Source organism: Gossypium hirsutum, chromosome A08 (genome assembly GCF_007990345.1).
Source record: "Gossypium hirsutum isolate 1008001.06 chromosome A08, Gossypium_hirsutum_v2.1, whole genome shotgun sequence".
Taxonomy (NCBI): Eukaryota; Viridiplantae; Streptophyta; class Magnoliopsida; order Malvales; family Malvaceae; genus Gossypium; species Gossypium hirsutum.
In genome coordinates this window covers 94,582,468-94,654,556 of record NC_053431.1, presented here as the reverse complement: position 1 = coordinate 94,654,556, position 72,089 = coordinate 94,582,468, and the positions used below count along the sequence as shown (strand labels likewise).

Sequence of the window (72,089 nt, the reverse complement as noted above, 5' to 3'; positions counted from 1 at the left end):
TTTCCTTTAAAGGACCCGCATTTAGTAGTTTATAAATAGACAAAGGGATAACATTAATAGATGCACCTAAGTTGAATATATCTTTTTTGATACTGACACTACCTATTTTGCAAGATATGGAAAACATACATTGGTCCTTACATTTAGGTGGTATTTTTCTTTGTAAAACAGCGGAGACATTTTCTCCGACACTCACCTTTTCATTGCCTAGGAGCTTCTTATTAGTCGTGCATAATTCTTTTAAGAACTTTGCATACCGTGGAATTTTTCTTAATCGCATCAAGAAGAGGAATATTTATTTCTATCTTCCGAAAGGTGCAATGATCTCCTTCTCTTCTCGCTCCTTTTTGCATTAAACAAGTCTTCCAAGAAACGAAGGTGGTACTGCAAATGGTTTTTGTGGTGCTAACTCCATTAAAGCCTCTGAGTTAATTTTATTCTCATATCGACCTACATCGTGGGCACGACTCGTGCCAGGTACAGTTTCCAAAATCTTTCCATTTCTCAATGTTATAGCACTTGCATTATGTTGAGAATTAGGTTCAGTTTGAGACATCAGCTTACCTTGGGACACCAAATGGCTAAATGTGTGTGCAAGCTTACTCACTTGTTTATCCAACTCCTGCAAATGCACGTCAGTTTTTTGTTGAAATTTTTCAATAATATTGGCTAGCCTTTCTAATATGGCTTCCAAAGATGATTTTGGGGGTGGTAATTGTTGATTTGGAGGCGACCTTTGTTGGTATAGTTGATTGAATCAAGAATTCGACCCATAACTAATATTTGGATAATCTTTCCACCAGGGATTATATCACCTTTGGGGTGGCCCTGGAAAGTTTCTGACAACATTTGCTTGTTCTGTCGAATCTTTATGTAAAATTGGACATGAGCTCGTCGAATGATATAGCATAGTGTAAATTCCACACAACCGTGTTGAGCTTGTTTTATTTGTAAGAAAATTTTGGATAACATTAGTAAGCTTATAAATTTTATCTTCTAGAGATAGAGAACTTAACATATGAACTCGTATTGTGGGTTCTATAGCTAGTCAGAATTGTTAAGAGTTCGTAGCCATAGTCGAAATTAACTCTCTTGCTCTCTGAAGCGTCATGTTAACAAGTGCCCCTCCACTGGCAGCATCTATCATTTTCATTTCCATTGGGAGTAACCCCTCATAGAAATACTACAAGAGTGACTGTTTAGTCAAGTCATGTTGTGTGCAACTTGTACACAACTTTTTGTATTGCTCCCAATAATCGTAAAGCGACTTAGTCTCATTTTTCTAAATTCCTACAATATCCCTTTTTAATTCGGTTGCTCGAGCTGTTGGAAAGAACCTATCAAGAAATAAATAATACATGTCGGACCATGTATTGACAGATCCTGGAGGTAAATTAAATAGTCATTCTCTAGCAGAGCCGACTAACGAGAAAGGAAAGGTAAGAAGTTTAACTTGATCCCCAGTTACTCCCTGAGGTTTCATGCTTGTGCAAACCATATGAACTTCCTTGAGATAAGTATGCAGATTTTCATTTTGTAACCCACAGAAGGTGGGCAATAAATGAATCAAGATCATTTTCAACTCGAACAACATTTCTCCCGCCAGATAAATTATAAATATAGGTTGTTGTTCATCTGTGGCTGTTGCGAGTTGGCGTATATTTTGCTCTGTCATCTCGTCTAGTTCACCAAATGAGAAAATATCCTCGGTGTAAAATACAGTTTCGAACTCGGGATGTGGTCGTTTACTGCATCAAATGGCTTCTCTTCAAAGTTTTCGAGCCAAATTCTCTATTTCTAGTTCAAATTCTAATGTTCCTAGTTCTGATTTGGTCATAAGGAAAACAAAAAAAAATTAGAAAAATATCTCCAATCCCTAGCAACGGTGCCAAAATTTGATGGGCGTCAAAACCACTAAATAAAAAAATTCCTACAATAAAATAACTCTAAACAGTAGTAAAGAGTAGTAGGGTTGAGACCACAGGGATTGATAATTATGATCAACTTTCGTGTTTTTCTTGTGAACATAATTTCTGTCATGTCAATAATCGTGGCAATAGTCGTTCCCATGACTCCAAATGGACCAGCTGAGGGGAGTTGAGAATGTCTAGAAATTAAATAAGTGAGATAGTAGAAATTAACAATTATGTAAATCGAAAATAAAATAAAATTATAAATTAAATTTGAATTTTGCGAACAAAAATAATAAGCCTTAACCCTAAACTCGATGAAGTCTAGTTTCTGAATCAATCATCAAAAATGAGTTTTCTCCTCCAAACAATAAGCTGGTTATAGCAGCTAAGAACGTCTTAACCACGAGTTCTTTCTTTTGTAGCTGATTTTTGGTACGTCCTGCAAACCAACCCTTACCGATTATCTAAACGCAAGACAGGCGTTCACGATTCAAGACTTCAGTAGCCTTGCGTTCTGAAGAACCCAACTCGGATTAAAGGCCTTAACCATGCGGGACATTAAAATCCGATAATTATCTCCCTTGATTTGTTTGTGGAAATCCAAATATAGCATGACCGACTCGTTTCTCCAACTGTCCGACAAAACAAATTCAACCCAACGCGCTTTTTGAATTAAAATTGAGTTAACTTTAAGGAATGAATTTGTCAATCCTGATATTTCGGAGAGATGGTGAATACTAATTTGAAGGATTTTTAGTGCGGATACGTTTCTCACAATTCATGATTGGAAAGAATACTGACCTAAAGCTAATTTGAACTTAGTGAATTATGAAATTAATCATGCTTTGGTTGGTTATAGAAGTGGACGTGAATGAAAATTATGGTAGGTGAAAGGGGAAGGGCTTGGGAAACAATTAAGCCAAAATATTGAAATGGAAACAAAAGTTGGCAGAATGCCTGCATTCTTTCACGCAAAGTAAGAAACAAAATGTAACAACCCCTAACCCTTATCCGTCGTCGGAACAGGGTTATGAACCATTACTAAACTTTTCAGATCAAATACGAACATTTACATAATCATTTAACATACACATCATAATTTAATCATATTGTCCCGCTAATAAACGTTCAAGGCCCAAAATATATGTTAAAAACAAATCGGGACTCAATCGGATACTTTAGAACTTTTTCATGAAATTTCAAAAATTTTCCTAGGTGTAGGGGTCACACGCCCATGTGGTCAAAGGACACGACCGTGTGGCTATTAAACATGCCCGTGCCTCAAGCCGTGTTCGACCCCGTGTAACTCTCTGACACACACGGCCAGCCACATGCCAATGTGCTAGGCCGTGTGCCTCACACGGCTACGACACATGCCCATGTCTCTGCCCGTGTGAAATTACCTGAGCATTTTGTTTTGAAATTTTAAAGTTGCAGGGGACACACGGCCAGTGTCTCACACGGTCTAGTCATACACCTATGTGTCTGCCTGTGTGGACTCAAAATGAACCTTATACATCAAGTTTTCTATACCTTCCAATCTTGAACACCAAGCAACTTAAAAACCATTTATTCGACCAATCCAAAACTCATTCAAATACATCTAAAACATGTCAAAACTATCAATCTAATGACTTATCCAATGTATACTCATAAGTATTTCACATTTATTATCCACACAATCTATTAAAAACACCATTCAAGCTAATTCAAATTTTCATACCATTTCACCCAATTTTTTGCCTATTTCATACTTATTTATACATAAACTTGAACATTCCATATTAAACCTCAACATAACACATATATTCATTTATATAAGTAACCAATATCATTTTATATCATCATTTACATTCATTTTTCCAAAATGACAACTTAAGACATCCTAGGTACGTACCATTACAAAAAAGAAACATACTTTATCACATTTGAGTTTAGGATCTCTGATGGATGCTGAATCGTTAGTCTAACTTTAACCTAACCTGCGCACGAAAAACAAACCTTACGCTGAGTATAAACTCTGTGGTATTTCTATAATTCGAATACTTTAAAGTAAAATAAATAAACATATACATTAAATCATACAAAACCTTAATCATACGACTGATCAATTTATAGACATAACATTTAAAATTCATTCAATTCTTATCAAATGCTATCACAGATAGCTATTCACAATATCAACACATATTACTTGAATCATAATATCGATTATTCATATTCAATTCACAAATACTCGATTCATGTGTCTCTATTCATATCTCATTTCACCATTCAATATCAATCATAACACTGTTTATTTCAATAACCCCTATTAACATGACTCGGACTTGGACAGAAACACGGATCCAACCAAAAGACACCAATTTGGCACCCAGTGCCTCATCGTTTAAATCGAAGTAATATATTGACACCTAGTGTCTCATCGGCCATGCCGAAGTAAGTTGGTACCTAGTACCTCATCGAATTTATCCGAAGAAATAAATTGGCACCTAGTGTCTCATCGACTCGAAGTCGAAGTATTCCTAAACTCTTTCAATCCTATGGCATGCCAACTATATCCAACTCAGTCTGATATAGTTAATAGGGTTTCAATTCACTTTTCAAGTATAACAATATCCAATGTTCAATTTCCACAATAATCACATATTCATATCAATTTCATCACACACCAAATCAATCCATCTTAATTGTAAACACAATAATTATCACCTTCCATACTTACCATATACAAGAAATCAAAGTACAACAATTTTAACAATTAAATTTGGATTATAGAAATACAAACTGTAATTTTCGAGCTACTCATCGTTGACTTTTTCCTTTCCCTTCTTAGCCAAAGTTTCCGGCACAACGCTAGCTACAAAATTGAAATAATTGAAATTCATCAATACAATACAATTTCACATTGAATATTTCAATTTATATTCAACTTTTGCCTAAATTCCAATTTAGTCCCTAAACTGAGACTAACTTTATTTCTCCAAACTAATTCCATATTTTCATTCAATTTCCACTTTAGACTAATTTCAACTCTGTAATTTCACTTAAATCCCTAAATTTCAAAATTTTCACATTTTAGTCCCTATTACTCAAAACTTATAATTTATTTTACAATTCAATCCCTTTTTCATTTCTAACTTAAAATTCTATCAATTTGACCTCAAATACTTAAATTATTCAACATGAACAACATCTAAAAATTCAATATTTTCTAAAATTTCAACATAGGTTAAGTAGTATTTAATAGTAGGATTCTAAAACATAAAAATTATAAGAAAATGGACTAATTGACTAACCAATTTGAGCTTGAACCCTTGAAACCTTATTTTTCTCCTTATTTTTCTTTCTTCCTTTTCTACTTTGTTCGTTTCAATTTTTTTTGTTTCTTTCTATTTCATTTCTTTTATTTATTTCTTTTATTTATTTACTTTATGTTTTAATTATAATAATATAATAATATAATAATTACTTAAATAATAAGAAAATATATAATTATTACAAATAATGTATATAAATATTACACATGCCATGTGCATTACCAAACACTTGTCAAAATTGGGTTTAATTACTTATTTAGTCCTCCACTTTCTCTCTAGTCTATAATTAAACTTTCACCCTTTATGCAATTTAGTTCTTATTCCTAATTACTCATAATTCAAGCTAATTCACCTAACCAAAACCTAATTAACCACATAACTAACTTTCTAAAAATATTTACGAATCCATTTTACAAAAACGAAAACCCGAAAGTACACTTTCCGATTACTTGTAACTATCGAGTCGTTACAGAAAACAAATTGACTTTTTTCTATTCAATTGTTAGGCAAATGAAGGTGTGTTTTTTCAAGTCCACCATGCCACCTATTTATACATAAACCATATGCTAAAGTTAGGCTAGTCCCACCTACCCACTAATTACATAAAATAAATATTAGATTTCTTTTCTAATTTTAGCTTTTACAAAGTCAAAAATATAGTCTGCCCCTAAATGTCTCCAAATTTCTGATTCGACCCCTCTTCAATTGCTCATCCTTCAATTTAATCCTTTTCTGCTTGTTTTTGAATCAAAGCATTCGAATTTCATTCCTGACAAGATTTAAACATAAAATTCACCAATTAAAAGAAATTAATTCAAGAACAAGTTGATTTGAGTACGTAAAATATGAAAAATAAATATGCTATCGGACTTAAATTAGAACGACAAATAATGTTAGAAATTTCATCATTGTAAAATTGTAAGAGTTCGAAAGTTTGTTCGAAGTAGTTTATGAGTGAAGTTTAATTTTGTAAAATAAGAAACTAAATACTTAAATAGGACAATTGAAGATTTGGTCAAGTTATGCATGGTTCGTGACATTCGATACCCGAACTTGTGGATTCGATCAGGTATAGAGTGTTACATGAATAGAAGGAACATACTTGAAAAAGACTTCAAAGATGTTACCTAAGATGTTGTAACGAACATATCTGCGAGTAGGTTAGGGTTCCTTTAAGATCAATCATCGTTCCTTTATTCTCCATCTTCTTTTATCAGTTCCCTTGGAACAAAAATAGTGGTGCAAAAAGAAAGGAAAAGAAATGTGTGATTTTATGGAAGGAAAAAAAAAAAAGAAAGTAAGCAATGGAAGCTGGGTGAGAGGGGCTATCGGGTTGAGTGAGGAAGGTTTCAAAATGGTGAAGGTAAAATTGAAACATTTAGGGCTAATTACTTGTTCCATATGCCTTGAATCAAAAATTTAATGAGGAGAGCAAGGAATGGCTATACTCCATCTCCTTTGAATAAGCTCATATACTACACGGGTCGTAATAGGTAAATATGGTCAACCAAACAATCGTTTGGTGGTGGGCTTGCTGAATTGGGCTATAATGCGTTCATACTCCCCTCAACCAAACATGTTGTAAGTATCTAAGTTTGAGTCCCATTGTATGCAATGGTGATATGTTGGTCTCTAATCTCACCATGTGGGTATGTCATGGGTAGATTTTATTAGGTCCTTTTTTTATTTTTTGTTTGTTGTGCTTTGTATTTGTTTTTTTTTTACAATATAATTAGAATTTAGGCTATTCATAGAGACAATAAACACTCACTAATAAGCCACAACTTAAGGGTTTTGCTTTGTATTGGTTTGGTTCTATATTATAGTATATTTGTGCTTGTAATGTTCTTTTGAATGTTATTTACAATAGTAAAATTTAAAATATCAAATTAAAAGCTAAGTTAATTGGACTTTGATTTAATCTCTTAAAATGAATTTTCTAAAAATTATTTAAAAAATTAATAAAAATATATATTTAAATAAGTATAAATGAACCAAAATATAAAAAAAATATTTTTTGTCATAAATAAAAAAAAATAAGAAAATTCAAAATCTTTTCTATTCATGATATTTGATTTTTTTTATTGAATCAAAATGGTTAAAGATATTTCTAATTATATAGCTAGTTGAATTAATTGAACCTTTAATTTCCGGTTCAACCGATGAATCTAATTCAACTTTTTAAAAACCTAAAAAATACTTATTATATATCAAAGAAATAAAAAGTCTATCATTAACGATTACAAATAATGAGCACTACATTAAAATTTACAGCTCCAATCTCTAGCCCTGGTTTACTTTTCTAGCATTACGAGGGCTTCATGTAAAATTTAAATCTCTTTTAAAAGTCGATCATTAGTTAAGTTTTAATTAGATAATTTTAATTTCTTTTTCTAAAGTGTTTCCATGTTAAATTATGTTTTAAAGAATAAATGTATGGATATCTTATTTATAAGTGTCAGAATACGTACTAAATTACTATTCTATAATAGCCCATTTCTTTGATTTGTCGAAATAGTAATTTTGGAACTACAAAATTGAAATGTGAGTCCGTAAATATTATTATTTAATATTTATGAATATTATATGGTGTAATAATAAAATTTGATTTAATAATTTTTGGTTAAATGGAAAAACAATTAAGTTCAAGTGGTTTTAGGAAATGAGGTACTGGGACCTCATTTCTATAAACCGAGCCATAAATATTTTTGGATTGTTATAAAGGCTGTGTTAAAGTTTCATTGAAAATTTTTAATGTTTCGATAATTAATTAATTAAAAAGGACTAAATTGTAAAAGCTAAAAAAGCCAATCACCGTTAGTTTAAAGGTGTTAATTTATTAAATAATCATAATTGTATGGCCTTTATGGACAATTTACCCATACCTAAGATGGTGGGACGGTTTTAAGCTTTAAAATATTTTAATTTTATATGTTTTATAAGTTAATTTATTATTATAATAAAGAAAAGGTTAAAATATATGAAACAAAAGCCATTGTTGGTGATTTTGAAGCTTCCTGCACGTGAGTCCGTTTATCACTCGTTTATAATAGTTTTTATGATTTTGAGATTGTTGTAAATAGGTTTAACTAGTTCGTACCTTCGTTTTTGAATTTGTTAAAGATTTTAAATGTTGCCATTGATGAATCTTTGTGAATTTTTTAAATTTTTCTTTAATGTTTTAAATGTTTTCGATTTAGTCTCAAATCATTTCTAAAGTATTTCTAAGGCCTCGAGGGCTCTAAAAAGAGGACAATATTCATGTGTATCAATGAATTATACTATGGTTAATGAAATGTTTGGACATATGTTCTTATGTTACGGTTTGACGGTAATACTTCGTAATCCTATTCTAGTGATAGATACGGGTTAGGGGTGTTACCTATTCTTTTTTAGCTTCAAAGTCTTCATAAATTAGAACTTTGAAACACATGTATTGAAACATTATGACTTATGCATCATAATTTATTCTATTTTATATTTAATTTAATTTTTTTCAATTTAGTCCTCTCTCAAGATGAACTAATATTAACTATACTTTATTTTTCCTTTACTTATCTACTCTTAATCATATTCTTTTCCATATATAATTCACTTCACCTTAATATTATTACTTAACTATTTTTATTTAAATAATTTCTTAAAATTTTCATTTAACCACTTATGTAATTATTTTGCTCATTTAATATTACAAAATTTACAGAATAGTCCATAAAATTCCAGTTTTGGAATTTGTATAATTTGGTCCCTGAAGTTCAATTTCTACTGTTTTATGGTTTTAGTCCCTGAAAACAAAATCTTTTTCTTCCAAAAACAGTCCAGAATTCCCAGGTTTTTATAAGTCAATCCCTTTTTCTCAAATTTTCAGATTTTAAAATCTTTACAATTTAATCCCTATAACATCAATTCTTATCACATAATGTTCTCTTTTCTTTTTTCTTTTCTTTTTTTAAAAAAACCATACATAACAATTAAGATATTAAAATTTCAGATTTTCACATTTCAACTCTTAAATTTTGAACTTTTATAAATTTCTTGATTTAGTCATTTTAATCTAAAACATGCCAGTTTAAGTACAATTTTTCCAGTGCTTTAAATATCATATCCTTATAGTCTTATCATAAAAGCCCAAGATTTAATATCTCTATTTAAATCCTTCATTTTTTAAAATTTAAAATTTAGTCCTTCAATTTTCATCAAACTAATCACATTAACAAATAATTTTTCAACTTACTCATCCAAATAATATTTAAAATAAATATTTAATACTTTCAACATCACAAATACACAGTTAGTTATTCACACTAATAAATTTTGAATTACAAATTTTCATAATTAAACCGCTCACACTTTCTTTTAGTTATTCACTTAAAATCATCCATCATTCTCTTCATACATAAACATAATATTTTCTTTACTTAGAACATAGAAAATAATTACACAAAATTAATTGTTACAATATCTCATCAAATTAAACACTCAAATAAATATAAAATAATAATTTGAACCACTTACCTTAATTTCTTAACTAATTTCTTCACATTCCCATGCTTTCTCATACTTCCATCTTCATCTTCAAGCCTAGATACATTGATTTCCTAACTTCTCTTAACTTCATTTTCAACTCCAATTTCTTGCTTCCAAAATGACAATCAAACTCTCTAAGATCTCTACTTCACTTTCCTTTTTTGGTGGCTATGAAAATTTTCATGAATTTTAAATGAAAATGGTGGATTTAATAAAAAAATAATTAAATTACATAAAGTGCAAACTTTCTTTCTTCTCCCTCTTATGGATGTTGGGAGCTTTGTGAAAGTATGAATAATTTATGCTAAAATAATAAAATATATTAATAAAATAATAAAATTATAAAATCTCACCAACATGACCATTTTGCCATTGAAACTTTTTAATATTTAAAATTTTTCCATTCACATATTTGGAAAAATTAAAACTTTAGTCCCTCGATTTTTTCCATCTTTTTACTTCGAAACCTTAACTTTTGATTATTTATGATTTGGCCTCATTCCTTTTCACTTCTTTATGGTTCATTCCTTGCTTCAAATCATTATCTCACAACATATTACTTGCTTTAATTTCCTTCAATACCTAATACTTTTTTCTAGTAACACTGATAATTCACATTTTATTTACTCTAAGAAATCTTAACACATATATTCTCAAGTTTATACTTCTTACAATTTAGGGATGTTTAAATTGGATAATCGTTACTGAAAGAATTGAAAGATCCGATTATCATATTACTACATTTGATTCAACATTTTTTTATTGGGGGTATAAAATTTCATCGTCACATTATTATATGGGTTCAAAATTTTTTTATTAGCATTTTTTAAATCGGTGATATGTTTAGATGATTAAGCTCACATTACCATCATCAAATTACTATGTTTCCTTCAACAATATTCTTGTACACTGATAATATGATATTGTTAACAATGTCCAAACTCAATAATATAAGAGTAATTCCAATACTATTATTTTTTTACATGAAAATGAAAGGTTTGAGTAAATTTATTCTCAATTTGTCCAATTTATTCTTAAATCATAATAGAATAATAATTATTAAAATTTGATTGTTGTCTCATTATAAATAAACTATATTTATCATTATTAAAAAAAAATTATATGATATTTTGTTCTACAAATTGAATTTAAATGATAACACATACTCGTTTTAATGTGCAAGTAAAATATTATTCTATTGGACTCCTAAGGTCTTGTAAAATTATGTTATTTTTATTAATGAGTGAAATGAAAAGTGAAAATTCCAATCAATGCCACGATATCAGAACATATATAAAATAACAACACTAACTCCACATGTTTATTATATTTTTGTGTTAACTATATCCATTATTTTTTAAATTTAATTATAAAAATATATAAAATATAATTTTAATTATTTATTAATTTGTAATATTTAAATGGTAAAAAAGATTAGTTCAAAAACAGGTTTGAGCTTTTTTTTTTTTTTAAGAATCTTGTTTCTCTCTCTAATCATGGACAACTGTAACTGAACTCGTAACATATTTTATCCCATGCGATGTATGAATTGTTTATTTGTACCATAAAAATGTTATTATTTAAACATTAGTTATTAATTAAAATTGTTCCTAAAATAATATTTGGAAGATATAAATAATATTTTTTTGGATTGTATTTTAATTATTTTCATGTATTTGTATCATTTGAGAGTTTGTTTGTATTTATTTAAATTATTTATTTTTGTGGATTCATTAGAAATATTTAAAGGGATTTCACAAATTATATATTATTTTAGTTTTTGATTTGTCAGATTATTGTATTTCATTTGACTATATTTTTTAATTTATTTGCATAAATGTTAAAATATAATTATAAGATAAATTTATTTATAATTAATGGTTGACCTTCCAAGTAAAACAGGGGTGTAACATCTAATTATTATAATTTTAAGATTATCTTCAATTAATTTTAAAATATATTATAATTTTAAAATATTATTTTCTATTAATTATAAAAAATGGATATATAGATAAATTATCTATATTGTCATGTGTCGATAGGATAAGTATGCCACATATCAAAATATTAGGCAGTCATGTCAATTGCGACCTGTTAGAATTGTGTGACCCAAATTCTAAGAGATTGCTTGCAAGTCAAGTTAAACAAAAATATATTTTCTTTCTAGAAGATTTAGTATTTATTAGTATAATATATTTAGCATTTATTAGTATAGTTTATTTGACTTACTAATTTAGCCTATAAATAGGCTCCTTTACAATCTTGGAATTAAGAGACACCCATTAGATTAGAACTCATAACACATTCAGAGAATTTTGTGTTTACGTTTGAGGGTTCTTTGTTTTTCGGGTTTTCGAGGTTTAGTTTTTATCTCCATCTTTTGTACTCTTCATTCTTTTGCCATTATAGTAAAATTATCTTTGCCCGTGGTTTTTTATCCTCTTTTGAGGGGTTTTTCCACGTTAAATTTCTGTGTTCATCTTCTCAATTTCTTCTACTATTTTTACTTGTTCGTTGCTTAATCGGGACGATCCTAACAAGTGGTATCAGAGCTAGTTTAACTTTCATAGATCAGCCCGGTCAGAGATGGCAGCAACAAGGTTTGAAATTGAGAAGTTCGATGGTGAGACAAATTTCAATCTGTGGCAAGTTCGGATGATGGCAATTCTAGTTCAAAATGGCTTGAAAAAGGTTGTTACAGGGAAAAAGCCTGAGAATCTAAATCAAACAGAATGGGAAGAGCTTGATGAAAAGGCCTTGTCTGCAATCCAGTTGTGCCTCGCGAATACAGTATTGCAGGAGGTATTGATGGAGAAGACCTCATTCGCCTTGTGGAAAAGGTTAGAAACTCTTTATGCGACTAAGTCTCTGGCTAACCGTTTAGTGTTGAAACAACGTCTATTTACGTTTCGCATGAACGAAGGTGAGCTTCTTAAAGATCACATCAGTCAATTCATTACTCTTTTAAATGATTTAAAGAACATTGAGGTTCATATTGACGATGAAGATCAAGCTATGCTATTATTGTGCTCTTTACCCTCTTCATACAAGTCTTTCAGGGAGACCCTGATTTATGGCAGAGACAAACTCTCGTTCGAAGATGTGAAGGGTCATTTGTTGAGTAGAGACAAACTCGACAATGAGTTTGATTTGAATAGCAAAGCAGATAAACAAGCTTCCGTTTTGGTAGCATCAAAGAAACGAGACAAAAGGTGTCGCTATTGCAAAAAGTTAGGTCACATCAAAGCAAATTGTTATAAACTGCGAAATAAAAGAGCTGCTGAGAGTAACGAGGAAGATGTAGCTGGTGCTAATTTGGTCGATGAAGGCGGTGATGATTTCTTGTTAGTGTCAACGAGCGATAACTCCAAGCTTACGTCTGAGTGGATCCTAGATTCAGGATGTTCTTTCCACATGTGTCCCAATAGAGAATGGTTCTCCACATACAGTTCAGTTGAAGGTGGAGTTGTGCACATGGGAAACGATTCATCTAGTAAAATAATCGGTATTGGTACTGTTAAAATTAGGATACACGATGGGACGATTAGGACACTCTCAGATGTCAGGTATGTACCTGATTTACGAAAGAATCTCATCTCCTTGAGTATTTTAGACTCGAAAGGATGCAGAATCAACATCGAGTCGAGCGACATTAAAGTATCTCGTGGAGCTCTCGTTTTGTTAAAAGGTAAAAGAACCGGCAGTCTTTATATTCTGGAAGGTTCTATAGTGACCGGTGAAATCGGACGTCCCTCGTCCGTTATGGAGTCAAAGTCAACTCATTTGAAGCGGAGGCAACTTGGTCATAGGAGGGAAAAAGGTATGACCGTTTCGTTGAAGAGAGGTTCTCTTTTGGATGCAGGTTTTGAAAAGTTAGGGCACTGTATTCGTGAAAATCAGACCCGGGTTAGTTTTGATTTGGCAGTGCACAAGTCGAAGGCTAAAAGTCTTCCAGCTTCTAAGCATAGATTCGACTCAGTTAATTCCCTGCATAGTTCAAGATAGGCCCGTGGCGGGTTTTGGCAAAGATGGCATTGAAAGAATTTGTGTCAAGGTGGAGATTGTTAGAATTGTGTGACCCAAATTCTAAGAGATTGCTTGCAAGTCAAGTTAAACAAAAATATATTTTCTTTCTAGAAGATTTAGTATTTATTAGTATAATATATTTAGCATTTATTAGTATAGTTTATTTGACTTACTAATTTAGCCTATAAATAGGCTCCTTTACAATCTTAGAATTAAGAGACACCCATTAGATTAGAACTCATAACACATTCAGAGAATTTTGTGTTTACGTTTGAGGGTTCTTTGTTTTTCGGGTTTTCGGGGTTTAGTTTTTATCTCCATCTTTTGTACTCTTCATTCTTTTGCCATTATAGTAAAATTATCTTTGCCCGTGGTTTTTTATCCTCTTTTGAGGGGTTTTTCCACGTTAAATTTCTGTGTTCATCTTCTCAATTTCTTCTACTATTTTTACTTGTTCGTTGCTTAATCGGGACGATCCTAACACGACCTTAAGACCTTGTAGTATATATATATATATATGATTTGTTCATCTTAATCACAAATTACAATTAAAAAATATTATTATCTTTTATTTTCTCAACAAAGTAAAATAAATTACATTTCAACCAACTAAACCAATCATGAAAAATTTAACAATCCAACTAAGGTATATAATTTTATTTTGATAAAAATATCATGGATGTCCCTGTACTAGGTGTCAAACTGTACGTTGCTCCCTCTACTAAAAAAATGAGCATGTTAATCCTTGTACATTAGATCATAGAGTGAATTGGTCCTTTCTGTTGAAAATTTCATTCATTTCTATCGTTTAAAATTGGCATGGTTGAAAGAATAACCAAATAGTGACACGTGACGTGCCATTCATACTTTATGCTAACATACATGGACTAATTTTTAATAATGGATAAAATTTTTAACAGAAGAACCAATTCACTCTTTGATGTAACATATATGGACTAATTTGTTAAATTTTTAATAGATGTAGTAAAATATAATTCAAATCCTAGTACAAGGATCTCTATAGTACTTTTACTATATTATTCGATTGAAATGCCCTTCAAAAAAAAGATAGTTTACACTTAGAATAGAAAACCCGTGAAGAGTAAAATATTCGTTTGGGCTTAGCACCCTTCCAAAGCCCCAAACTGGTAGTATTCAAGCTGGGCTACTGAGATGTTGGGCTGACGCAAGTCAGAGTAAATTATAGAAGCAAGTTGAAAGGGAATATGGGGCACCCTTTTATACTGGAGGTGTCATTGGTTGCCTGAAGCTGCGTGATGGCCAAGGTCTAAGTATTCCCTCATTGTGATTGGCAGGAGCTATTGTCAGTTCTGGAGCTTAGCTATTTTGCTTGGACTTGTGCCTATTCTTTTGGGTTTCATGGGCTTGATATCTATGTGTAGGTAATACATTGTTTAATGCTCTAAAACTCACAAGCCCATGAAATCCCTCAATTCAAGACTCATCATCTTTCTTTCTCCATGTCTCTTTTTCATTGTAGCAACAAGCAGTTGCTCAAAGTTTTTTAGGCCTTCAAAGCACCTAAAACTACCACCTCCTGGACTAGTTTGCTCTGTTAACAAAACTGCCTTTCTCTTCAAATCAAAGTCTTCTTTTCTATTTTTACCGTCAAAGGACTATATTTTTTAGTTTGCTGTTTAAGGGACATCTAACTCCATAGTACTCCACCTTGCATTCGTTTGTAAAGTATAAGTGTTATTGTAGATCAGTAAGAGGGGGTGATTTCACATCTTTTTGAGCAAGGAATCCATGTGAGGGTGGCCAAAACCAAGATTACAAGTATGATCTAATTTGTCCAGTAATGGAGTTAGGTTCTTTGTACTAATCCCAAGCATAAACAGTTTCACAACATCAGAATGGAAATTCTGTTTCTTTTGAGTCATAAACCCCAAATATACATAGCTCATTTCTACAATTTCCCTATTTTAAATTACCATATCTTCCATAATCCCAAATAGCTTTTTTTTCTTATTAATCTATCCCAACTTAACTTAGTATCTGGCGGTAATTGAGCACAAATTCAATCAACGTAATTAAGAACATCCAAAGCTTACAATAAAAAATAACTATAAGAAGATTTATGTGTTTTACCATTTTTAAAATTAAAAAATACCCATCTTCAGTTTCTTTTCTTTTTCATCTATATAGATGTGTGTATGCACACCATTTCTAGTTTAATTTAAGCAATTTGAAGTCTTGTATTATGTCTGCACAATAATCTCATCTTCTGTAATGATCAGGGAGTTGAAATATGGAAATTTTACTCGCTACACTTTCACATTATTCCTGACTGTATAACCTGCATTATTTGTCTCTTCGTTTGGGAATAACCATTTTCCTTTATTATTGTACCAAATCTATCTATACATTTAGTCTTTAACTATGAATTTTTTTTAATTTAAATTTTAAATTTTTTTTCCATATTAGTTCCTAAGCTTGAAAACTTTTTATAATTTTGATCAATTCTTAAAACTAATAATTTTTATATAAAAATTGGGTGATCATATGATACAATCTCAGAGTGTCATTTTATCATATGGACCAAAATTGGGAGAGGGAAAAGATCCATTTACGTCGAAGTAAAACTAAACTTGTTTTACACACTTCTATAACTTTTTCTAAATTTAATATTTTAACAACTTAATCCTTATATTTCATATTTCATTCATGTAGATAACCATCTTAAATTTTAAATAAATTAAAAATGTTTATGTTAGAGTTGTGTGACCCAAATTCTTGTTAAATAAAATAAGAGATTGCTTGCAATTCAAGTTAAACAAAATATATTTTCTTTCTAGAAGATTTAGTATTTATTAGTATATTTAGCATTTATTAGTATAATATATTTAGCATAATATATTTAGCATTTATTAGCATAATTTATTTGATCTACGAATTTAGCCTATAAATAGGTTCTTTTACAACTTTAGAAGAAACACCCATTAAAATTAGAAATCATAGCATTCTTTTAGAATTTTATGTTTGAGTTTGAGGGTTCTTTGTTTTCAGGTTTCGAGGTTTAGTTTTTATCTCCATCTTTTGTATTCTTTGTTCTTTTGCTATTATAGTAAAATTATCTTTGCTTGTGGTTTTTTATCCTCTTTGCAAGGATTTTTCAACGTTAAATTTGTGTGTTCAAATTTTCAATTTCTTCCACTATTTTTTACTTGTTCATTGCTTAATCGAGTCGATCCTTAACAAGTGGTGTCAAAGCTAGTTCAATTTTCGTAAATTATCCCGTCCAGAGATGACAGCAACAAGGTTTGACATTGAGAAGTTTGATCTGTGGCAAGTTCGGATGATGACAATTCTAGTTCAGACTGGCCTGAAAAAGGCCGTTACTGAGAAAAAACCTAAGAATCTAGATCAGACAAAATGAGAAGAGCTTGATGAAAAAGCCTTATCTGTAATCCAGTTGTGCCTCACGAATAAGTTATTACAGGAAGTATTGATGGAGAAAACCTTATCCACCTTATCCCCCTTATGGAAAAGGTTAGAAACTCTTTATGTGACTAAGTCTCTGGCTAACCGTTTAGTGTTGAAACAACGTTTATTTATGTTTCGCATGAATGAAGGTGAGTTTCTTAGAGATCACATTATTCAAATTATTACTTTTTTGAATTATTTAAAGAATGTTGAGGTTAAGATTGACGATGAAGATTAGACTATGATATTATTGTGCTCTTTACCTCTTCATATAAATATTTCAGAGAGGCTCTGATTTATGGCAAATACAAACTCTCATTCGAGGATGTGAAGAGTCATTTGTTGAGTAAATACAAACTCGACAATGAGTTTGTTTCAGATAGCAAGGCAGATAGACAAGCTTCTGTTTTGGTAGCATTAAATAAACGTGATAAAATGTGTCGCTATTGTAAAAAGTTAGGTTACGTCAAAGCAGTTTGTTATAAATTGTGAAACAAAAGACTGTTGAAAGTAACAAGAAAGATGTAGCTAGTGCTAATTTGGCAGACGAAAACGGAGTTGATTTATTGTTAGTGTCAACAAGCGATAGATTCGAGCTTACGTCAAAATGGATCCTAGATTTAGGGTGTTCTTTCCATATGTCCCAACAGAGAATGGTTCTCCACATATAGTTAGGTTGAAGGTGGAGTTGTGCTCATGGGAAATGATTCATCCATTAAGGTAATTGGTATTGCTATTGTTAAAATTAGGATGCATGATGGGACAATTAGGACACTCTCAGATGTTAGGTATGTATCTGATTTAGGAAAGAATCTCACCTCATTAAATATTTTAGACTTGAAAGGTTGCAGAGCCAACATTGAGTCGAGCGTCATTAATGTGTCTCATGGGCTCTCGTTTTGTTAAAAGGTAAAATGACCGACAATCTTTATATTTTGGAAGGTTCTACAGTGACCAGTGAAACCGAACGTCCTTTGTCTGTTATGGAGTCAAAGTCAACTCGTTTGGAGCGAATGCAATTTGGTCATACGAGGGAAAAATGTATGACCATTTTGTTGAAGAGAGGTTCTCTTTTGTATGTAGGTTTTGAAAAGTTGGGTACTATGTTCGTGAAAATCAGACCCGAGTTAGTTTTGATTTGGCAATGCAAAGGCTAGAAGTCTTCCAGCTTCTACGCACATGTTCGACTCAGTTAATTCCCTGCATAGTTCAAGATAGGCCTGTAGCAGCCTTTGAGAAATATGGCGTTGTGAGAATTCATGTCAAGGTGGAGATTATTAGAGTTGTGTGACTCAAATTTTTGTTAAATAAAATAAGAGATTTCTTGTAAGTAAAGTTAAACAAAATATATTTTCTTTCTAGAAGATTTAGTATTTATTAGTATAATATATTTATCATTTATTAGTATAACTTATTTGACCTATGAATTTAGCCTATAAATAGGCTCTTTTACAATTTTAGAAGAAATACTTATTACAATTAGAACTCATAACATTTTTTGAGAATTTTGTATTTACGTTTTAAAGTTTTTTGTTTTCGGATTTCGGGGTTTAATTTTTATCTCCATATTTTGTATTCTTCGTTCTTTTGCCATTATAGTAAAATTATATTTGCTCGTGGTTTTTTATTCTCTTTGAAGGAGTTTTTCTACGTAAAAATTGTGTGTTCAATTTCTCAATTTCTTCTACTAATTTTTACTTGTTCGTTGCTTAATCGAATCAATCCCCAATAGTTTATCTATTTGTTAACTCCTACTTTGGTTGGCTCGTGCCATCACTAAATAAAACAACCAATTTTGAGAGGGTTTTTTTATTAGAAAAAAAACATTAGAAGTAAATTTCATTTAATAAATACTGGAAAACACAGTATAGCGACAACTTGGACAATACAATCAAAGAATACTTTTGGATAACAAACAAGTCTTATTAACCCTTCTAAACAGTCGAATATTTAAGGGATGATTAACATGCAATCAACGTTTCAGCCATTTACTTGACTATGAGTAAATGCATATGACCCCTTCTACCATGATGTCTTTCATTTCAGTTCGCTAATAAAAACTTGAAATTTAAGCTCAAGGATTAAAAATGAAATGTGTTACTTTTCAAATACTACTTCAATTTCATATAAATTATCGCATTAAAAAAACTATATGTTGGGTAAAACTCCTCAAAATCGATAGTTATGTATTATAGTTCATATTATATTTTGATCCTATTAAAAGAATGAATAAATTAATTCACATTCATTGAATAAAAAATAAATTAATTCTTTTGTTATATAAAAGGTAATATTCCATTTCCCTTTGATTTTTTTTTTTAAATTATACTTTCAAAACCCTAACCCTTCCCATTTCGTTTCCAATTTGAAAAATACATAATCCTTTGCAGCTGGAAATTCCAACCCTAACAAAAAAAAAAAAAAAACTCCTATTTGGCCAAAATCCGGAACAGGCGATCCGGGAAACACAAAAGCTTAGTTGAACATTTTCAGCACTTCCCTTTCGGAAAAGGGTAAACGTATAAAATACAAAAGCCAGTTGAATAGTTGAACAATGAACTCTTTGCAACACTACTCCTTATTGAATATAGGTATGGATAAGGAAGGATTAAAAATGGGCAATTCATGGGCGACTACAAGTAAGAAAAAAAAATCATTTTAATCTCTTCTTAAATAATAAAATTATTGTTGAAAAATATTAACGTCACATATATAATAATTAAATGTTATTATTTACTATCATAAAATGTTAGCCCAACTTAAAAGTGATATACTTTGGTTAAGGTTTATTAAGCTTTAGTTATTAAATAAAGTATGGGTCAAATATGTGTAGATACTCTAGTAATTAATTTCTAATTAATGATATGTTGATTAGAAATTAGGGTTAATATGCAAAAGTTATTATTAGGGTAAATTACACATACACAACTTTTCTAATATCTCATCTTTAGAAAAGAGAGAGTCGCATTCTCTAAATTATTTGTGTGCTAATTTGAAAGATAAAAATCGTAAGATCCATAGATTTCAAGAAATCGATGAATTCAGGTATGCTTTCCCATCTAGTTTTATCCATGATTTATTCTTGATGATTTTATATGATAGACTGATTTATTAACCTTTATTTCAAATTTATTTTTACAATTCTAATAAGTGGCATCCGAGCCTCGTCATGTTGAATAATTGAAAATTAATATTTTTAGATTAATTTGTTCTTAAGAGTACATGAATTTAGTGTTCCCATTATAAAGATATTATATCTTTTAGATTTATATTAAATTTTTTGGTTTTGACTAATTATGGATTAAGTTCTTAGGATTTTCTTAATAATTTAGATTGAATGTATAACATCATATTATTGATTGTGCAATTGCATGATCGGAATGTGGTTCTCGATTTATAATTCACATTAGTTTTTTTTTTTCCTTCATTGATTCCTGATAAAGTTGCTAAAAGTCAGGTGTGTTTACGATATATTTAGAATATCATATAGTTTGATTTTATAGATTATTATGATCTTATTTTGAAAAATATATTATGATATTCATTTTTATTATTATAGTTTTTTAACCTTTAGAAACATGAACTCATAATTTCATGGCAGACGAGTATGTTGATTTAATGTGAAATAAATATGAATCTTTGGAAGGCATGTATAAAGTGCCAAAAGTTATAAATGCTTTGTAAGTAGACCGTATGGCTATGGGCGTTAAATTAACCCTATTTCTATGGTAATAACAGCTTTGGTATTGTTGTCTTTATACTACCCCTGCAAGTATATACGACAACATATGATTTTGCTATGACATATATTTTATTTATAAATCATACAAGTGTGTAAATTTATCGGTAGATTTAATTCGGTTTGCTTTAATATTTTTAAGTTTTTGTGTGTATTTATATTAAAATTATTGATAAATTGTTAATGAATCCAATTATAATTTTCTATTAAATTGGAATTGATGGACTTGAAATTGTTATTTTTTTTTTGGGTATGGATATATATATATATTTAATTTTACGGACATTTTGATGTAAATTCATATTAAATTGATGCATGTTTAAGGAATTTAATTTTAAGTTTAGTTCTATAATATTTAGTTTTGACATTTTATGATTCTGAATATCCGATTAAATTGTGATTATATGATTTATAGTTTGAATTGTGGGACATATCAATTATTATGATGTTGATTTTTAATATTTAACTTTGATGTATGTTGTCTTGAGAAAAATATAAATATATATACTACTATCTTTTAATTTGATTGAAAGATGAAATTAAGATAAATTTATTATGAAACAAGTAAATTCAGATTTGGCTTTAGGTTTTAATTAAGGATGTCTAATATTTTAAATAGATTAGTTGCAACAAAACACCACCAAAGTGACCACTTTGTGTAGATTAGTTTATTTAAAATATCAAGATGATTATATGCTTTTGTGATTCATTCGTTTAGTAATTTCCTTGATGAAATTGAGAAACATTTTGCTAAAAATGATAAGGTTGAGATGACATCATTTATAACTTCTTTGATGTCTATGAAATATAAGGGTCAAGGAAATGTGAGGGAGTACATTATGGAAATGTTCCATATTGCTTCAAGACTTAAGGCACTTGAGATCAAACTTTCTGAGGAATTGCTTATTCTTATGGTTTTGGTATCACTTTCTACACAGTTTAACCAATATAAAATTAGTTACAACTGCCAAAAGGAGAAATGAAATCTAAATGAGCTCATGTGGCTAATGTCTCTAAAGATAAGGGTAAGAAAAAAATATCAGAATGAAGCTGCTAAGGGTCCAACTCAAAAGAAACAACAATAGCTTACAAAGAGTTGTTTTTTTTTTGTAACGAGTCTGGACACGTGAAGAAAGAATATGTCAAATATCACGCCTGGCGTGAAAGAAAGGTATAATGCTTACTTTGGTCTGTTTTGAAGTTAATTTAGCTTCAGTATTTAGAAACACTTGGTAGATATATTCTGGTGCTACTACTCACATAAATATTTCTATGCAGGGTTGCCTGAGCTACCGAAAGCCAAGTGATGTTGAAAGACACATCTTTGTGGGTTGTGGAATATGATAAACCATAATATATACATATTTTTACCCCATGCTTGGCATATTTATGGATGATTTTTCCTTGGTTTCATTGAATTTGATGCTTCTAATCCTTTAATTTCATGTTCGATACTCAGGAAAGCTTAGGAAAGAAAAAAAAGCTAGAAATGGGCCAAAAACAGACAAATTGGGCTTAAATCAGTGTTTCACACGGCCTAGGCACTTCCACACGCCCGTGTGTGACACACGGATAGACCACATGCCCGTGTGTCATGGCAGTGTCGACATTAATCCAAGTCAGAATTGCACAAGGCTTGAGCACCTTCACACGGGCGTGTGCCACGCTCGTGTCCCTGTCGAGCCCAAGTCTAGTTCTACTCGGAAAAGGCTAATTTTGGGCTATTTTGGGCATTTGAAAGTCTATATAAACACCCTAGAAGAGGATTAGAGAGGACACGCAGAGCTAAAGGCAGAAAATACTCAAGGACAGCCATCAGAATCACCTCAAAAGCAGGATCTACATCAAGACTGAAGAATTCCATCCAATTTCCTAGAAGTTCTTTGGGTTTCTTTATGTTTTGTTGTTTTCCAAACTTTGAGATGTTTTCCATTATTATTATGAACTAAACTCCCTAAATACCTAAGGGAGATAAAACCTAAGACGGATGTTATTATTATTTGAGTTATATGATAAATACTTGTTCTTATTCTTAATTGTGAATTTAACTATTGCTTTAATATTCCAGGATATTAATTCAGGTTTTTGATGTGTTTATTCAATGGTGCAAAAGTCCCTGCTTAAGAGTAGATCATTCATAATTAAGCAGAGTTGCATGTAATCCTAGAGATAGGACGACATAAATCTGCCAAATTAGAGTCAAATCTAATAAGGGAATCCATAGATCGAGTTAATGCGACAATAGGGGTTTTAATTAGAAAGAGATTTCAATTAATCAACCTAGAGTCAGTTGTTTTTAGTCTCGAGAGAGATATTAACATAAATCAGTGATTTCTACGGATTAAGTTAAGTGAATAAATCGTCTAACTCAAAGGTAATAAGTGAAGTCTAGGTGGATTCTTCCATGGGTATTGTCTTCTCTATCGGTTTTCTAAAAAGTATTTTTCAACCTTAATCTCTGTCGTAATCTTAGTTACTTAGATAATTAGTTTTAGATAAAATATTCTCTTAATTTTTAGGCTAGATAATAAAAAGATAGTAATTACTAGTCTCACAATAACTATACTACTGTTCGATAGGTGCGCTTGCCTTAAGTCAAATTTTTAGTTAGTTTCACGACCATCAAGTTTTTGGCGCCGTTGCCAGGGACTAAAATATTAGGAACATTTAATTTTTATTACTTTAGCCATTTTTATTTTTAGTGCAATTTAATTCTATTTTTAATTTTGCTTAAATTACTAAATTTTCTTTTATTTACTTTTGGCAGGTTTTTATAGTTTATGACTAGAAGAAACCCGTCAAGACCTCTACTTTTCGACAGTGAGATCGAAAGCACAGCTCGCAGAAAATGAAGAGAAATAAGGCGAAGCCTACAATACATAGAGGAAGGGTAAGAGGCCGATATTCACACCACAATCGAGGAGATGGCTGAAAATCAGAATAATCTGCTACCTCCTGTGGTTGCTACAAATCCAGTAAATCAGAATCCTGCTCCTCGTACTATGTATGATTATGCTAAACCTACTTTAACAGGAACTGAATCGAGTATAGTTAGGCCTGCTATTGCTGCAAATAATTTTGAATTGAAACCTAACACGATTCAAATGATACAATAGTTTGTTCAGTTTGATGGTTTACAGGACGAAGATCCAAACACTCATTTAGCAAATTTTCTGGAATTCGGCGACACTTTTAAGATCAATGGTGTTTCTGACGATGACATTCGCCTTCGGTTGTTTCCATTCTCATTAAAGAACAAAGCTAAATAGTGGTTAAACTCGTTACCTCGAGGGTCAATCGCCAATTGGGAACAAATGACCGAAAAATTCTTGCTTAAATATTTTCTACCGGCTAAAACAGCTAAATTACGGAATGATATCTCTTCTTTTGTGCAGATGGATTTAGAAACACTTTATGATGCATGGGAGAGATACAAAGATCTATTGAGAATGTACCCTTACCATGGATTACCCCTTTGGCTACAAGTTCAAACTTTCCACAATGGGTTAAATCCATCGACTAGACAAATGATCGACGCAGCTACTTGTGGAACTATCAATAACAAAACAGCTGAAGAGGCTTATGAGTTCATAAAAGAGATGTCACTGAATAATTATCAGTGGCAAGTCATAAGGACAAAGCCGATAAAAGCAGCCGGCGTTTTTAACGTCGATTTGGTTGCTATGCTTTCCAATCAGGTAGAACTTTTGAATAGAAAAATTAATGGTTTACTTGGTTCTATGCAGGTATATCTAGTAATGCGGTGCAATGCAAGTGGATGTGGATTAAACAATTCAGACTAAACCCTATGGCCCTAACATGGAGAACGAGCAATTAAACTATATGGGTAATAATCCTCAACCTCAAAATAATCCTTATAGGAACACTTACAATGTAGGTTGGAGGAACCACCCAAATTTCTCATGGGGAGGCTAAGGAAATCAAAGGCCACCACCCCTTCCAGGCTTCCAACAACAACCTTACCAGCTAGAGAAAAAGCCGAACCTTGAGGGGATGATGACAAAATTTATCTCAGTAGCGGAGACTCGTTTTCAAAATACTGAAACTGCACTTAAAAATCAGCAAGCATCAATTTAAGGGCTCGAGAATCAAATAGGATAGTTGGTTAAGATGATTTCAGAGAGACCACCAGGAAGCTTACCTAGCAATACCGAACCCAATCCAAAAGAGCATGTGAAAGCAGTTACATTAAGGAGTGGGAATGTGTTAGCTGAATCTGAAAAGAAGCTGCAACCAGAACCTGATAGAAAAGAAGATGAGGAGGAAGAACCCGAAAACAATGAAAAACTAGTGTTGAGGGAATATAAACCACCAATCTGATACCCAGCAAAGTTGAAGAAAGACCGTATGGATGCACAATTCGGTAAATTTCTTGAACTTTTTAAACAATTACATATTAATTTACCTTTTGTTGAAGCTATCTCGCAGATGCCTACATATGCAAAATTTTTAAAGGAGCTTCTAACAAATAAAAGGAAGTTTGAAGACTTGTCTACAGTGGAACTCAACGAGAAATGCTTGGCCATACTCTAAAATAAACTGCCAACCAAACTGAAAGATCCAGGAAGTTTTACTATTCCCTACTTAATTGGTAGTTTGAATGTTGAGAAGGCACTAGCTGATTTAGGCACTAGCATTAATTTGATGCCATATAAAATGTTCAAGCAACTTGGTCTTGGGGAACTGAAACCTACTAGGATGAGTATTGAACTAGCTGATAGATCTGTTAAGTATCCTAGGGGTATTATAGAGGACGTACTTGTAAAAGTAGATAAATTTATATTCCCTGTTGATTTTGTTGTGCTTGACATGGATGAGGATGTTGAGGTGCATTTAATTTTAGGTCGTTCATTTTTAGCCACTGCTAGGGCTGTTATTGATGTGGGTGATGGCAAACTTGTGCTTAAAGTAGGTGACGAAGAGATTATTTTTAAAATTTATGATGCCATGAGATTTTCTAAGGAACAATGACTCATGTTATTTTATTGACTCTATTGATCATGCAACTCAAGACTCTTTACAGGAAATTGTACATAAGGATACGTTGGAATTGTGTCTTACCCAAGGAGAGGAGGTAAATGATGATGACTCTGAGATAGGTAAGATAAAAGATAAACTAAATTCCAATGAGCCTTCACTGAGACAGAAGAGCTACGAGGGTATTGAGGTCAACAATGAATTAAAATTAAAACCCTATGTTGAAGAACCACCTAAATTGGAATTAAAGTAATTACTAGATCACTTAGAATACACGTTTCTTGGAGATAATTCCACATTACCAGTAATTATTGCTTCAGATTTATAGCCAACCAAAAAAAGACGAGTTACTCAAAGTATTAAAGGAGCATAAAAGAGCCATAGCTTGGAAGATTTCTGACATAAGAGGGATTAACCCTTCTTTTTGCACACATAAAATTTTAATGGAAGATGAATTCAAACCCTATGTGCAAGCTCAAAGACGGTTGAATCCTAACATGAAAGAAGTCGTAAAAGGTGAGGTAATTAAACTTCTAGATACTGGAATTATTTATCCTATTTTTGACAGTTCTTTGGTGAGTCTTGTGCAGGTTGTTCCTAAGAAAGGAGGCATGATTATCATGGCCAATAAGAAGAACAAATTAATTCCAACACGAACAGTCACGGGATGGAGAGTCTGTATTGACTATAGGAAATTGAACGATACCACAAGAAAAGATCATTTTTCTTTACCATTCATTGATCAGATGTTAAAAAGATTATCTAGACATATGTATTATTGCTTCCTAGATGGATTCTCCGGTTATTTCCAAATCCCAATAGCTCCTGAAGACCAAGAGAAAACGACATTTACATGTCCATATGGTACGTTTTCTTATCGATGAAGGCCTTTTGGATTATGTAATGCTCCTGCTACTTTTCAGCGATGCATGTTGGCCATTTTTGATGAACTCATGGAAGACATTGTGGAGGTATTTTTGGATGACTTCTCGGTATTCAGTAACTCTTTCCATCTTTTCCTTAAAAATTTAAAATGAGTTTTAATTAGATGTGAGGAAACAAATCTTGTACTGAATTGAGAAAAATGTCACTTCTTGATTCGTGAAGGAATTGCGTTAGGCCATAAAATTTCTAGTAAGGGAATCGAGGTTGATAAAGCAAAAGTTGAAACAATTGAGAAACTACCTCCCCCTAATTCAGTTAAGGCTATTCGTAGTTTTTTAGGGCATGCTGGATTTTATAAAGATTTATTAAAGACTTTTCTAAAATAGCTAAGCCTTTAACGAATTTGCTAGAGAAAGACGTACCTTTTAATTTCAGTCAGAATTGTTTAGAAGCGTTCAATACTCTTAAGGATAAATTAATTAACGCTCCGATTATAGTTGCACCTAATTGGAATTTACCTTTTGAACTAATGTGTGATACGAGTGATTTTGTAGTAGGAGCGGTTCTTAGATAGCAGAAAGACAAGCACTTTCAACCGATTTATTATGCTAGCAAAACATTGACAGCTGCATAAGAAAACTACATGACAACTAAGAAAGAATTGTTTGATGTGGTTTTTGCATTCGATAAATTTAGACCATATTTAATATTATCTAAAGTTTTCGTTTACACTGATTATTTAGCTCTTCGATACCTCCTTACTAAAACAGATGCAAAACCTCGACTAATAAGATGGATTTTATTGTTGTAGGAATTCGATTTAGAAATTCAAGATAAGAAAGGAGCAGAAAATCTTGCAGCAGATCATCTATCCAGATTAGAAAACCCACATCTCAATGAACTGAATGAACAAGAGATAAATGACTCATTCCCTGAAGAACAAATTTTTGCTATCTCTGACTATGAGGATCCTTGGTTTGCATACATTGCGAATTATTTAGGCGCTAACATTATACCAAAAGTGTTGGCACATCAGCTAAAGAAGCAATTCTTCACTGATGTGAAAAACTATTTTTGGAAGAACCTTTTCTTTTTCATATATGTGCAGATCAAGTAATTCGAAGATACGTTATAAAGACAGAAACGATTAAAATTTTAGAGCATTGTCACTCAAGACCGACTGAGGGACATTACAGTGGAACCAGGGCCGCACATAAAACAATCGAATCAGGTTTTTACTGGCCCACACTATTAAAAGACGCCAACAAGTATGTTGCTACTTGCGATAAATGCCAACGAATAGGTAATATTTATAAACGTGATGAAATGCCCCAAACGTACATGCTCTCATGTGAAATATTTTGATGTATGGTGTATTGATTTCATGGGTCCATTCCCTAGCTCGTTTGGGAATAAATACAGATTAGTAGCCGTTGATTATATGTCTAAATGGGTGGAAGCCCAAGCCTTACCTACTAATGATGCTAGAATAGTGGTGAAGTTCCTTAAGAAACTTTTCTTTCAATTTGGAACACTAGAGTAATCATCAGTGATAGGGGCACTCATTTCTGTAATACTCAATTTGATAAAACTTTTAAGAAATATGGAGTTTACCACAGAACAACTACCCCTTACTATCCTCAAACCAGGGGACAAGTCGAAGTCGTTAACTGAGAACTTAAACGTATTCTAGAGTCAAATAGGAAGGATTGGGCAAATAAAATAGATGATGCTTTATGGGCCTATAGAACCACTTTTAAGACCCCCATAAGAACATCCCCTTACAGACTTGTTTATGGGAAGAGTTGTCATTTACCGTTTGAATTGGAGCATAAAGCATTCTGGGCTATAAAATTTCTAAACTTTGATCCCAAACTCGTAGGTGAAAGGAGATTGATACAGCTGAACGAGTTAGATGAATGGCGAGCTAATGCCTATGAGAATTCACAAATATGCAAGGAAGCAACAAAGCACCTCCATGATGCTCGTTTAAAGAAAAACAAGCAATTTGAAGTTGGAGATCTTGTTCTGTTATACAACTCAAGGCTCAAATTATGAAATGTGAAGTGCAAGACCATAGCAGAGCTATGGCATAGTGTGAAAGACCATAACTAGGTTATGGCATTGTGAAACTGAACATAAGACCATGATTAAATCATGGCAGTTATATGTGTGTGCAAGTATAAGACTATAGCTAAGCTATGGCAATGTGATAAAGTGTACAATCATGACTAGGCCATGGTAAAATGTGCGCAAGACAAAAGTGAATGTAGCATTAAGCTAATGACGTACTCTATTCCGTAAGGCGTTCCTTAATTTGACAAATATTGGTAAGTGTTATGTGAATTTAAGTGTTGGGATTTAATTAGATGTTGTTATTGAGCTCAATCAAGTGAATTCATTGTTTGAAATTGTGTGTTGCAGGAAACATTAGTGAAAAACTTATTATTTGAATTGTTATTATAATTCAATAAGATTTATGTTTTTAGCTTATGAGCTTACTAAGCTTTCTTAAGCTTACTCTTGAGCGTTTAATGTTCTATGTAGATTGACGAGAGTTTAGAAAATCGGATCAACACATCAATTCACACTATCCAGAACTATTCCGGTAGCTCTTGTTTTACACCTTAAGGTTTATATGGCATGTATAGTATGGACTAAAATGAAAGTAAACTTGTAATAAGGTTATGAATGACTATTATAAATATATGTATCTGTTTAATAGAATTTATTGTTAGTCAATAAGTGGAATTAAATGATAAGTTTATGCAAGAGAGTAGTGTAATGACAGGTATAAAACTTGATAATTGACTTGAATTTCTTTATACCTTATAAGGCAGAAAGTTATACAGGTTAGGGACACGGACGTGTACAACCACACGGCCTAATCAAACGGGCGTGCCCCTAGACCACACGGGCGTGTGGGCACTATACATAAGGAAAATCTATAAATTCGCCAAAAATTCTTAGGGTTTCTGACTTAGTCTCGAATCATTTCTACTGTTCATTTTGGGCCTTGAGGGTCCATTAAAGGGACTATATAATTATTGTCGAATATGAATAGAATTTCTGATTTGAATTATCTATAAACCCCAGTAATACTTCATAACTCTGTTCTAGCGACAAATATAGGTTAAGGGGTGTTACACGTGTGGCCACCCGTGTGGTCACGAAACCACATCGAAAATGACTGAAAGTCTCATTTTTCGATCACTAAAATGACCCCTAATCAAAGTATTTCAGAAACACACCATAATAAACTAAATTCATGCTATTTAAAGCCCATAAAACCCTTAATTGCTCAACTACCAAATCACATGAAAAGGGTTGCCGAATTTCAAAGCAATCCAATACCGAGTTATATAGTTTAGAACACGCTCATTATGTCGAATTACACATAATCAATTCATTATTTCAATAACGAAAAAAAGAGTTCAGAACTTACACCTAATTTACGATCAAAATGCCTAGAACTCAATCGACCAATGTCGACAACCTCAATACGAACTCGATGCTTAAGTTGACAAAAAATATAAACAACCCAATGCCACAGGAAAATCCAAGAGGTTAATCAAATAAATTAATTGTGCAAAATAAAAATTGAGAGAGAAGGAAGAGAAAAGATATGAAGAGAAGGAACATCAAAAAACTTTCTGCCTCTTTTGTTTTCCTTTTTTTAACCAAAAAAATAAATTAAATAAAACAAATAAAAGTAAATATCTAACCCTTTTAAAACAAAACAGTGCTAAATCAAAATAATTCTTTCAAAGCACACCTGAAAACTTGAACCCGGGACCCCAGGTTAAACTAACACACAACTAACCACTAGACTAGTAGGCCAATTCTGACACTAAAACACAGAAACAAACTCAAATGCTTGATCTAGCCACTGACCCTACCTACAAACATCAAAACATCTAACCCTAAAAAACAGGGTGTTACAACTCACCCCTCCTTAAAGAAATTTCGTCCCTAAAATTTCCAACTAACAGAACAGTGGCCTAACACAAGCTATCCTACTACACTCCCACTGCGTACTCTAAACTTGAGCAATACCATACCAAACTTGACCTCAAATACACATCCAGAACACCTTACCACTGAAGCAGGTACACATATTAACAACACACAACTCAATCGTTAACCAATGAATAGTCAAACAAATTATCCTCAACAACAAAACACCATGTCAAAGTAACCTACACCCATACTTGTTTCAATGACGTCGAGGACACTCCTGGATCCAATGTTCTGTAGAACCACATCAAAAAAATACTCTCGCCTTTTTCCAATAATTTCTTAGATGACGCTTCTTACAGTGCTCACAAATGGAGTGCTCACACCACTATCAGCACCATCTGCCAAACTTTTATTATCACTCAAATGTGTTCTCACACGCTTCACAGACCGAGGCTCCAACCTCGGAGGATTGCGATCTCCTTTCTTCCCACAATCAACACACCTACTTTGCACTAAATCTCCAAGCCTCTCTAACCTAGCTTTAGACACTTGCTCTAGCACTTCTCTCACTATCCATGTCAATGCCTCAGTATTGAGCTCCGAGTTATTGCTACCCAAAGTTGGCGGAGTCGCATTGACTTCCGATTCCTGAACAGTCACATGTCCCGCAGAAGTTAATGACTCATCGAGAGTCTCGCCAGACTAATCTTCGCGATCTCGCTTACATTCAGAATCCATACTAGTCTTCAACTAACTTAAAGTAATCTACATTTCACAAACAGTCACAACATAAATATCTATTGGGATAGTTCTAATCTTATAGTTGCGAATTTCCACCCGGACTAGCATCAGAGTCTCAGACATTTTATTTTTACAAAATCTTATTCCAAATACAAGTCATTTCAAAACACTGTAGTATGGTTTTCTAAAAAAAATTTTAAACGACCACACGGTTATGTAAAACATAGGCCGAGTTTTTACAAACCTAGCTCTGATACCACAAATATAATGCCCTAAAAATGACCTAGAAGTTTTGACCGAATTTCAGAGGTCACATTGATCACCGAAGTGATCGTAGAAAAAGTTTAGTGTAAAAAATCGAAAAACACTACAATATTTAAGTTGTGTAAAAATGATCAGTTATAAAATTGTACCACAATTCTTATAATTGTTTACATTTTAAAACCATTTACCAAAATAGAAATCGAAAAGAAGACTCTTAAACATGTTTACTTATCGAGACTATCAGAAGCCTCCGTGTACCGGGTCCAAGCTTTAAAAAGGGCAAGTAAGTACCTAAAAAGGAAAACAATATCAGTGTGAGCTACACGAGCTCAGTATGAGTTACACGAGCTCAGTGTGAGTTCGAGACATGACTAATAATAGAATTATAGGAAACAGTTCGACAGTGAAACATACTTACAGAGATACATGAAATCAAAAAGTAAACTCGGAACCAAAGTTCTAACAAAACGTAGCAATTCAAGCACACCATGTCACATACAGACACTCAGTCACAAATTTCAATCAGTCAGACAGAATACAAACAAATAATCTACACTCAGTCACTTAAACAAATGTGTATGAATGCAATCAAGTAATAAAAAACCCACCCGTCCAGCCAAAACACCTCTATGTCCCCCGATCACACCCCAAAAGAGTTATTTAAGCTCATCCAACCAAACACTCCACATAGGACCTCGAAAGGCCTATCCAAACCTATACACCATGTATGTGGACTAAGCCACTCAGATAATAATACGTAGCAAGGCAAGTGTATATGCAGTACAATGCATTGTAGTAAACCATTGTACAGACATGTTATAGTTTAAACTGCCAGATCAGGTAATAGTACGCAGCAAAGCTGACGTACATGTGGTATAGTGTGGTAAACTGCTGTACTAGTAAGTTGTAGTTAAACTGTCAAATCAGATCAGAATCAGTCTTCCTTCTCTTCACAACCAACTCAAAAATTACTTTATACAAATGTATGTATGCTTACAACCTCACAGAAACAATGAACACATCGACAAACAGTTAGATAGAAATAGGCATGCACATACCCAGCTAACCGGGTTCAGAATCAGATATTTCGCACAACAATCACAAATAACACATAAGCCGAAGCCTAGATCAGAGTCTTAACTACTTTCACTAAAGCCTAGTCAAGGGAAAGAACACATAGACACATTTTCAAATCAAAAACATACATAGAGCAAAAATTGGTAGCTTAGGGCCACACGGCCATGTGGGGGTCGACATGCTCGTGTGGAAGGAGGCACAAGGCCGTGTGGCTGAGGCACACGCCCGTGTGAGCCAGGGACATGGCCATGTGAACAGGCCATGTAACTCTTTGTCTATTTGTGCTAAAATAGAGTACAGGGCAGACATGGCCGTGTGAGGGTCTCACATGCCCATGTGCCAACCAGACATAGCCGCGTATCCAAAAGAGACGTCCGTGTGGGATCTCTAAATCCCCAAATTAGCACAGGCCATGTGGCTAGGACGTGTGGCACCAAATCACTAAAACCCTAATTCTCAAACGCACACAGTCGTCTAAAAATAGACTAATTTCCCCAAATCAACCATACAACCATGTGAACTGCCCGTGTAGGGGCACACGCCCGTGTAGCCTCTTGTGTGGTCACTAAACCACATTGAAACTGACTGAAAGTCTCGTTTTTCAATCACTAAAATGACCCCTAATCAAAGTATTCCAGAAACACACCATAATAAACTGAATTTATGCTATTTAAAGCCCATAAAACCTTCAATTGCTCAACTACCAAATCACACGAAAAGGGTTGCTGAATTTCAAAGCAATTCAGTACCGAATTATACAGTTCAAAACATGCTTATTGTGTTAAATTAGCCAGAATCAATTCATTATTTCAGTAACGAAAAAGAAGAGTTCAAAACCTAACCTAATTTGCGATCAAAATGCCTAGAACTCAATCGACCCACGTCGACGACCTCAATATGAACTCAAAGCTTAAGTTGACGAAAAATATAAACAACCCAATGCCGTAGGAAAATCCAAGAGGTTAAGCAAATAAATTAATTATGCGAAAAAAATTGAGAGAGAAGGAAGAGAAAAGATATGAAGAGAAGGAACATTAAAAAACTTTCTGCCTCTTTTGTTTTCCTTTTTTAACCAAAATAAAAATAAATTAAATAAAAAATAAAAGTAAATATGTAACCATTTTAAAAAAAACAGTGCTAAATCAAAATAATTCCTTCAAAGCACACTTAAGGACTTGAACCCGGGACCCCTTGCTAAACTAACACACAACCAAATGCTTGATCTAGCCACTGACCCTACCTACAAATATCAAAACTTCTAACCCCAAAAATCAGAGTGTTACAGAATCATGCCAATCATTCAACATTCTTGGAATAGTAAGTAGAGACTCACTTACTGTTCCTTTCCCTTATCAGCTTAGCCTTTCCAAAATGTCAAAGCTTCCATTCTCTTGGCAGCTAAACATTACAACCAATACCATAAATTAATCTCAGCATTTTTCAGCAAAAAATTTAGTTTTCCAAAAACATGCAGAACCCCTAAAATAGTTTTGGAAATATTTAACTTTATTTCCTAAACTTACAAACATTGAATGTTTTAATACCTTACTAGCTCACTAGATCCTCCATTTTTCTAACTCAACTCTTGCTATCACCACTCTATGCAGAGCTCCCCATCATTATTTCTTCTTTGAGGCAATCAAGGAAGAAGATGAATAAGAGAAAAAAATGAGACAGAATAGAGTTGAATCCTCCCCGGGAAATCATTTCCTGATTATTTATAGTCCTTCCCACACGGTCTTCAACCATGTAAAATCTATTTATTAACAATCATTATGTCTCCCACTAAGAGATCGGCTGGTTCTAATCCAACCGAACCAAACTTGAATCTCAACCATGTCCAATTTTGTTCTTAAATTTCCTAGTTTTTAGCAGAAACCGCCAGCTTACAACCTCTTTCAATTTAAATCCCAAATTGTTCCTAATTTTTGAGTTTAAAGAAAATTGGGTGTGGCATAGTTGAAGTCAAAACTCAACTTATTCGTTCAAGACTTTATCAAAAAGAAATTTTGAGAAGAGTTGATGTTTCAAGACGATGGACTGTGGAGTTCAATACCGAACGAGGATGTATTAGGAGGGACCGATTTTGTTTGTAGACTTACAATCTTAATCCATGACGAAAAACCCATGTGGAAAATGTCAACAAGCTTAGGTGTTGCACTTCAAGGACCCCAATCAAGCCCACTCGCCTAGCCATGTTACAATCAATCAACTTGCAGTGAATTTTTTAAAATGATCCAAGCATTTCTGGGTTGATATGTCTCATAGTGTTTGAAGATCTATCTCTTATATTTAAAACGCATTTTGTATCACTTGATTTCGAGTTTAGGAACTCAAGTTATAATTGTTTTAATGAAGACTATGCAAACAATATTTCTGGACGGGATTATTACAACAATTACGAGTTAGCTTTTAGTTCGAGTTCAAATCATATTAGGCTTGATTTTTATTTCATATAACTCTAATATTCTATTTATTAGGTATTATTATTTTATTATTTATTTAATCTAAATTTTGGAGATTTTTTAAGTATTTTAAGTTATTTTGGAGCTTTATGTTTCTTAGTCAAACAATAAAGTCTAGTTTAAAACTAGTTATTTAGATTAATTAGAGTTTCAGTATAATTATGAATTCTATTTGGATGTGCTTAGCTACTCTATATAAAAGCCTCTTCATTTTTAATTAGAGGCACAATTTTTTTCATTAATAAGTTTTTCAACTCTGGGAGTTAGTTTCTTTATGCAAGATTTTTTTCTTGTGATTTTTAGTAGTAGTTTTCTTCTCGATTTTCTTCAAGGAGTCGTTGAAATTCATTATTCATCCTTAAATTTGCCAAGAAATTATTTCTTAGAGGGTTAATTAAAGTCATTAATTGAGTTTATTGGGGTTTATATCTCAAAGGGTTCAATTGGATACTTATCTATCTATCCATCATATCTGTAGATTTACTCGTTCCATCTTCCACTTTTTTTTTAAAAATTTTTTAAATTTATTCTTTATTCTCAAAATTTTTAGTGTTTTTGTTTTCTTTATTTCTAAATTTATTTATTTCTTCTTTACAGATCAAATCTGAATCCTTCTTTTTCTAGTCAAACAATTTGAATATGATCTTTTTCTGCTATTCTTTATCACTTTACCTTTGGTTCTCTATGTAGTAAGTATTCATATATTTACAATTTAATCCTCATATTTTAAATATGCTCCACATTCAATCCAAACTAACATTATTCAATTAAAATGTTTTGAAGTTTAAGGACTAATTTAAAATCTAAACAATAGTTTGAAGACATTCTATGGAATTAACCCTTAAATTTATCGTATTATTTAAGGTGGTGTTATATATATATTTATGTTGGGTAGAAAATTTATTAGATTAGACTTTTTCGGTTGGAAAGTGTTTCTACTATACAAAAACCTTTATGCTTGTTCGTTAATTAATAGACTATAATTGGCATTAAATTTTATAACGTGATCGCTCCGCCAGCATTTGATAAACTACATCCCTTTTCATATGAATGTTAAGAGAAGCTTAAATTTGTCATAACTTTCTCTAAGATCTCAACCACTTGATTTAATCTAACAGTCACCAATAAATCATAAATCCATATAAAAAAAAAAGGAACTTCCAATATATAGATATTAATTGAAAAAAAAATATTCAATTTCAATTGTAGCTTTTATAATCACAAATAATACATGTTTAAATAAGTATAACTATAATCAACTTAATATAAATGTAACCAAATTGAAAATTAGAATAATTACGGATATCACCTACATATAATGAGATTTAAATATAGAATAAATTTAAAAGATAATCTACGCATAGTATTTATTGATGTTTAGACTCGAACTTGAAAAATTTTGTTCTCAAAATCTCAACATTACTATTAAGCCAATATCTCGTTAAGTTTTATCTCTTATACAGGTGCACACACATTCCTTAGTGAGAGGTTTTGTTTCCCAACTCTGAAATAATAAAACCTAAAAAAATGACGTGTTTACAAGACACGATTCTAAAATTTTCAATAATTAATTATATAAACGTCTTTTTAAGAACTCGAGCTCTTAATGGAGTTTAGATTCAAAATATTATCAACACTAAAAAAAATCCATCATTTGGCTTACTTAACCCTCAGGATGAATAAAGTCCAAACACGTATATCCGAAGCGTTATAGCTAAAGCGGATCTCAAAACGACACAAAGATATGCTATTTGGTAACCGTTTTGAGATTTTCAACAACCAAAAGGTGCCTGTTACCTACCGGTCGGGATCAGCGGGGTCCGTCTTTCTCCTAAGTAATTGATTTGTTAGAAAGAAATAAATAAAGATTCAACTCTTGTAACCACATTGTTTGGTAAACAAGATACTAATTAAGGGTTGGTTTAACATTAGTTGAAACAAACTGTAATTTCAATTTGTTTTGAGCTGCTCTATTATTAACCATATCTTTTTCTGTTTTTAGGCACTTCATCATTTTTAAACAATATTGTAATTCATTTTACCCAATTTTTTTTATAAAAAAAACATATAAATTGATTAAACTATTTTTTTTCACTTCAATTAATTTAACTGTTGGTTCAATAATAATTAAATAAATATTTAAAAAATTATAAATAATTTGATCAGTTAAATCATTAATTTTTATTTTTATTTTTTTACTAAATCACAAATGATTCAGTTTATATCCTTCAATTTTCAATTCAACGAACGAATCGAATTTTTATTTTAATATCACTACTTGACCGTCATTTCGAGTATAACCCTTAGATTTTAACAAAAACAGAGTTCACTTCTGAGTTCTAACGAGGTGAGGTTGGGAAAGAGGTTTGGCGTAATAGTAGGTTTGGGAGAAGGAAATATATATATATATATATATTCAAAGTGGTGTAAATGTATGCAACTATAAACTATAAAGCAGAGTTAGCTTTGGTTTGTACATTGTACAAAGAATCAGAAAAGCAAAAGCAAAAGAAAAAAAAGGTAACGGAGAATGTGATTTGTGTTGTCGAAGTTCAGTGTTAATATCATATAAAGGAAACTTCAACTCCCATTTATTTCCCCCACCAAACTTCCCCCTTTTTTTTTTAATCTCATTCTTCTGTTTTTGGTACCTCATTTTTTCATCATCTGGGGGATTTTTTTTTTTTGGATGGTGGAGTTGTGAGAGAAAAAAAGAAGAAATTTCCGGGAATAATTTGTGGAGAGAAAATGGCGGCAGAGAGAACGTTGTCGTTTTCAGTTGCTTCAGTTGTGGAAGATTTCTCGGAACATGGCAATCGCTCCAAGGATTTTGATTTGGAATCTAAAAAAGCTGAATTAACTGGTACTCTTTTTCTTTTCTTTTTTCTCCTTTAATGGCAGAATCTGGATTTTGTTGAATGATGATTAATTTTCAAGTGCAAACACTGTGATGTAATTTCATGGAAAATGTGGGAATGTATATATTTTAATTCCAATTCCAGTCTCTGATGCCTACTTTCTTTGAATTAGTAAAAGGAAAACCTCCTGATCATTGATCATGTTACAGCTTTTATTTTCTTTTCAAAACAAAATAGAGATGAATTATGCCTTGCTAGTGAGAAGAGTAAATTTTGAATGACATTAATAAATTTACATATGGAATTTAAAAAGTGAACCCCCCCCCCCCAAAAAAAAAAGAAAGAAAGAAAGAAAATGTGATGATCATCTGGATTTTGTTGAATGATGATTCATTTTCTACTGCAAAACATGCGTTCTTTCCATTTTATAACCTTAATCAGTCACAACGATGTAATTTCATGAAAAATGTTGATAAATGATGGGTTTCTTATTCTAAATCCAGCCTCTGATCCCCTCCACTTCATTTTCTTCAAAAGAAAACAAAATTGAGATGAATTGTGTTTTGTTGGTCAGTAAAATTTGAATGTGATGATCTTTTGTATGGCAGCATCAAGGAGGTACGAAGCTGCTAGATGGCTAAGGAAGATGGTCGGAGTTGTGGCGGCTAAAGATTTGCCGGCAGAGCCATCGGAGGAAGAATTTAGGCTTGGTTTGAGGAGTGGAATAATCCTATGCAATGTTCTTAATAAAGTTCAACCTGGAGCTGTGCCTAAGGTTGAGACTTTTTCTTTAAAATTGATTTTCCTTTTAATTACCAGTAATTAATTTGGTGGTTGGTTTTTAGGTGGTGGAAAGTCCATGTGATGCAGCTCTCATTCCTGATGGAGCTGCATTGTCAGTATTTCAGTACTTTGAAAATGTAAGGAATTTCTTGATAGCGGGCCAAGAATTGCGGCTTCCAACATTCGAGGCATCTGATCTAGAACAAGTATGTTTCCAATCTCGATTCTTTCGTTTAGTAAGTACTGGTTTCATTTTCGGAAATAGCTCGAGTTTGAAAGTTGGTCCGTACTATTCAAGCACATAATAATTTGAGTTGAAGAAATCTTGAATTCATAATAGATTTGAGCTCGAAAAAATTTGAGTTTAAGAAAATATAAGACATAAAAAGCTTGAGACCGAAAAAATTTTAGCTTAATAAAATTCTATTTTGAGAAAGCCTATAAAAATTTGAATTAGAGATTGATTTAGCACGAACTTGAAATAAATTTGACTCAAAACTCAAAAAATTTCTAATTTATAACTGAAAAATTATAAAAAGGCGTTAATAATTCATTATATTACTTAAAATAATTATTATTATTTATTTTATGAAAATGTGCATTACACATTTATATTAAAAATTTTTTATTAGATTATAAAATGAAATATAACATATTTTTAATACTATAATTATATATGTATAAATATATAAAATTAATAATTCTTTCAATTTATATAATTAAATTTGATAATAATATAAAATATATAATAACATAATATATTAATTTAATAATATGATAATTGGTGTTATACTTATCTCAAATGATTAGACATGATTCATTATGCAATACTAATAACATTACTAATAAATTTAATTTTAATGATTTAGGATGGTAGGCTTTACCTTTAGGTTTTTTATTAATGTTTAATGTTTCTATTAATATTTTTATATTTATATTAATTTTTAATTTGGAATGTGTTTATTTTTATTGTAGTTGGGTTTTGTATAAAATTTAAATTGGCTTAGGTTTGGGTTTGATTGGCATTGAGTTTGGGTTTGTTTGGTATTGGCTTGGGCTTTGAGTTTGTGTTTGGGCTTAAATATATATATTGCATTTAATAAGTGTAAATTTAGTTAATTAATCTAAACAGTTTTGAATTTCAAAATCAAAACCGAACTGACAACATCAAATCAATCAATTGCCTAATCTGATCTTAATGCATATATATAAATTATTAATATATTAATCTATTATATTTAACAATTGATGTATATATATAAACTATTAATATATCATATATTGCATGATATTATAAAACATTATATAATATAATAGGAGGGCTAACTTTCAAATATACAAAGAGTATAATGACTTAAAACATATTTCAACTAGTATAATGATAAACAATAATATATAATAATTAATATATTATATACTACTATTATAGTATATGTATACTATTAATTGGTCCAAAATAAAAATCGAATTTATTAACCAATTTGTTTAAATTGGCTTGATTTGGTCGGTTAAGTTTGTTTCAATCACTAGCTATAATAGATGATATACTGTTATATAATATTGTATGTAACTATTATTAAAACTTTAATACATATATATAACTATTATTATATCATATTATAGATTCTAAAAAAACGGCATAGTATTACATAATATTATAAGATTTATTTATTAATGCAAATATATAAACTATTAATATTATATATATATATATCATACATTATGATATAACATTATATAATATAGTAGTAGGGTTAACTTTCAAATGTATAAAGAGTACATGGATTTAAAACATATTTCAACCAATATAATAATAAACAATAATATATAATGATAATTAAAATATTACTTATTACTATTGCAGTATGTGATATAGTATTACATAATGTAATAATATACTTTCAAACTATTAATACATACATATATATAATTATTAATTTGTCCAAAATCAAAACTGAATTTACCAACTAGTTTGATTTAATTGGCTTGATTTGTTGGTTAAATTGATTTTAATCGCTAAGTATAATAGATGATATATTATTACATAATATATATCTATATATATATATAGGATATAAGTAGGAATCACTTACACCGTTGTAAAATTACTTTTTTACACAATTTTATGCAATTAATATTTTAACAATCTAACATTTGAATTTATCGATATAATTGTACTTGTCATGCATGTAACTTTTTGAATCAATCTGATATCTATATCATATTGATCTAAAATACTATATATATATATATTAATATTTATTAAATGGTAGAAGTTTTCTTACATAAAATAAATAGTTAGAAAATTTTAATTGACATCAAATTTGACATGAATGAAATATAAAATGTGATGGGTGAGTCGTTAAAATATTAATCGTATAAAGAGATATATAACTATTACTAAAACTATTAATATATATAACTATTATTATGTTATAAATTATAATAAAATATATAGCATTACATAATATTATAACGTTTAATTATTAATGTATGTTTATAAACTATTAATATATTATATTTTATATGATATGATAAACATTATATAATATAGTAGGAGGATTAACTTTCAAATATACAAAGAGTACAGTGAATTAGAGTATATTTCAACTTATATAATAATTAATATATTATATATTATTATAATAATAATATATTTTAAAACTATTAATACATATCTATAACTATTAATTGGTCCAAAATCAAATTTGAATTTACTAACCAATTTTGGCTCAACCTTTACAAGTTGGTTTTAATAACTAACTATAATTTAGGATAAGGTATTATATAGTACATAATAGATGATATGCTTTAATTTGTTCGTAAATTGGTTAAAATTCTTCAGAGGGGCAAATCTACAAGAGTGGTGAACTGTGTTCTAGCGCTCAAGTCCTATAACGAGTGGAAGCTCGCAGGTGGAAATGGAATGTGGAAATTTGGTGGAAATACGAAACCTGCAACGACCTCGTTGGGAAAGCCGTTTGTAAGAAAAAATTCAGAGCCTTTCATGAACTCTTTTCAAAAGACTTCATCGATGAATGAAAACTTATCCAACGGTCACCCCACTGATATTGATCCTAATACAATGGTCGGTAAGCCTTAACTTTTTACAGTAGTCGCGGGTTTTTATGTTCTACTTGGTCAATGTGAATGAAGTTTTTTTTACTGTACAAGCAGGGTGGTGCTGGTTCATTAAGTATGTTGGTTCGCACTATTCTAATTGATAAAAAGCCTGAAGAAGTTCCCCTGGTAAGCTTTTATTGTCTCAATGTTGTTAATAAACATATCAAACATTGAGTCATACTGTTTTAGTTTCGCGTTGATCCTATTGAGTGCAAATGCAGGGGCTTGTTGACCACTATGATATTGCACTCATTTCATGTCTTTTCGATATTCTCTTAGAAATTTTCCTATGTTCTTATTGTTTATAATAAGCTATTGATTATCCTTTTGCTATAACAGCTACTTACTTGGTCATATTTTGTTGTTGATAGCTGGTTGAATCTTTGCTTGGTAAAGTTGTAGAGGAGTTTGAGCATCGTCTGGCAAGCCAATATGAAGTGGTACATTCAATTTTGTAATCGCTAAACTTGTGCTTCAAAATTGATAGAAAACTGGAAGTTATTTACTATGTAACTACTAAAAATCTTTACTAACCACATGTTTTTCTCTGCCAAATTGTAAGATGAAAACAACTTCAACAGACATCACTGCTTCCAATTTCAACAAGCCTCTATCGGAACCAATTTCTGGGGATAAAAAGGTATACAATGATCACTTTTCTTCAATATGTTAATGATATGGCTTGAGTTTCTCCAACTCTCCCCACGTATTTATGATGCTTTAGATGGAGGAAAAAAATATCAAAATGATGAAGAAAGATGATTGCTCTCATAGAAGCATCACTAATGACGAATTAAAAGATCAATCTCTAAAACTGCAAATGATCCTTAATAAGCAACAAAGAGATATTCAGGTGAGAGCCAATCGTGTCGTATATTCCTTTTTCTTTTTGACTATGTACTTTACCAAAGCACTTATAAGAATAATAAATATTGCAGGTCCTAAAGCATACTATTGATGCCACAAAAGCTGATATGCAACACATGCAAACAAAATTTCATGAAGAATTCAATAATCTCGGTACTTATTGCTTTAATGGAAGTACTTATTTTCATTTTCTTGTGTTTTATTGAAATGCCAAGCATGACGTTAATCTCAAATTTTAGTTAATACACGTTTTCTTTACAGGTATGAATATTCATGGTTTAGCTCATGCGGCTTCTGGTTACCATAGGGTTCTAGAAGAAAACCGCAAGCTATACAATCAAGTGCAGGATCTTAAAGGTAAGATACCTTTTGCATAAGTTCTAACAATGATTTATGTCTTGTATTAAGTCCTCCAATTAATTACAAAGGTTATCAACTTTATTTGACCAGGAAGTATCCGTGTTTATTGTCGTGTGAGACCGTTCTTGTCTGAAAGATCTAGCTATGTTAGCACTGTGGAGCATATAGAAGATGGAAACATCACCATCAGCACCCCGTCAAAGTACGGTAAAGGATGCAAGTCCTTCACCTTCAACAAAGTCTTTGGGCAATCTGTAACTCAAGGTTTCAACACTAAATTTAATTGCTTGTCGATAATCTGTCTGCAATTTTAGCATTCTATACTTAGTTTATATCTTTATGGCACCGCAGCGGAGGTATTTTCTGATATGCAACCACTAATTCGGTCAGTTCTTGATGGATACAATGTTTGTATATTTGCATATGGCCAAACAGGGTCAGGAAAAACTTACACAATGGTAAGAATTGAATTATTCACTAAAAGTATGATAAAACATTCAACTAATACTTGTTTGAAATATGTGTTTTTTTTTGGATTTGTCGGTTTCTGTATATAGGTTGGACCCAAAGACCTAACAGAGAAAAACCAAGGAGTAAATTACAGGGCATTAGGTGATTTGTTTGTTTTAGCAGAAAAAAGAAAGGATAACTTCCGCTATGATGTTGCTGTTCAAATGATTGAAATTTATAATGAGCAAGTCAGGGATCTCCTTGTTATCGACGGAAGTAACAAAAGATATCCTTCTGTTCACTTGATTTTATTTCTTACAAGGTTATAAAACTATTGACTGATCAAAAGTTGGTCATTTGGTGTGGAACCTCTTTTATATAGGGTTAAATAGTTGCCACTTGCCGGTTAATTTTCGATCGAGGCTCATCCTTAATCAAGTAATACATTAGAAATTCACAATAGCTCTCAGACAGGTCTCAATGTACCCGATGCAAGCCTTATGCCTGTTTCATCGACATCTGATGTTATCGATCTGATGAACCTAGGACAAAGGAATCGGGCAGTTGGTGCGACCGCTCTAAATGACCGTAGTAGTCGTTCTCATAGGTATCCTCTTTTTTCTTTTTCTTTTTTTAACAATATTTGGTCTCGAAATATTCTTTGTTCTCAAACTAAAACTTGTCTCATCACTTGCAGTTGCTTGACTGTCCATGTTCAAGGAAAGGATTTAACTTCCGGTACTATTCTCCGTGGCTGCATGCATCTTGTTGACCTTGCAGGAAGTGAGAGAGTAAACAAGTCTGAGGTAACAGGCGGTCGACTAAAAGAGGCACAACACATAAACAAATCTCTATCAGCTTTAGGGGATGTGATTGCTTCCCTTGCCCAAAAGAATACACATGTTCCGTACCGAAACAGCAAACTCACTCAACTTCTTCAAGACTCACTGGGTGAGTTTAAACTGTTGAAATAATTTCAATTCTTTTAAGGTGAAAATTGACTGCATCCATTTTTTTCTTTCCGAAAGTTTTAATTATATTGGAGCTAGAAATGTATTTTCAGGAGGGCAGGCTAAGACACTAATGTTTGTTCACATAAGCCCCGAGCCTGATGCCTTGGCTGAAACAATAAGTACTCTCAAGTTTGCAGAGCGTGTGGCTACCGTCGAACTCGGTGCCGCCCAAGTGAATAAAGACACTGCAGATGTCAAACAACTCAAAGAACAGGTTATCTTGTTCTTAGTCACCTCCAAATATTGGTCGAGATGATTATCTTGATGGTTAGCAATTGTTATACTATTCCTTTTAGTAACTTGTTGGAATCGTCTCTTAGATTGCGAGCCTTAAGGCAGCTCTAGCAAGGAAAGAGGGAGAAACAGAAGAAAGTCGACATTCTATTTCGCACACTGATTGCTCTGAAAAATACATAACAAGTAGTGATTTGTTTCCGTTTACTCCTAATCACCGAGTTGGAGATATGTTGGTGGCTAGACAACTCATGGGTGATGTTGGCAACATTGAGGTACTTACTGTTTTCCACATATAAAGCTTGCTTGTTCATATCGTCATCATGCATTCTGTACATACACAATATATATGTGTAGATCAAGAGGAATTTGATAACCTTTTTCCACATTTTGCAGGCACGAGCGAACTCAATGTCGAGGCAAGAGAAGCAAAGCTTTTCTCTTGACGAGTTACTAACAAATTCACCTCCTTGGCCTCCTGTTATCAGTCCAACACAAAACTTCAGGGATGACGAGAAAGAGTCGGGCTCGGGTGAGTGGGTGGATAAGGTTATGGTGAACAAACAAGACAACATTAATAGAGTAGGAAGCCCCTTAGGATGTTGGGAAGCAGAAAACGAGAATTCGCCCGATGTCTTTTACCCAAAATATCTCCAAAATTCTTCAAAAATTTACCAAGAACAATCATCATGTAATATGTTTATGGGGGGTAACAGGTTCAACATCGCCAATATTAATGACATAGATGATCTCGATGTCTCTACCAGCCACTTGTCCGAGCCCGATTTTCTTTGGCAATTCGATCAGTCCAAACTAAGCTGTATAACCAATGGGATTGGGATTGGATCAAAGACCAAAAAAACTCCTTCCAAGTCTACAAGTACTCCAGAACGGAGGTAAGGCAACATACATACATACATCCATACATGAACATGTCGAATATTCTAAATGCATTGTAAATCTTTTGCAGCAAAAAAGCATATCCCATGTCAGGACCATCACCATCAAGGAAATTAGGAAATGGAGTTGGCCAGCCTTTGCATCGAAATGGGAGGCAACCATTTCCTGCTGAAACGAAACGCAAAATTGGAAGTAGAAAATAAACATATATAAACATTAAAAAACACGCCGGATTGATTTTTTATTCTTTATTTTATTTTAATTTTCTTTTATATTTGTGAATGGATGAGAGAGATGACTTACATATATATCCATTTCATTGTAATTATATGATATAGTTTTGAATACAACAATACTATACAATTTATGAGGTTTTCCATCCAATATTAAAAGTAGAAATACCTATGAAAATTTGACAGTGATGTCTGGAAAATTTCGGCTTATTTTCTCGTATATATGAGTTTGTTTTAGAAATTAATAAAGTAGTTGACATCCTCAATTATTTAGCAAACTAATCGAGTTTGTGGAGGAGAAATGAAGTCGATACCTTGAGAGACCGACTTCAGTGCATTACTCAGCAACTTTACACCATGCAAGCATGCACACTGAAGTAGCACGTGAAGGTTGAGAAATACAATTTTCTTGTTGTCATGAAAATATAAAATAATGTGTACCTGTATACAGTTGTTAACAGTTAACAAGTAATAAAGCTGTGAGTAATAAAGCAGTTAGCATACTTCTATGCTCAACCAACTTCAAATTTTATTAAACAAACATCATAAAGGACTTATGCAAGGTAGCACTATTGCTCAATAACATTACTAATTTAATCATTAGCATATCAGACATGCACCATTCAAATATTGTGTCTAGTAATTTTCATCTTGTTTGGATTAAATAATTAGTTCTTATGCCTCCCTACGTTAATTATGCATGAGTAGCATGATCATGATTTTATCTGAAATGAATAAATAACTAAAGCATTACAGCATCAACAAAGTATTAATAATAAAAGCTAAGGATATGCAATCAATCTATCATCAACAAAATTAAGTCATTATAATTAAATTGAAAGCAGAAAAATAATTAGAAATCATGTTTATCAACTTCAACAAAATTAAAAGATTAAAGGGAAAGAAACTAGAAGTCAAATCCGATGTTTCTCTATGGCACTGCTTTTGCTGCTTTTCCTCCTTTCTTATTCTTTGCTCCTATGCACAAGTACTCTTCAAAGTGTCAAATTTGACTACTCAAAAGGACCTCTGAATTGCTCTCTCAAATAGAAAGTGACTGAATGAAAGATGGATGAAAGAATGATGAGTGAGTGATGAGTGAATAATCTTAAATGCTTGCCCTTATTTATACTTCTTTAAGCCCCCTATTTTTATCATGTCATCCCTTGAATTTCTCCATATAGATGGTTTTCCCTTGATTTGTGGAGGAGTGGACGACATGCTTTTTTCAAGGGAAAGAAGTCGCTTGAATTGTGGAGGATGGTGGATGGTTACTTGATTTATGGAGGAGGGAGATCATTGATTCTCTCCATACTAATTTGGTGGTTAAATTAGGTGAATACCAAATCTCATGGACGTTTTGGACAGCTCAAGTGGATGGTTGGACACCTTTCTCCATTAGTGGGTGGTTTGGGCTCTTTCCTCAATTAATGGGTTGTCTAGGTCTGTTAACCAGCTTTAAAGTTGGGTCAAAAGAGTTTTGAGGTCCAATATGCATCTTTGAGGCGTTCAAAGATGATACCACATCAGCCCAATCTCGTAGGGTTTTTGCTGCAGAGATACTGTAGCACTAAACATTCATAAGTGAGTTTCAAGTCCATCTTTCCTTCTAGTGTACCAACTATCTTCAAAACTACAAAAATTATGTGTTTAGCATATAAAATGATCAAGATAACATATTTACTTTAGCTTTATTCAACAAGACAGAATTATAATAAAAACTACGAAATTTGTTATCAACCACTCAAAAATTTGTATGAATTATTAGTCTAAAAGTGCTGAAGATAACTTTATATTCTAGAGTTATTACTTGTGCATGCGTCTTGAGAGGTTGAAAAAAACAGAGGGTTGAGATGATTGAACAAGGCAGAAGGTTGTTTGAAGATGATGGAACAATGTGGTGTACTAGTAATGGGTAAGTGAAATAGTAATGGTAAAGGTGGAGGAGATTTTTGATATGGTTATGCAATTTTAGTAGTTATCCAATGTTGCAGAATGAATTTTTATATTTACACGTTGACACCAGGGCAAGTTAGAAGAGTAAGTTTATTCAATATTTTCTCCTCGAGTATCTTCATCCACCTTTTTTAATCTTTGTAAGTATTTTTTTTTATAATACATGTATTGATGCATTAACATCTATTAAGTATTAGTTTTAAATATATAATAGATTGTTGGGATTATTGTTGTATATGTATTGACATTTGTTTAAATATATATTAGTTTTGAATATACATTAAATATATATTAGTTTTGAATATTAGTGTTGAATATATATAATAAAATGTTGAATAATTATTATTTTTTCATTAGTTGGCAAAGGAAGAAATGATGATAACATTCTTTATTTATTTTTTTATTTGTTCAAAATTTGATATTGTTGTGATGTTGTATATCTATGGTGAAGGAAAATATTATTAAGAAAAATATTTAATAAGCATAGTGGTATTGAATATACAACGACGTTGTTGTATTGTTCGAATTTTAATATCTACTAAGCATAGTTGTATTTTAATGCGAAAATGCTTATGTTTTAGTTACAAATATTATATTAGAAAGGAAATTATTATTTTTATTGGTTATACATTGATTAATTTTTTAATCTAAATTAATATTATACGTAGGGATTCTATACAAAATTAGTAGCATGTTTGATGTTGTGGTGCACTATATTGGCCAAATTCATGATATAAATATTGGTATAATCTTCAAGTTCGAAAGCCCAATTAACATGATGTTTAGAAAAGACATCACTTCAATGGTGATGAAGCAAAAAAATTAGTAAAAAATTTGGAGCTCTTGTCAAGTTACTGAGGTATAGATTTGTTGCCTGTGATAGTCTAGTAAGATATTATACAATTCATGTAGCGGATGATGATAATCTACAGAAATTAATTACACTTTATAAGTCAAATGGTAGTGTAAGAGTCAAGTTTTATGTCCAACTTGACATAATTGAAGAAGGACATGGGGGTCAATATTCCAAGCTTGTTTAGGACCCTTGTATCTGTTAGAAAAAAATCTTGTTCAAAAATAATTTTCTTACACAATGGAAAAATAAAATTTTCAAAACATAGTTGGTTTGTAATATTTATAGTAATGAAATTTCTCTGAAATATACATGTGCTTTGAGCGAGACGGATCATTGTCGTTCCCGAGTTTCAACCGAATGACCTTCTTTGTTATTCTTGTACCATGAACTCCTTCAAATGTAAGCTCGAACAATTCTAAATCAAACACATAACTAAAACTAATTTTCTTACTTTTAGTAGAAAAGTTAATCTCTCTCTTATAGAAACCGATAGAATTGTTATTCTTGAAAAATAAAATTTATACTTAGAAATAAATTCTAAATTTTTTTAAATTGAATAACAATTTCTCAAAGATATGTATAACTTCTTTTATTTTAAACCCTACCGGTGTCATCTATTTATAAGGAGAGGAAGTTGAACCCTAGTTGAATTAGTATAATGCATTTAATGACTATTTAATAGAAAAATAAATACCCTTGTTGAACTAGGAGAAAGGGACAACTATTTGGGTGTACCTCATTTCATATGTATTATAATGAGGATATGAGTCTCTCCCATATTGGATCCAACTATATGTGCTTCCTGAATTTTTAATCCAACACTTTATAATTTAATCAAACCCAGTGCATATTTTTCTATTTTCTCAAAATAAACATTATTTATTAAATTAATTTAAATTAACTAATTTTATCAAGATTCGAAGCTTGAACATTACTTTCAGCTTTGACTCAGCTGACATCTTTAATCTATAAGAAAAATACAATCTTAGAATGGATCAAAAGCATCACACTATCACAGGGTATATGTAGCATGTATATACTAAACTCTACTCTGGTACATTAGTGATAAGCTGTAAAAGTAACATATTTTAATCCTATTCTTAATGCGTTTTTGGATGATTAATTGCATAAATTAGTGAATTTGATGCTCTTAATCCTTTAAATTCATGTTTCTATACTTAAGAGAGCCATTGGGAGCGAAAGGAGAGAAAAACGTGTTAAAATCAGACAAATAGGGTTGTTTCTAGGATCCACACGGGCTGGCTATACGCCCATGTGCCAGCTCGTGTTGATATTGCACCCTGCTTCCCAAATAGGCAGAAAAACCCAATTTTTAAACTTTCTGAGCATTCTAAAGTCTATAAATACCAATTAGAAGAATATCTAACGGGGTACTCAGAGAAGATTGAAGAGAACACTCGAAGAATGCCATCAAAATCAATTCGGAAGCGGATCTCCTTCAAGATCGAAGATCTCCATTTAATTTCCTTTGAAGTTTTATTGAGTTTCTTTATGTCTTGTTGTTTTCCTAACTTTGAGATGTTTCTATTCAGGATTATGAACTAAATCCCCTAGATACCTAGGGAGGATGAAACCTATGATGAGTCTTATTATTTAATTTCTATTTTTACGCCATAAATACTTGATTCTTGTATTATATATGCTTATTTCGTGTTTTAATATTTTTAGGATATTAATTCATGTTTAATGTGCTTATTTCAATAGAGCAAAAGTCTCTGTTTAAGAGTAGATCTAACATAATTGAGTGGAGTTACATACAATCCTATAAATAGGACGACATAAATCTACCGGATTAGAGTCAAATCTAATAGGTAAATTTATATATTGAGTTAATGCGACAATGGGGGTTTTAATTAGAAAGAGATTTCAATTAATTAACCTAGATCAGTTGTTCTTACGATATTAACATAATTTAGGGATTTCTACGGATCAAAACACAAGTGAATAAATTGTTTAATTCAGATTCAGAATAATAGGTGAAGTCTTGGTGGATTCTTTCCTGGGTATCGTATTTCTCATTGGTTATCTTCGATTACTTTCCCATTTCATTATCTGTTGCATTCGTAGTTAAATTAGATTAGTAAATTTAGATTAAAAATAATCACTTCAATTTATCGACTAAATAATAGGAAAATAGTAATTACCAGTACTTTTAGTCCTCGTGGATACGATATTCCCTACTCACCATAGCTATACTATTGTTCAATAGGTGTACTTGCATTTATCGTAATTATAGTTAGTTTAGTGATCATCAGTTAGTCCTAGAATCGACTAAATCATTACTCTGATACCACTAAATGTAACACCCCTAACCCGTATCCGTCGTCGGATTAAAGTTACAGAGCATTACCATATATTTGTAACATTTAAACATAAATATCATAAATCAATCATACATACTCATTTCGTCTCAAAATCGAGCCCTCGAGGCCCTAGAAACACTTTAGAAACAATTCGGGACTAAATTGAAAAATTTGAAAAGTCTAATAAAAAGTTACAAAACTTTGAATACAGAGTTCATGTGGTCGTATGCCTCACACAGCTGAGACATACATCAGTGTCTCAGGCCGTGTAACCTTCGAACTACGAACACATGACCGTGTCCTAGCCCGTATCCTCATCCATGTAACTCTTTGAGTAGGGTCACACGGTTGTGTCACACGCCCGTGTGTTAGGTCGTGTAACTCATTGAATTTCATACAAAGGAAGCTTCAAGAGACACATGGCTGTGTCGCAAACACACGGCTGAGTCACACGCCCGTGTCGTAGGCCCTGTGGACCTAAAATGCACCAAAAACAAGCCATTCTCAACAGCATATCATGCATAAACATTTGAAAATTTTGTGCACACCTACAAAGCATCAAACCATGCCTAAATATGTATTTATTTTCCATTCCAAAAGTCCTAATACAACTAACCAATATGCCATTTAAAGGCACCTCAAACACACAACAACGCTTACCTAAACATGCATATTTTACCATATTGCAATTATCAACTACTAGTTCAAAACTTACCAAAATATGCTACAAACATATTCATTAACACATCATTTCAAACATACCATTTGAACCATTCAAATATGCATCATAGCATAACTAAGTTGACACAATTTGACAAAGATCACATGGTGCCAAAACAAGATAACATCCATAACTTATACAAGTCAATCCACAACTAAACATCCATCACAACAACATTATAATTCAACCTATACATGCCACTACCCTAGGAGATACAGAAACTACCAACGTTGATGGATTGTGTGAACCGATTGATTAATCTGTCCAAAATGTCAGCAACAATGATCTACAAAATAATCCACAAGAACTGATAAGCTTTTAGAGCTTAGTAAGAACATAGTATAGCTTTTAATCTAAAAATAATTAAATACGATTCACATATTATTTGATTCAAAGTTACCGAAGTGTAAACAGGGGCACGAAAGTGCATTAAGGAGAACTGAAGTACAAACAGGGGCACGTATGCTCAATTCAAGGGTATCGAAGTACAAACAGGGGCACATATGTGTAATTATACAATAATCTTCTGAAAACATAATAATTAAAGTATCATAATATAAGTACACAAATAGAAATTCATTTACATATTGAAACATTACGAACTTACCTTAACGACTAGGGCGTAGAAATATGATCGAGTTAATCCGTAGCTTTCGCATTTCCTCGATTTAGATTTAGTTGAAGTTTATCTTGATCTAAATAAATAATTATATTCAACTAATCTCAAACATTCAATTCAATCCATATTACACATTTATGCATAATTAACATTTTTCCCTTCATGTTTTAACTTTTCATAATTTAGTCCATATGCTTATAACTTAAAATCTAACCATTTCAATCAAATTCCATGTTAACCAAACATGCAAGATACCTTGAAACTAATCCTATTTCTCACCTTTTCACAATAAACCCTATAATTTATACCTTTAACAATTTAATCCCTAATTCTAAAATTCATCAAAATTCACTTAACAAAACTTGTTTATTTTTCAACAATGGTTCATAATGTATCATTTAACATAAAAAATCATTCAAGAACATTCATAGCATAACCCTCAACCTTTAATATTTTTACAAATTAATCATTCAAGAACATTCATAGCATAACCCTCAACATTTAACAATTTTACAAATTAACCCATATCATACCATACAAGCAAAAGAGCTTAACCGAACCTTCAAACTTTAAAAATGAGGTTTCCTATCCTTAATTCCAGTGGAGAACAAAACTAAAGAAAATGATATTGTTTTCTTTTCTTTTGTTTTAACATTAATTACCTAATTACCATTTTAACCTTTAAAAACTTTAATAATTTCAATAAAACCTTACCATGAATATCAACTGATCGCCTGATTTCGTGATAGATTTTAAATATTTATAATTACTCGTTCTTGAACTAACTATTATTGCAATGTAGGCCTAGCGTACCTATCGAACAGTAGTATAGTTTTAGCAAGACCGAATTGTCGAACCCAAAGGAACTAAAAGTACTAGTAATGACTGTCTTTTTATTATCTAGCCTAAGAATAAAGAGGTTTTGTTTTAATCAACTAATTATCTAAACTAAGAACTCACAAAGAAAAGAATTGGGGAATTGTTTTTGGGGAAAATCGATTGACTTAAGACAATACCTAAGGAAAAATCCACCTAGACTTTACTTGTTATTCTGGCTCCGAATCGGACGATTTATTCATTCAACTTGTTCCGTAGAGATCCCTAAGTTATGTTATTATCCCTGTTCAAGACTAATAATGTCTAATCCCTAGATTGAATAACCGAGACTTTTCTCTAATTAACACTCTAGGGTTGCATTAACTCGATCTATGGATCCCCTTATTAGGTTTCACCCTAATCTGGAAAAATCTTGTCACCCTATGTCTAGGCGCGCAATCAACTCCGCTTAATTATGACAAATGTACTCTTAGACAGGGTCTATTCCTCCTATGAATAAGAGCTTGTCTTGAATCAGTATACTGGGATACCAAAACAAGAATTAAGAACACATAATTAAGAACAAGTTAAATATTTATCATACGATTTAGAAAATAATAACAAGATTCGTCTTAGGTTTCATTCCTCTTAGGTATTTAGGGGTTTTAGTTCATAACTAAATAAGAAAACATCTCAGAAGAATAAAAAATACAAAACATAAAGAAAACCCAAAACTCCTGAAGGGAAATTGAGGAGAGATCTTCAGTCTTGATGATGAATCCGGTTTCTAAGATGGATCAATCGGCTTTCTTGGAGTAATTCATTACTCCTTATTCTCCGTCTCCCTTTTCTTCCTTCTCTAGGGTGTATTTATAGGCTTTGGGATGCCTAAAAGCCCTCAAAATTAGCCTTTCCCGAATTGGACTCAACTTGGGCTCGGTAGGGACATGTCCGTGGCACACGCCCGTGTTCGATTACTTCAGGCAGTGTTTGAGCCTGCCAAATTGACACGGCCGTGTGGCCTGCCCGTGTGAGAAGGTCCAGGCCGAGTTGATTTTGTACTTTGGCCCATTTTCTCTGTTTTTCGCCCGTTTCTTGTTCATTTCGCTCTCCTATGCTCTCCTAAGTATAAAACATGAAATTAAAGCATTAGGAGCATTGAATTCACCAATTCTAATAGGAAATCATCCATAAAATACATCAAACATAGGGTAAAAATATGTATAATTTACGGTTTATCATCAACTAACTATTCAAATGGTCTAATTACCATCTAAGTCCATTCCCTTTAAATTTTCATAACCATTTGACCTTTTAACTAATGAAACTCTACTTTTATATTTTTTACGATTTAGTCTTTTTCACCTAATTAATCATGCAAACATCAAAATTTCTTAACAAAATTTTTAACACGACCTTAATATACTTCTATAAAAATTAAATTAATAATAAAATAAAAATTTACTCGTCAAATTTGTAGTCCCAAAACTATTATTCCAATTTCACTGAAAATGGGTTGTTACAACTTTCCCTTCTAAAAGAATTTTCATCACCGAAAATCTTATCAGAAAAGAGGTTCGAGTATTACACTTTCATAACTTCCTCTGATTCCCAAGTAGCATCTTCTATTTCGTGTCGTTGCCAGAGAACTTTAACTAAAACTATACTTTTATTTCTCAATTCTTTAACTTTTCGAGTTAGAATTCTGATTTGTTTTTCACTATAAGTCATATTTGACTGAATTTCAACATCTATTGGGGATATCACATGTGAAGGATCTAATCGATACCGTCGTAACATCAATACATGGAATACATTGTGAATCTTTTCGAACTTTGATGGCACAGCTAACCAGTAAGCTACTGGTCCAATCCTCTCAATGATCACGTATGGTCCATTAAAATGCGGACTAAGCTTTCTTTTCCGACCAAAACGAAAAACTTTTTCCAAGGTAATACTTTCAGAAATACTTTGTCGCCAGCTTGAAACTCTATATCTTTTCTTTTCAAATCTGCATAAGATTTCTGACGATTAGAAGCTGCTTTCAAACTGTCACGTATCACTTTGACCTTTTCTTCGATTTCTTGAATCAAATCAACATCGAATAACTTTTTCTCACTCAGCTCAGTCTAGTATAACGTAGTTCAGCACTTTCGACCATACAAAGCCTCGTACAGTGTCATTTTAATACTTGTCTAATAGTTGTTACTGTATGCAAATTCAACCAACGGCAAAAATCTCTCTCAGTTACCTTCGAACTCCAAAACACAACATTGAAGCATGTCTTCGAGTATCTGAATTACTCGTTTAGACTAACCATCGGTTTGTGGATGAAACGCTGTACTAAAATGCAGTTGAGTACCTAGAGCTTCATATAACTTGTTACAGAATCGAGAAATGAATCGTGGATCTCTGCTAGAGATAATAGAAACTAGCACACCATGCAATCTAACAATATCGGAAACATACAACTCTACCAATCACTTAAGTAAAAAATCCGTACACATTGGAATGAAAAGCACAAATTTCGTCGAACGATCTACAATGACCCATACAACATCTTTTTTTCTCAGAGATAGAGGCAATTCCGATACGAAATCCATCGTAACACTTTCCCATTTCCACTCTGGAATCATTACAAATTGTAACAAACCAGAAGGTACCTAATGCTCGGCTTTAACTTGCTGACAGACCAAGAATTTTGATACAAACTATGAAATCTTCAGCTTCATTCCTAGCCACGAGTACCTGTTTCAAGTCACCGTACATTTTATTGCTACCTGGATGTATCGATAAGGTACTACTATGAGTTTCTTGTAAAATCTTCTGAATGAAATAAAAGTTTCTTGAAATACAAATTTTGTTTTTGAAATACAAACTATTGTCAGAACTAACATGAAAATCTGAATCACATGTCGATTCAATTGTTTCCGTTTAGTGATTAAAACAACATCATATTTCTGAGTATCACAAATCTATTGTAAAAATGTCTATCTTGCTTTCAATTCAACTAAAATTGAACCATTATTAATCAATATCAATCGCATGTTTAAAGCCCGCAACACAAACAAGGATTTTCTGCTCAAAGCATCAGCAACAACATTAGCCTTTCCCGGTTGATAATTAATGATCAAGTCATTGTCTTTTAACAACTCAAGTCATCTTCGTTGTCTCAAGTTCATATCTTTTTGTGACATCAAATATTTCAAGCTTTTGTGATTCGTAAAGATATGACATTTTTCTCCGTACAAATGATGTCGCCAAATCTTTAAAGCAAACACAATAGCTACAAGCTCCAAATCATTGGTAGAGTAATTCTTCTCATACGGTTTCAACTGTTGAGACGCATAAGCCAATACATTTCCTTCTTGCATCAAAACACAACCTAAACCATTCAAAGAAGTATCACTATAAATTATAAATTCTTTATTGAATTCTGGCCGAACCAACACAAGTGCCTCGATTAACAATGTTTTGAACTGGTTAAAACTTTGCTGACACTTCTTGGACCATTCAAATTTGACATCTTTTTGAAACAGTCTCATCAACAGTATAGTAATCATTGAAAATTCTTTGACAAATCATCTATAATATTCGACTAAACCCAGAAAACTTCTAACTTCTGAAACATTTCTTGGAGGCTTCTAGTCCACTATACTTAATATTTTATTCAGATCAACTCTAATACCGTGTCGATACCACATTTCCCAAAAATCCTACTTCGTAGAGCTAGAACTCACATTCGCTAAACTTAGCAAACAACTGTTTCTTACGTAGAGTCTGCAAAATGATTTTCAAATGATGGGCATACTCTATCTCATCTCGTCAGTAGATCAATATGTCATCATTAAACACAATAACGAATCTGTCTAAACACGGTTTGAATATTCTGTTCATCAAGTCCATAAACACAGCAGATGCATTGGTTAAACCAAATGGCATAACAAAGAATTCATAATGTCCATACCTAGTTCTAAAAGCAGTCTTTGGCACATCCGAGTCTTTAACCAGTAACCGATAGTAACCAGAACAAAGATCGATCTTTGAAAACACTATTGCATCTTTCAGCTGACCAAATAAATCATCAATGCATGGAAAGGGATATTTATTCTTGATCGTGACTTTATTAAACTGTCTGTAACCGATACATAATCACATTTACTCATCCTTTTTCTTAACGAACAAAACTAGCACCTCAAGGAGAAAAGTTGGGCCAAGCAAAGCCCCTATCTATTAATTCTTGTAACTGTGCTTTCAAGTCTTTCAAATTTATAAGTGTCATTCTATACGGAGGTATAGATATCGAAGATGTTCCCAACACTAACTCAATAGAAAACTCTACTCTCTGACCGGTGGTAACCCTAATAATTCCTCTAAGAATATATCTGCGAATTCACACACAATCAAAATTGATTCTAATTTCAATTCTAAAACTTTGGAATCAACTATATAAGCGAGATACGTTTCACAACCTTTTTTAACATATTTTTGTGTCGTCATAGTTGAGATGATATTAGATGTACCATCTAATCTATCTTATTCAATTTGGATATGTTCACCGTTCTGACATTTTAACACAATATGCTTTCTTCTACAGTTAACAACTGCACCATGCAGAGTTAACCAGTCTATACCCAGAATTACATCAAACTCATTAAAGGGTAATAACACCAAGCTAGAGGGAAAATTGTAACCCCTAACTTTCAGTGGACATGCTCTACATATCTGATTAACTAGTACATATTGACCTAAGGGATTTGTAACTTTAACAGTATATTCAATGAACTCAATAGGTAATTTCTTTTTGTCTACTAATGCAGTGCATATATACGAATGAGTTGATCCAGGATCAATCAATGCATATAAATTAATATCAAATAGAAAAAAAAATACATGTAATAACGTCTGAAGTAGTAGCTTCCTCCCGAGCTCTAATTCCATAGGCCCTAGTTGGTGTTCTAGCTTCAGACCGTTCATTCATCTCGTTATTTATTCCTCCCTCAACTGGGCATAGTGTTCCTAGTGTTTCTAGATCGTCTACCTCTTTGGGAAGTTGTTTCAGGCTTGTTTGATTGATTGCCAAAATCATTTTTCTTTTTCAGACAAGTACGAAGGAAATGATCAGTGGATCCACACCGAAAACAAGCTCTCGACTTTCACCGACACTCACCAAAATGCATTTTATTGCATTTCTCACAAATAGGGGCGTTTCTCTCAACATTTCTTACACTTCCAACAGTAGCCGCTAGAGAATTAACAGACTCGAAATTACTTTACCTTGGTTTCTCTCCACTCGTAAACTCTGAAGGGGCAACTAATCAACTTTTGTCATTTCTAAATTTCTTCGATGGAAACGTTTGTGCAGGCTTGAATGACCTCCTTTTATTAAAGTCTCAAAATTTCAAATCTGACTGTCTTTTACTTTTACAAATTTCTTCAACTTTATGAGCCTATTCTAAAAATTCTATAAATTCTCATAATTTTGGCGCTGCCACAGACAAACTAATATCACCATTCAACTCCTCCTCAAATTTAATATACATTTCCTATTCATTTGATACGATGTTACGGACATACCTACTCAACTGCACAAATTCCCGTTCATACTCAGCTACAGTCTGATTTTCTTGTTTTCACTCAAGAAATTCTTTCTTTTTCCTAACAAAAAATAATGGACTAACTTATTTCTTCTTGAATTTAGTTTGAAAGAAGTCTCAATTAATACAATTATTCAATGTCATTGTGTTCAAAGTGTCCCACCCCAAATATGCCTCATCTTTCGGTAACGATACCACACATATTAAACAATCTTCCGGAGTGCACATCAATTCCGCAAAAATTCTCTTTGTATTCATTAGCCAATACTCGACTTTTGAAGGATCATCATCCACCTTACCTCTAAATTCTTCCACACCATATTTTCAAATTTTATCTACTGGTACTTGGCTAACTGTCACAGGAGCAGGGTTTTGGCTATCCAAGAGTGCCGAAGAAGGCACAGTAGGGGGTGGACGTAGTGAAGTTACACAATTTGCTTGCTTGAACTCATTAAACTACTGGTTCATCATTTCGAAGAATACATTTTTCATTTCTTCAACAATAGATTGTAGAATAGACGCATTATTACTTGCTTCAGGATTCGAAGTTGAAAGTAATGCTCAAGTTTTATTCACTATTAATTACTTGAACATTACTTTCAAATTCATGCACTACAGCTCGGTTTGACTCAGATGACATCTTGAATCTATAAAAAAATACAATATTAGAACGGATCAAAAGCATTACACTATCAGAGGGTATATGTGCCATGTATATATTAAACTCTACTCTGCTACGTTAGTTCTAGAATCGACTAAACCGTAGCTCTGATACCACTAAATATAACACTCCTAACCCGTATCTATCGCTGAATTAGAGTTACAGAACCTTACTATATATTTGGAACATTTAAACATAAATATCATACACTATCATAAACATATCATAAATCAATCATACATACTCCTTTCGTCCCTAAATAGAGCCATCGAGGCCTTAGAAACACTTTAGAAACAATTAGAGACTAAATTGAAAACATTTGAAAAGTCTAATAAAAAGTTATAAAATTTTGTATACAAGGGTCACATGGCCGTGTGGCCAGGTCATGTGCCTCACACGGCTGAGACACACACCCATGTATCAGGCCGTGTAACCTTCGAACTAGTGACACTTGACTATGTTCCAGCCCATGTGCTAGGCTGTGTAGTAGGCCATGTAACTCACTGACTTACAAACAAAAGAAGCTTCAGTAGACACATGGTCGTGTTTCTAGGCCGTGTGTCACACATAGCTGAGTCACACGCCCATGTCGCAGGCCGTATGCACCTAAAATGCGCCAAAAACAAGTCATTCTCAACACCATATCATGCATAAACATTTGAACAATTTGTGCACACCTACAAAGCATCAAACTATACCCAAAATTGCATATATTTGCCACTCCAAAAGTCCTAATACAACTAACCAATATGCCATTCAAAGGCACCTCAAACACACACAACAACACTTACCTAAACATGTATATTTTACCACACTGCAATTATCAATTACTAGTTCAAAACTTACCAAAATATGCCACAAATATATCCATTAACACATCATTTCAAACATACCATTTGAACCATTCAAATATGCATAGTAGTATAACTAAGTTGACATAATTTGACAGAGTATCACATGGTGCCAAAACAAGATAACATCTATAACTTACACAAGCCAATCCACAACTAAACACCCATCACAACAACATTATAATTCAACATATACATGCAACTACCCTAGAAGATACAAAAACTACCAATATTGATGGACAGTGTGAGTTGATTCATCGATCCGTCCAAAATGTCAGCAATAATGATCTACAAAACAATCCACAATAACTGATAAGGTTTTAGAGCTTAGTAAGAACATAGTATAGCATTTAATCTAAAAATAATTAAATACGATTCATTTATTATTTGATTCAAAGTTACCGAAGTATATACATGGGCACGAAAGTGCATTCAGGAGCACCAAAATACAAACCGAGTCACATATGTGTAATTTAGGGGTACCAAAGTACAAACAGGGGCACGTATGTGCAATTCAGGGGTATCAAAGTACAAATAGGGGCACGTATGTGCAATTATACAATAATGTTCTAAAAATATAATAATTAAAGCATCATAATATAAGTACACAAATAGAAATCTGTTTACATATTGAAATACTACAAACTTACCTTGATGACTAGGCCGTAAAAATATGATTGAGCTAATCCGTAGCTTTCGCATTTCCTCGATTTAGATTTGGTTAAGGTTTATCATAATCTAAATAAATAATTATATTTAATTAAATATTTCAATTAATCTCAAACATTCAATTCAATCCATATATCACATTTATGCATAATTACCATTTTGCCCTTCACATTTTAACTTTTCATAATTTAGTCTTTAAGCTTATAACTTAAAATCTAACCATTTCAATCAAATTCCATGTTAACCAAACATGCAAGAAGATGATACCATTTTCTTTTCGTTTGTTTTCACATTAATTACCTAATTACCATTTTAACCTTTAAAAACTTTAATAATTTCAATAAAACATTCCCATGAATATCCATTAACTATTCAAATGGTCTAATTTCCATCTAAGTCCATAAAGTTTCATAGCCATTTGACCCTTTTAACTAATGGAACTCTACTTTTACACTTTTTACGATTTAGTCCTTTTCACCTAATTAATCATGCAAACATCAAATAATAAAATAAAAATTTACTCGTAAGATTTGTGGTCCCGAAAACACTGTTCTAATTTCACTAAAAAACGGGCTGTTACAGATCCAATCATGTAATACCGCTTAGTATTAGTTAAATATTAGAAACCAATAAGCTAATATTTGCTTCTATTTTGCTTCACATGCAAAAACTACATGAGGACATTACACAAAGAATATTAATGTAATTCATAAATCATTTTATTAACCAATTTTTTTGAAAAAATTACAAGTATACAAACAAATATACAACACTTAAGCACCAGATACAACAATATCGATGTCACAGACGTCTCATATAGTGGATTCCCAAATTTAAAAATCGAGCCCAACAAACGGGTTGATTAATAATTTCATACTACTATTGGAAATTCCTTCCATCTCCAACGGATCCAATCAAACAATAATACAATCAAGATATTTTCAATCATAGTTTCCAAAATCATAATTCAGTGGTGCTCCAAAGCTTCGTCCAAAAGCAAAAAGACTTCCCTCGTGATCTGCAAAACGAAATGAGGATTTCACTTACACAATCAAGTAAATATTTGAGGATGGAATTAGGACTCATAAATAAAATATGTAAATTCTTTTAACCAGTAATCGATAAAATGAAGTCCAAATTCTCACTGTGGAAATCAAAATTATTTAGTCAAGAGGGAAGTTAACCTCTAGTGTACCTATATTAACTATTTTGTTTTCAAGCCCTAAAGAAAATTTATGATAAAATGGATCAAGTTATGAGAAACTTTTTGGTGAGGAGATAAGTTGAATAGGAGAAAGATTCATTTTATTAACTGGAACAAAATATGTTCTAATAAATCCTCCAATGGACTTGTGGTAAGAAATATACAAGTGATGAATAGAGCACTATTGGTCAAACTTTCATGGAGAATTGTTAATAGACAAAAAAGACTCTGTAACACCCTATACCTGACTTGACCGCCAGATCCGAGTATCAGATGCTACACCAAACCAAAAGACTTAAATGGTTCTTCCGTTTCAGATTTAATTACATACTTTAATAACTCAAAATTTTGACTGTTTAAATAATAAAAATCTTGTACACAACTGGTAGGTAATCCTTACGCCCCTAATTTTAACATTTAATTACAATCATTGGATTTACACTCAAATACGAACATAATTGACTTAAACCCTGAGGCAAGGCCTTTATAGGTCCCTCTCTATATACGTGAACAACAACAACATCACCACCTATTCTGGAAGAAATCGACTTGATCCCTCTTATTGCCTATATTTTAATTGAATCCTACATTCAAGCAACAATTTCATAAGTTCAAAAGAATTTAGTGAGATCTGCACATAGCTTGTATATTTATTTACACCTGCATAGGTCTTAAGAAAATAAATCATCTGACTTCAAATCAACTCCCTGGTTTTCCAAGAATATAATAGGGAATATAAACCTGATATTGTTAGTCTGCTAGAAATAAGAGTTAGTGGATGCAAAACAGATAAGGCTATCGCCAATTTGGGTTTCTAGCATTCGCATAGAGTAGAGGCTGTTGGTTTTTCGAGAAGTATTTGGGTTGGTTGGAAATATTCTATTTTAGTTGAGATAATTCGTAATTACCCCCAATTCATTATCGTTTGAGTTATTAAGCGGGTCCAATCCCAGGTCGTTATCCTTGTCTTTGTATATGAGAGTCTTTATAGACAAAAAAGGAGGAAACTCCGAGAGGGTCTTAATTTGATCATTCCGTCTAGAGGTGTTCCCTGGGCTACTATCATTGATTTTAATACTTTACTTTCATCTAGTGATAAAAAAAAGAGGTACACTGGTTTGACTAGGGTGTCCTTTATTTGGAAAGTTTCTTGAATTGAATGATTTGTAAAACTTAGGGTTTAGAGGGCTAGCCTTCACATGGCGTCCGGGAGAAATTTTTGAGATGCTTGATAAGGTGATTAGAAATGACACTTGGATTAGAGATTTTCCCTATTGTTCAGTCACCCATCTTCCTAGGCTTAAATCTGATCATAGGCCATTGTTCTTCTTTCTCAAGCCAATGGTCAACTTTCCTAGGGCTACCCTTTTAGACTTCTAGTCGGTTTGGTTGAACATCCAAATTTTCAAATTTTGTTAAAGATAATTTTCAATGGTAACATGGCTGAGTCTCTTCACCAGTTTGCCTCAAATATTAAATATTGGAATAAGTCTATCTATGGCCATATTGGTACCCGTAAAAAGTTTTTGTTGCAAAAACTAGAAAGGGTTCAAAAGGATATGGATAGGTTGGGTACCAATGCCTTAAGTCAGTTAAAATTGGAGGTCAGGAAGGAGTTGGAAAAGGGTGCTACATCACAAGGAGAAATTTTGGAAACAGAATGCTCGATGTGATTATTTTTATTTTGAGGATCGTAATACTAAATTCTCCTTGTAACACCCCTAACCCTTATCCGTGTCGAAATAGGGTTACAGAGTATTGCCAGACTTTACGAGCTAATTTCGAATATTTCATTATCTTTATTATAAAATTCCAGAAACAATCATATAACACTCATAATGTCCCTTAGATGGGCCCTCAAGGAGCAAAATACACTTTAGAAATAGATCGAGACTAAACCAAACATTCAAGAAATTTTTCCCAAAATTTTAAAAAATCTTCCTAGAAATAGGGGACAAACGCCCGTGTGGCCAACCGTGTGGCTCACAAGACCAGGAGACACGCCTGTGTCTTAGGCCTTGTAGACAATTGATATGAGGCACATGATCGTGTCCCAGCCTGTGTCCTTACTCGTGTAACTCTCTAACTTAGGTCACACGACCAGCCACACGCCCGTGTACTAGGCCATGTGCAAAAATCTTGGCATTCTGTTTTGAAATTTTAAGGCGCAAGGGACACACGGCCAAACCACATGCCCATGTGCCATGCTATGTGCCACACACAGTTGAGACACACGTTCATGTCTCCACCCGTATGGACAAAAATAGACCATTTTAAGGCCACTTTTCTCACCCATTCTTGACTTCAACCTACACACTTCAAATTTCATACACATAAACCATAAGAATATCTCTAAAACAACCAATTTCTAACTTTAATATTTTCATATTATCACATATATTCTAACATTCTAATTAGAACATAAATTAATTCACATATGTAATCACCTATATTAACATGCTTTACCAATTCATTCAATACTCTTACCAATATTTATATCAAACATGACAAACTATACATATATAAGTTAACATGAAACATAACCAGATTGTAATTTTAACATTTGCACAACCATTTCAACCCCTATACATGCCATATAAAACATAATATATTTAGTAAAATCTATCGACAAGTTGGATAGTGTGATTCGATGTGTTGATCTGACCTCCTAACATCTCGTAAATCTACAAAGAACATTAAATAGTACAGTAAGCTTAATGAAGCTTAGTAAGTTCGTTGGCTTTAATATAAATTTTACCGAACATACTATAACAATTTATTTAGGTAAACCGTTTCACAAACGTTTCCTACCAACCACAACTTTGATTAATGAATTCATTTATTTAAACTCAATATCAATAATAACTTAATTTCTTAAACACTAATTCCATATGACACTTACAAATCCTTGTCAAATTTCAGAACGTCTTACGGATTTGAGTACATTGTAAACAGAAGCCCGAAGGCTGCACAGATGCACATAGGTGCTAAACGGAAACCCGTAAGGGTTAAACAGAAGCTCATAGGAGATGAACAGAAACCCATAAGGGTTAAACTGAAGCTCAAAAGAGCTAAACCGAAACCCCAAAGGGTTAATCTAAAACTCTTATGAGTTGAATGAAGCTCATGAGAGCTAAACGAAAAGCAAATACAAGAATTTGCAACAAATGCTGAACCTCAGTTTACTTGGGTAATTTACCATCAATTCTTCTTTTGCATTGAACGACTGTACTCAAACCTGTATTACGTTCTCTTCGAACACTTGATTCAATTTCATAACTTTAACACATAATTTTACTTTCACAAAATATTACAGATGAATTTAAAATACCATTTATCAGTTAACATATAACATTAAAATTTAACCATATGAACTTACCTAGGCTAAATTGTAAGTTTGTTGTAGTTCGAGAATTATTCGGCTAATTTTCCTTTTTCACGTTGGTCTACGAGCTCTTGATCTAAAATGTAAAATTATTTATTCATTAGCACATGCTTCAATTATAATTCACTTCACAATTTATACCTCTCAATTTTTGAAATTACACAATTACCCTAAATTTTACAATTTTTACAATTTAATCCCTCACTAATTAGCCCATCAAATAAGCTAATTTTTCTCAATTAAAATTTTATCTAAATATTTTAAGCTATTACACAGCCTTTGATAAACAAAATTTAACACAAAACCCTAAGTTTTAATCTTTTTCACAATTTGGTCCTAAAATCAATTTCTATTAAAATTACCTGATAAAATCATCATATAACAAAATTAAAGTTTCAATTCCACGTTAATTAATCATAAACATCCAGCACTCATCAATGGTAACTTTCACAATTACCCATAGAATCTAAAACTAATGAAATAGATAGTTGGACCTAGTTGTAAAAGTCTTAAAAACACAAAAAATTTAAGAAAAGAGCAAGAATTGAATTCACATGGTGTAAAAATATGAAAAAACCAGCTTTTGAAAGACTCTTCTATGGTGTTTTTGACTGAAGATTGATGAAGAAATGTCTAGATTTTCAATTTAGTCGTTGTTTTAATTTTACCCTAATTTCCCAAATGACCATTTTACCTCTAATTCATCCAATTTCAAGATTTTTCTCTACACATGCCATTTCGGCCTTCTAAAAATTATCTAATTGCCTTTTTGGTCCTTCCTTATTCTCCTCTTAAGCTATTTAATCACTATTTCTTTAATTAGCAAGTTTTACACCTTTTTCAATTTAGTCCTTTTTAATTAATTAACTATCAAAACATTAAAATTTCTAACGAAACTTTAATACTAAATCAATAACATTTTGTAAATATTTATAAAAATATTTACGAGTCAATTTTTAAAATCAAGGTCTTGATACCTCGTTTTCAAAACCACTTTTCCTAATAATTTCTTCTAAAACACAAACCACCATATCAAAAGTCTTTCTAAAATCGCACTTAACTCGTAAATAATAAATAATATAATTTTCAAACTCACTCGACGGGTTTAATGGTCTTGAACCACTATTTCCTACACCACTAAAAATTGGGCAATTACAACTCTCCCCCTTTAGGAAATTTCGTCCTCGAAATTTATTACCTGGGAATAAGTTCAGATATTGTGATCTCATTGATTCCTATATTTCCCAAGTAGCTTCTTCCGAACCATGGTGGTTCCATAATACTTTTATTAGTGGTACTCGTTTATTTCATAACTCTTTAACTTCTCGAGCTAAAATCTTTACTGGTTCTTCCAAGTACGTCATATCTGGTTGCAACTCAATTTCACTATGAGGAATCACGTATGAAGGATCAGATCTATACCATCTCAGTATCGATACATGAAACACGTTATGAATTTTCTCAAGTTCTAGAGGCAAAGTTAACCGATAAGTCACAGGCCAATTCTTTCAACAATCTCATACGGTCCAATAAATCTTGGACTCAATTTCCCTTTTCTACCAAACTGCAATACTTTCTTCCATGGTGGAACTTTTAAGAACACTCGATCACCCACATCAAATTCTATTTATCTTCTTTTCAAGTTTGCATATAATTTGTGACGATCAGAAGCAGCTTTCAAACTGTCCTGGATGATTCAAACTTTTTCTTAAGTTTCTCGGATTAAGTCAACTCCCACTAACTTAGATTCACTCAATTTATACCAATACAATGGAGTTTTACATTTTCTTCCATAAAGAGCTTCAAATGGTGCCATTTTAAGACTGGATTGATAACTATAATTACATGCAAATTCAGCCAACGGTAAATACCATTCCCAGCTACCTCCAAGTTCGAGTATACAACATCTCAACATGTCTTCTAGAATCTAAGTTACTCGTTCTAATTGCCCGTCAGTCTGAAGATGAAATACTGTGCTGAAATTTAGCTTAGTACCTGGAGCTTCATGTAGTTTACTCCAAAACCTCGATGTAAACCTCAAATCTCGATCCGAAATAATAGATGTTGGAACCCCATGTAGTCTTACAATCTTAGACATATATAATTCTGCTAAGTTCTCAAGTGAAAAGTCTGCTCTATTCAGGATAAAATGTGTTGATTTAGTCAATCTATCAATAATTACCCAGACCAAATATTTCTTTTCCGGAGTCTCAGGTAATTCGGATACAAAGTCCATCTTGATATATTCCCATTTCCACTCAAGAATCATGAAAATTGTAATAAACCCGTTGGTACTTGATGTTCTGCTTTCACTTGTTGACAAATTAGACATTTAGCTACAAACTCACATATTTCCCGTTTCATACTCAACAACCAATACATCCATTTCAAATCACAGTACATTTTGTACTACCCGGATGAATAGAATACATGCTACTGTAAGCTTCAGAAAGAATATTATTTTTCAAATATGAATTATTCAGAATACAAATTTTATTGCAATGTCGCAACATACCATTTTTGTCAATGCTATAATCTGAACTCAAATTGTCATGTACCATCTGTCGTTTTAGGAACAATTTCGGATCCTCATTTTGCAATCCCTGAATTTGTTGAAAGAACACAATTTTGCTTTTAACTCTGCTAATACAAAACCATCCTCATTAAGATACAAATGAGCATTCATTACTTGAAGTGCAAACAAAGACGACTTTCGACTAATTGCATCAGCCACCACATTAGTCAATAACCAAATCATAATCTTTCAGTAACTCTAACCACTATCTCTTCTCAAATTCAGCTCTTTTAAAGTCATCAAGTATTTCAGACTTTTATGATCTGTATACACATAACATTTTTCACAGTATAAATAGTGTCTCTAAATTTTCAAAGCAAATACAATTGCAGCCAATTCCACATCATGTGTAAGATAATTTTTCTCATGGGCTTTTAACTGTCGAGAAGCATAGGCCATTACTTTTCCTAACTGCATCAATATACAACCCAAAACATTTAGAGATGCATCACTGTACACAATATACGGTATACCTAATTTTGGCTTAGTCAAGACCGGTGCTTCTGTTAACATTTTCTTCAACTGATCAAAACTTTGCTGACACTCATCAGAGAAAACAAATTCAACACTCTTCTATAACAATCGGGTTAACGGTGAAGCAATTATCGAAAAATTCTTGACAAAGTGTCGATAGTAGGCTGCTAAACCCAGAAAACTTCACACTTCTGTAATATTCTTTGGATTTTTCCAATTCACCACTGCAGATACTTTGCTAGGATCCACTTGAATCCCTTCAGCTGACACGATATGATCCAGAAATCTGACCTCATGAGGCTAAAATTCAAATTTACTAAACTTTGCATACAACTGCTTTTCTCTCAAAATCTGCAGTACAATTCCCAAGTGTTGAGCATGCTCAGACTCTGTCTTTGAATATATTAGTATATCATATATAAACACAACCATAAATCTATCCAAATAATGTTGAAAAATCTGATTCATTAAATTCATAAAAGCAGCAGGAGCATTAGTCAAGCTGAATGGCATTACCAAAAGCTTATAATGACCATATCGAGTTCTAAAAGCAGTTTTCAACACATCACACTTTTTAACCTTTAATTGATAATACCCAGATCTAAGGTTTATTTTCGAAAATACTACAGCACCTTTTAGTTGGTCAAACAAATCATCAATACGAGGTAAAGGATATTTATTTTAATTTTGACCTTATTCAATTGCCTGTAGTCTATACATAGTCCCAAAGAACCATATTTCTTTTTCACAAATAAGACAGGTGCACCCCAATGAGACATACTCAGTCTAATGAACCATTTTTCTAGTAACTCTTGCAACTGTATCTTTAATTCCTTTAACTCAGTTGGTGCCATACGATATAGTGTTATTGATATTGGAGTTATTCCTAGAATTACATCAATTACAAATTTAACTTTACAATCAGATGGTAAACCTGACAATTCCTCAGGAAACACATCAACAATTTATTAACAACTAGTAACTGTTCTAACTTTGATTCAGAAACCTGAGTATCTAGAATGTAAGCTAAAAATGCCTTATTACCATTGCGCAACAATCTCTGAGCTGAAAAGGTTGAAATAATTCTAACAATGTCTTCTGTATTCCCAAACTCAACCGAAATTACTTCCCCTATCTGACATTTCAAACCAATCTTTTTTTCTCTACAATTTACTATAGCATCATGCTTCGTCAACCAATCTATTTTTCTCTATAATTTACTATAGCGTCATGCTTTGTCAACCAATCTATTCCCAAAATGACATCAAATTCCCAAAAGGCTAGCAATATCAAATCAGCAGGGAATTCATAACCTTTTATTTTCAGTGGACAATTTCGACACACTAAATTGATTATCACACTTTGGCCTAATAGATTAGTGACTTGAACATCATAATCAGTAGATTCGATAGACAATTTCTTTTCTGATGCTAATGTAGTACAAACATAATAATGTGTAGACTTAGGGTCAATCAATGCATATACGGTAACATCAAAAAGATAGAATGTACCAGCAATTACATCCAAAGTTGCAGCTTCCTCTCTCACTCGGATAGCATAAATACGTGTAGGTGCCTTAGCCTCTGACCGAGCAGCAGAATCTCTCATACTCGAATGAGTTGCTCTTGTAGCATTGTTTTGGTCCGAACGTTTGCTTCTTTTGGAAGTGGTCATCTGTTTCTCTTTCTTTTCTTCTTCTTCTTTTTGTAACTGAGGACAGTTTTGAATGAAATGATCAATAGCTCCACATTTGTAACAGGCTCCCGCTTTACCTCTACATTCACTAGAATGGTATTTTCCACAATATTTGCATTTATCCCTAGGAGCATTCTGTACACTGCCCACACTACTCGCAGGTCTAATAGTTACCCCAAAATCTTGTTGAGTCACTTTATTTTTATTTGATCATTCTGACATTGGTGCGGCTTGACTAAAATCATCTCTAGACTTTTGGCAGGTGCAAAAGAAAACGACTTGGAGGAACTTCTCTTGTAAGATTCTTTATTCCTTATATTTCTCTGTATTTTTCTATTGTACACCTCTTCCATCTTTTTAGAATGATCTGATAGAACAACAAATTCTCGTATTTTTATACCCCCAATCATCATTCTGATTTCATCATTTAACCCTTCCTCAAACCGAACGCATATTTCTTCCTTGGTTGGTATAATTTCTCAGGCATACTTGCTGAGGTATACAAATTCTCTCTCGTATTCAGCTACCGATCGATTCCCTTATCACAAGTCAAGAAATTCCCTCTTCTTTTTATCCAAGTATCTCTTGCCGACATGTTTCGTTTTAAATTCACTCTGGAAAAATCTCAAGTGATTTTCTCTTTCGGTACTATGGCCACTATAGTCATCCACCAATTATAAACTTCTTCTTTTAGTAGTGACACAGCACATCTCAGATAACTTTCAAGAGAACAAGCTATTTCCTCAAAAACTCTTACCATGTTCTGTAGCTAATATTCAACTTTCACATGATCATCATCCGACCTACCTCAGAATTCTTCGGCTCCACATTTTTAAAGTTTTTCAATCAAAGTATGTTTATTGGATTTAATTACCGGAGGAGGTGGAAGAGCAACCGGAGGCTCTATAGATGGTGCAATAAGGGGAGGAAGTTGTTGAACCTGATTTCTCTCTTTCATAAATTCATTAAACCATTGATTCACAAACTCCTAGAATATGTTTTTAAGTTATTTTTCTTGCATTGGAGAAATTGGGACGTTACTACTTGTCATGTGCACAGATGTCTGTACTATACTATTAGCCTCATCGCGTTCAGCATGTTCAGATCTATCTGACATCTTTACGATCTATAAGAAAAGCAAGGGTTAGGTCGAATCATACATATCACACTACCATAGATTTATATGGCATGTATTTCTAGACATTTTGAAATTTACGTTCGTTTCGAGAATCGACTAAACCAAAACTCTGATACCAATAAATGTAACACCCATAACCCTTACCGTCGTCGGAACAGGGTTACGGAGTATTACCGGACTTTACCGACTAATTTTGAATATTTCATTATCTTTATTATACAATTCAAGAATCAATCATATAACACTCATATTGTCCTTTAGATGGACCCTCGAGACCCAAAATACACCTTAGAAGTGAATCGGGACTAAACCGAACATTTAGAAAATTTTTTCCAAAATTTTAAAAAATCTTTGAAGTAGGGGAC

General features: G+C 32.4%; 1 protein-coding gene, 1 long non-coding RNA gene and 1 other non-coding gene across 5 annotated transcripts; 1 reads left to right on the top strand and 2 right to left on the bottom strand.

Annotated features, from left to right (window-relative positions):
- Positions 1-24,335: 24,335 nt before the first annotated feature.
- Positions 24,336-24,441, bottom strand: LOC121205888 (small nucleolar RNA R71). The gene has a single exon (XR_005900961.1). It is a non-coding gene; the product is annotated as a small nucleolar RNA R71 (small nucleolar RNA).
- Positions 24,442-37,704: 13,263 nt separating this feature from the next.
- On the top strand, positions 37,705-46,383 carry LOC107926891 (kinesin-like protein KIN-14I). Of its 3 annotated transcripts, XM_016857833.2 has the most exons (19): positions 37,709-38,225; positions 38,829-38,995; positions 39,066-39,209; positions 41,849-42,091; positions 42,181-42,252; positions 42,498-42,566; positions 42,689-42,766; positions 42,851-42,979; positions 43,065-43,146; positions 43,255-43,350; positions 43,444-43,617; positions 43,705-43,811; positions 43,911-44,089; positions 44,249-44,410; positions 44,501-44,754; positions 44,867-45,030; positions 45,137-45,325; positions 45,447-45,946; positions 46,021-46,383. In XM_016857833.2, the coding sequence occupies exons 1-19, from the start codon at positions 38,111-38,113 to the stop codon at positions 46,151-46,153; spliced, it is 3,057 nt and encodes a 1,018-aa protein (XP_016713322.2). In that variant the 5' UTR covers positions 37,709-38,110; the 3' UTR covers positions 46,154-46,383. The 3 variants fall into 3 exon arrangements, with proteins under 3 accessions (XP_040930505.1, XP_016713322.2, XP_040930506.1); XM_041074571.1 differs by having other exon boundaries at positions 37,705-38,225; positions 44,249-44,754; XM_041074572.1 differs by lacking the exons at positions 37,709-38,225; positions 38,829-38,995; positions 39,066-39,209 and having other exon boundaries at positions 41,863-42,095; positions 44,249-44,754.
- On the bottom strand, positions 45,182-47,451 carry LOC121204557 (uncharacterized). Its single transcript, XR_005899603.1, has 2 exons — positions 46,498-47,451; positions 45,182-46,115 (listed from the first exon to the last, which is right to left on the bottom strand). It is a non-coding gene; the product is annotated as an uncharacterized lncRNA (long non-coding RNA).
- Between the last annotated feature and the right edge of the window lie 24,638 nt (positions 47,452-72,089).

What these genes read in the sequence shown, in the direction of transcription:
- LOC107926891 (XM_041074571.1), top strand. Translation starts at nt 38,111, where the DNA reads ATGGCGGCAGAGAGAACGTTGTCGTTTTCAGTTGCTTCAGTTGTGGAA. An exon ending in ATATTGATCCTAATACAATG is followed by an intron (nt 42,092 to 42,180) that starts GTCGGTAAGCCT and finishes CTGTACAAGCAG; the next exon opens with GGTGGTGCTGGTTCATTAAG. An exon ending in TCAAGTGCAGGATCTTAAAG is followed by an intron (nt 43,351 to 43,443) that starts GTAAGATACCTT and finishes TTATTTGACCAG; the next exon opens with GAAGTATCCGTGTTTATTGT.